Raw genomic sequence first — 72089 nt, forward strand, 5'->3', positions numbered from 1 at the left:
GTGGAGTGTAACACCCCGTACCCGAGACCGTTTCCGGAGTCGGACACGAGGGGTTCACAGACTAAATTCGCTTACTATCGCAATCCATTTTAAAATTTTCCAGGCAGTTGGCTAACTGTGACACTGTCACCTTAAAAATCATATCTTGAGTGTCACAACTCGAAAATCAGTTTCGTAATTTTTCCCTGAAACTAGACTCATATGCCCATCTACATATTTTTTCTAGAATTTTTGGTTGGGCCAATTAGTACAGTTTATTAGTCAAAGTCTCCCATGTTACAGGGATCGACTACACTGACCTTTGCACATTACGACTTGGATATCTCCCTGCACAGAGCTTCAATACTGATTCCGTTTGTTTCTATAGAAACTAGACTCAGAGACGAATCTATAAATGTATGGCATGACTCCTAATTATCTCTGGTTAATTTATAATGAATTTCCAAATTCGGAACAGGGAATCCAGAAACCGTTCTGGCCCTGTCTCACGAGAACCTGAATATCTCTTAACATACTGTCCATATGATCGTTTCGTTACTTTCCTATGAAAATAAATTCATCAAGGTTCATTTACATAATTTATTCATTATTTAATTCCAATCCTACTATTTTTAGTGATTTTCTAAATCTACATCACTGCTGCTGCCAGCATCTGCCTTTAAGGTAGACTTTACCTATTTCATAGTTTCCATGATTCAACTAGCCCTTTTAGCATAAATAGCACAAATTATGATAGTGATTAACCATTCCATACCAAATGATTATAACATTATGCTCAAACATATATAAGCCATTTTCGCATGGCTATATACATTAACCAAAATATTCTTCCGCCACGAGTCTATTTTATACATGCCATAAGATAATCCAAAACATAGCAGTACCAAACAGTGGATAGTGATAGTGTGACTAGTTGCTGACGATCCCCGAGCCTGTAGCTTTGCAATGAGATCTATAAAACAGAGGAAACAGAGTAAACGGAGTAAGCATTACAATGCTTAGTAAGTTTTAAGCAGTGTCAACAGATAACAATCAAATTATAACATAGTTGTTCGTATTTTTATTTCACTCTTCCTTCGGGCATACCATCCCTTTATCGAATATGCACATCTCATCATATACAATAGGCAGATAAACTTTCACATAAAAGTGAGCTCATGTGACATAGATATATCGTATGATTTCACATCACCTCTCACACTGATCCGATGTCACATAATCATAGGAATAGTCTCATAGATTGCTCTCGTATGCATCACATAACTACCTTATGATTTAGTGCAAATCAAGCTCACATATAAACTTGGAGTACATACCTGTTTAACCTTTCGCATTGAATATATTTATAAGCAATTCTTATTACGAAATCTTACCCGGACATAATCTCCACACGAAGTTATCGGGTCTTACCCGGACAAAATTCCCACACGTAGTCATCGGGTCTTTAGAGCTCGGATATAGTACGAGCACGAAGCTTACGGACATTAATCAATGATAATATTCTCGCATAAAGCCTGCGGGGTTTTAACCCGAATATAGTACTGACACAAATGCCCTTCGGGACTTATCACATTTATACACTTTCACATCCATCACGTTGGCCACTCGGCCCTGTCACATATATACACTTTCACATTCATCACATCGGCCATTAGGCCTTATCACATATCACATATATACGCTTTCACATTCATCACATCGGCCATTAGGCCTTATCACATATATACACTTTCACATTCATCACATCGGCCATTAGGCCTTATCACATATATACGCTTTCACACTTATCACATATATACGCTTTCACATTCATCACATCGGCCATTAGGCCTTATCACATATATACACTTTCACATTCATCACATCGGCCATTAGGCCTTATCACATATATACACTCTCACATTCATCACGTTGGCCATTAGGCCTTATCACATATATATATATATACACTTTCACATTCATTCAAATATACTTCACATACCACATATACTATCATGTACAGACTTGGTCTTGGCCGAATCTACATCCATCACTTTCCAATGAATAATTCAATTTTTACGCCATACAATCATTTCATATTAGAATAATCATAAGCTTACAATATCACGATTTAGAATTCAAGTATGGGTTTAATCACTAGCTTATGAGCAACTAAAACAAGTTTTATCCATGTTTACAACAAAATCACATATTCACTACGAGCTGTTTTCCTGAGCAATGGTCACTGAATTATTTATAACCGGAGCTACAAAACTCCAAATCACTTGCCGTTAATTTTTCCTGAATATAGACTCGTATATCTTCCATCCATAAAATTTCCAGAATTTTAGGTTTGGCCAATCAATACCAGATTTTTCTTAAAGTTTCCCCTGTTTCACTGTTTGACTAATCTGACCACTCTTCACTACGAATCAAATTTCTCATTTTACAGAATTCAAAATGTGTTGTATTTGATTTCATTTGAAACTAGGCTCATTAAGGAGTCTCAGCATATAAATTTTATCTTATAACCATTTTTGTACAATTTATAATGATTTTCTAAAAACAGAACAGAGGATTACAGTGTCATTCTGCGCTGTCTCACACAACTTTAAGTATCTCATTATCGGAAATTCCTTTGCTTACACGGTTTCTTTTATAAGAAACTAGACTCATTAAGATTTAATTACATAATTTATCCAGCTTTTAACTCAACTCCCACAATTTATGGTAATTTTTCCAAAACACGCTACTGCTGCTGTCCCTAGCAGATTTATACAATTTACTCTGTAAAGTTCTCATTCACATATTTAAAACATAATATCATATTCATCCCGTTTTAAAACTTAAGACTTACAAGGGAATCAAACTCAAATACTTAAGAACTTACCTTAAATGTCGTCGGACAACTACAAATCGACTATTCCATTTGTTTCGCTTTTCCCTTTTCCGAGTTAAGTTCCTTTCGCTCTTGAGCTAGGTAAAATAAATTAGTTTGTTTAATTACTTAACTAATTTATTTAGATTCAAACATTAATAATTTTTCTTAATAAGAAACATACGACAACTCATTAACATCCATTCATTCACATCTTTATTCTTGATTACAATCGGCCATTATAACATATACAAATGCATATTAACCACTTTGACCGATTGTCCATTAACCACTAACCAAAACTCATCAAATTAATGGACTATTTATTTAAATAATCCTTTATTATAATCTCACTTTGAAATTTAATACTAATTACTAATTTATCTCCCACTTAAGTTACTCATTGTACTTAATTAAACACTAATAATTAAAAATTATCAAACTATCATTCTACTCGTTTCTAAAATGACTATGTAAATATTAATCTCAATTTCATATACCATTTAATTCAAAACATTTAGCTACTTATTTACACTTTTACACATTTTCCCCAAAACATTTACATCCTATACAATTTAATCCGTCATATCCACCAAGTTAATTCCACAATTAACACATAACCCACTATTGCCAAATACTTAACCCTTAATATACAGCGTATATATGTATATCTTTAATTTATAATAAAATCCTTCTCATTTATAATTTACTCAATTAAATCCTTAATTTTTAAATGTAGTAAAAATTTACTCTATAAAATAACACAAATTCAACATCAAGCACCCAAACAAAACTCCTTCAAATAAAAGACTTCAAATTATGTCAATGACGTATTTTTTTTTATACATTGATAATTTCACATAAATAAACAATTTAATCCACCATATTTTTAAAATTTTCCATCATAATCCTCAATGTGAAATTTCATGAATTGACTTTGCAAATCATCTCACTTCACTTCCAACTTTAAAAATCTACCATAATAATATTAAGAACTTAGATTTTCTACCGTAGTAATTTCTATTAACTACAATCATTCCACAAATTTCAACATGGGTATGCTAGTTCATGATCCTAAGGTTCCAAAAATATAAATTATAAGCAAAAAGGATCATTAACATACCAACTAATTTGAGCTTCAAACTAAAACAACAATGGCCGAATATGCTTTCTCCTTTCCCCCAAATCAACATGCACAGAAAAATGAAACTTAAAACTCATTCCCTCTCTCCACTGAGCTATTTGTTTCTTCTTCTTTTTTTTATTCCTTAACAATATAAAATTATACACCCATCATAAGTAATTATTTGTCTATATTTTAATATAAATTCCTCATCATGGCCGGCCACTATAAACAAAAAGGAATATTTGACATGCAAATCCCTCATGTTAACATTTCATGCATTATTTGACACTTTACAAATTTACCTATCACACTTTCAAGTTTTATCACATGAGTCCTATCTTATAAATTTTACATACAAATGACAAAATCAAAGCATGAAACTTTCACACATGCATTTACACATATAATAAACATAGAATTTAACAGTTAATTATTTTTATGACTCAGTTTTGTGGTCCCAAAACCACTTTCCGACTAGGGTCAAATTAGGGATGTCACATGGAGGTGTGGGAGAGAAGTGTGCCAATTTTGGAAAGTAAAGCACTCAGGAATTTTGGTTTCGAGAAGTGAGTGTTTTTTGGGGTTTGTAACATTTTTGGATTTTTCTTTTGTTTTCTAGAGGTCGATTAGTGCAAAAGAGTTTATGATAGTGCCTTTTCCCCTTTGCTGGTTTCGGTTTTACACTCTTCTTCAATTTCTCGACTCTCATCTTTTTGCCTCTTCTACTCTCCTTCTTCTAAAACTATTTCTCTTTCTTTCTCTTTAAACCGAGTACATACCTCCTCCTTTTCTCAAACTCTATCATTTTTTTTTATTTTTGTAGCCTGGAGACTATGGCCGATTTAATTATTCTTCTTCTCCTTCCTTTCTCAATTGCTTTCTCTTTGAACCGATTGTTTTAAACCCTTTTTCCCTTTCAACAATTTAGATTTTGACAAGTTTTTCTCATGGCCGATTATTGTTTGGTTCCTCTGCCAAAAGCAATTCTTTTCCCTTCCTTTTCTTTAGGCTGTCGTTTTACCTGGGGTTGCTGTCGGAAGTTGAGGGTTATTTCTAAGTTTAGAACGCTCCCTTGTTCTCTGTTATTGCCAATATTCCATCGTACTTTTACCACACTGTGTTGAAATTACTCTTCTGCCTTCTTTACTAACTTTGAATTCTTTTCGATTCTACGTTTTGCGACTTCGGTGGGTATGTGTTTTGCTATGGATCAATTATTTTCATAAATATATGTTAATAGGAGGTGCGATTCGTTTGTAATTTTAAACAAGGAGTGGGTAATCACTCTTGATCAACAGTTAAGTGTGAATATTCGTTGGCTCAAGCAAGGTAGGTGGTTATGGTTTAAGTGACTAAGTATATTGATTAAGGTTGGTTGTATTCCAATTGACATGCGATTAATCGTGTGTTGTGAATGTATCGGCAAAAGCTGAGAAGCCAAAAAGCTGAAACTTCGGCATTTGAGGCCTCTCGAGCGTGCAAACGCTCGTGTGGTAAAATAAGCCCACAAATCATAGGTGACAGTTTGTAGAGGCCGCCACGAGTGTTCTTGTGGGTTGGGCAGTTATGGGCCTCGTTGGGCCAAGATGGGCAATGTTGGCCCAATGGGCTCGTGGGCCCTACATAGATAAAATTTACGGTAAGTGATAAATATTGGACTGGGCTATGTAGGTCACATAGCCTTAACTAAATTTGGGTTAAATGGGCCACATGAGTGTGTGGGCCCACTTGGGCCAAGTAATGGGCCTTGGGCCCATTTACACCATTATGATCATTTAGGTTTTCTATGTTGTTCGAGGCAACTATAGACCTTGTAGAGTAAAATGATCTAATGCCCGTATAGGGTAAAATGACCGTAATACCTCTATAGGGTAAAATGACTGTAATGCCCTTGTAAGGTAAAATGACTGTAATACCCCTTTATGGTAAAATGACGATTATGGCCTTATTTTCCGTATGACTGATGTGCTTATGTTTTACATATACGATTGTATTGAGTATGACTTTGCATACACGTAATATTCATACATGACATACTGCATGGGGTTGGGATTTTGATATGGAGGAAGTACTGTACTGATGACTATGTCACACTCACTGTTACAGGTGGCTTTGCCACATTTACTATTTCTGGCAGTTATGCTGCATTATTATTACTGGCAGCTTTGTTGCGATTTTGGTGTGCTGGTTGGGTGGGTTGATTTCTATCCCTACATAATGTGTTGGTTGGTACGGGTGGTGTGCTGGCTGGATTTGGGTGGGATGCATGATTGCATTACACTACTGATACTACATTGGGCTTAGGCCCACACTGCTACTATATAGGGCTAAGGCCCAGACTGTATGTACTGATACTGAATAAGGCTCAGGCCCAGATTGTTATCGATCTAGGCTTAGGCCCAGACTGTGTTATTCACTGTTTGTTTGTTATTACGATTACATACTGAGTTTTCATAAACTCACCCTTTTCTTTTAACTGTATAGGTAATCCTCAACCTTAGACGGTTTGGAGCTGCGAAGGACTCGGAGGTGGTCACATGATTGCTTATGTTCTACTTTTGACGCTATTTATTTTAAAATTCATATTGGGTTTTTGATTATGTAATAAGGCCATTTGTGGGTTTAAGTTTTAATTGGGCTTCTGTTCTCTCATATTAAACTGCTAATTTAGGTAAAGACGAGTTTTTAAAACAATTACTATTTTCTAAAACACGTGTTTTAAACTTCATCGACTTAAAAAGCTTCCGCGTCTTTAAATCAATTTAATGTAACATTGATGGTTAATAAGGTAAAAATTTTGACGAGAACTTTTGTTAAATAATAATAAAAGGATTTAAACTCAGTAACGGATTTTTATCAAAAAGAACAATTTTCAAAAACCACTTCGATGTGACACGTCAGATTCGGCCATAACGTCTAGGCCGGGTTTGGGGTGTTACAGAACTCGTTTTGCTAACATTTCATTATCAACTTTCTAAGCTTCGTAAATCTGCTATAAAAACAACAGTCTCGCTTTCAACTCAACTACAATCGAGCTATCATCAGATAGAGCCAACTGAGTATTCATTGCACGTAGAGCATACACAGATTTTCGGCTTAATGCATCAACAACAATATTAGCTTTTCTTGGATGATAATCAATCACTAACTCATAGTCCTTTAGCAATTCTAGCTATCTCTGCTATCGTAAATTCAAATCTTTCTGAGTTATCAGATATTTGGAACTCTTTTGATCAGAATAAACATGGCATTTCTCACCAAATAGATAATGATGCCAAATCTTTAATGCAAACACAATGGCTGCTAACTCTAAATCGTACATCGGGTAATTCTTTTCACGCGGCTTCAACTGTCTCGAGGCATAAGCTATAACTTTGCCTTATTGCATCAAAACGCAACCTTGTCCATTCAACGATGCATCACTATAAATCACAAATTATTTTTCCGATTCTGGTTGTACTAATATTGGAGCTTTAGTTAAAAGAAGTTTCAGTTGATCTAAACTTTTTTGACATTTCTCGGACCACTCAAACTTTACATCTTTCTATAGCATTCTTGTCAATGGAGTTGCAATCATCGAAAAGCCTTTTACAAATTGTCTATAATAGCCAGCTAGTCCCAGAAAACTGTGGACTTCAGATACATTTCTCAGAGGCTTCTAATCCATTATTGTAGATATCTTGCTGGGATTGACTCGAATACCTGATGCTGACACAATATGTCCCAGAAAACCAGCTTCTCGCGACCAAAATTCACATTTACTAAACTTTGCATATAACTGCTTATCACGTAGAGTTTGCAATACAATTCTCAAATGCTCGGCATGCTTAGTTTCATCTCGTGAATATATCAATATGTCGTCAATAAATACAACAAAAAATTGATCTAAGTACGGTCTAAAACTGGTTCAATAAGTCTATAAATACAGCAGGTGTATTCATTAGTCCAAAAGGCATAACTAAAAATTCATAATGCCCGTACCTCGTTCTAAAAGCAGTCTTTGGCAAATTTGAGTCTTTAACTCGTAATTGATAATAACCCAATCTCAAAGCTATCTTTGAAAACACTGTAGCCCCTTTCAATTGATCAAACAAATCATCAATTCGCGGTAGAGGATATCTTTTCTTGATCGTCACTTTATTAAGCTGTCGATAGTCTATACACATTCTCATGGTACCGTCTTTCTTTCTTACAAAAAATACAGGAGCACCCCAAGGTGAGAAACTCGGTCGTACAAATCCTCTATCAGTTATTTCTTGTAACTGAGCTTTCAATTCTTTCAACTCTATTGCTGCCATTCTGTACGGAGCTATCGATATTGGTGTTGTTCCCGGTACTAACTCACTGCCAAACTCAACCTTTCGTATCTGTGGTAAACTCAGTAACTTTTCAGGAAACACAGTTGGATACTCACACACAATTGGCACTAATTCAAACTTCTTTTCAGTCACTTTCGTATGAAGCACATAAGCAAAATAAGCTTCGCAATCCTTTCTCACATATTTCTGAGCTAACATCGATGAAATCACTGTTGACAAGCCATTTAGATCATCTGACTCAATCAGGATAATCTCATTATTCTAACACCTCAAATCAGTTGTCTTTCATTTGCAAATCATAACAGCATCATGCAATGCCAATCCATACCAAGGATTATATCAAACTCGTCAAATGACAACAACATCAAATCGGCCAGAAAGTAATTATCCCGAATCATCAAGGGATAGTTCTTGCACACTTTATCAACCAACACACACTTGCCTAAGGGGTTCGATACTCTAATTACAATTTTAGTAGACTGTACAGGCAAAGTCTTACTGGATACTAAATTCACATATATAGATGAATGGGTTGATCCTGGATCTATCAATGTAATAACTTTAGTATCTCTATAGTACCGGTGATAACATCTGAAGATAACACTTCTTTGCGAGCGTGAATAGCGTAGGGTCGGGTAGGTGCTTTAGCATCAGATCTCACAGAAGTGTCTCGTGTCACACCTCTACCACCACTCACATTGCTCGTGTTTCTGGGTGGTCCACCTTTAGCTACAGTGTTACCCGGCCTCGTGCTTTGAGCATTATCTTTTTTAGCTAACCCTGGGAAATCTTTAATAAAGTGATCTCATGAACCACAACTGTAACAAGTTCTATGATTATTTTTCCCCCAACAATCTCTAGAATGCCGTCTTCCACATTGTTAACACTTAGGCTTAACATTTTTTACGTTACCAACACTCGATACCGATGTGGCTTGAGCTTTAGGTTTGGTGTATTGCTTTCTATGATCTTTATTCTGATATCCCACGAAAGCTGTCAATTGATTAAAATAGTCTTTAGATTTCTTTGAAAAGGAATGATAAGATTTACTCATCGATCTCTTCCTCGAATCTATTGCCTCTGAATCAGCCTTTCTCTTTTCTTTACTAAGGTCCTCGGTTTTACAAGCCCTCTCAACTAGAACAACGAATTCTTTGATTTCCAGAATCCCGACTAGAAGTTTTATGTCTTCATTCAATCCTTTACAAATCGTTTACACATGATTTCTTTAGTAGACACATATTCCCGAGTATACTTGCTTAATCGTATGAATTCTCTTCCATACTCAGTGACAACCATTCGGCCTTGTTTCAATTCTAGAAACTCTTTATGTTTTTGATTGAGAAATCACTGGCTTATATACTTTTTACGGAACTCAGTCTGAAAGAATTCCAGGTAACCTGTTCTCTAGGAACCACCAATGTCAATGTTTTCCACCAATGATATGCATTATCTCTAAGCAAAGATACTATGCATTTGATACATTCTTCCAGAGTACAAGAAAATTCATCAAATACTCTGATCGTGTTCTCGAGCCAGAATTCAGCTCTCTCAGCATCATCTTCAACTGTGGCCAGGAACTTCTCAGCCCCTTGTTTTTGAATCTTATCAACAGGTGGCTTACTTAACCGAATCAGCTCTATTACTTGTGGCACAACTGGGACTTGTTGAGGAACAGGTGGGGGTAGAGGTTGTTGAGAGTCGAATTCATTCTAACGAACTCCGTGAACCACTCACTCATCATTTGAAAGAAGGCTTGCTTTGCCTCTCTTTCGTGACTACTAGTCATGGGTCTTGAGTCAGATTGCGCTGCCCTTTGAGCAGGAGCAGGCGCGTTACTCTTTACATCGTCAGCTACGGCTCTTTTAGGATCCATTTGCATGTATAGCTAGACTCTCGCACGCTAAATTAGTCCTAAAATTGATTAAACCATAGCTCTGATACCAAAAAAATATAAAGCCCCTAACCCATATCTATCACAGAAATAAGGTTACGGGGCATTACCGAACAACCATAACATAAATCATACATTTGTGCAATCATCATTAAAAACCCATTCAACTCAATTACAATGTCCCTTATAAGGCTGTACGAGACCTTAAAACATGCTTAGAAGTGGTTTGAGACTTAACCGATATCATATGCAAACTTTGAGAAACTTATAAATTTTTTTAACATTTAAGGGTCACAAGGCCGTGTGAACAGGCCATGTGCCTCACGCGACTACCAGACACGCCCATGTCACAGACTGTGTGAAAACAGGGCATACATACTGACTTGTACCACACGGCCGAGGACATGCCCGTGAGCCAGACCGTGTGAAATCTAAGTGGGTTACTGAATTGGGTCACACGGCCGACCATATGCCCATGTGCCACACACGGCCAGTAGACACGCCCGTGTGTCTAGGCAGTGTCAAAACTGTAGGGTATACTGAATTTAATTCGAAAGGTACCCCAAGAGACACCTGGCCCTGTAACATGACCGTGTGCCGCACACGGCTAAGACACACGCCCGTGTCTCTGCCTGTGTGGACAAAAATAGGCTATTTGAAAAGCCAATTTGCCACCCTACTCTCGTGTACACAAAGCAACTCATATGATACCATTTCAATACATATTTTAGCAACCAAAACATATTATTCCATTCACATATCATGCTATCTGTCCACAACTATTTGAAATACTCAAAACCTTAATAAAAAAACATACCAAATCCATATCACACACCATATCATCAACTCAAATCAAACCAACTCATAAAGCATTATATACATCACATATAACACTTACCAAACACATAATTCAAGCCAACTTAAATGGCTATACATACCACATTTACAAACCAAATCTCATGGCTAACATCATGACTCAAAACATACCAAAATGACACTAGCCTATACATGGCATATACCATATATACAAAGCTTCAAAAGTACCAACGAGTTGAACGATAGTGTGATGATGGATCCCGATGATCCCCGATGTTCCAGCTAGCTTCGATAATCTATAAAACATAGACAGAATACACAAGTAAGCTTTAAAAGCTTAGTAAGTTTGTACTAAATATACTCAACTATTCATAATATATAATTCATTAATTATTAAACACTTAGTAAGTCTCATATCACCATTCAATTCTAAACCATGACCATTTATCATTTACTTACAAATCTCTCAAGCTTTATACACATAGTATCAACTACCACATAGGTTTCGTACGTTCCTGTACTTTTCCGTATTTATTTATCTCATTTTCACCACTTTGTTCAATACGTTAACCATCCAAACGTCTTTCAATATTCAATGAACTCACACACTTAGTGCAATAATGATTTAGTGCAATAATGATTAGCTGAAGCCATAACGATATCACACATTTAGTGCCATCACATTAAACCGAAGCTATCTTGGTATCGTACACTTAGTGCCTCATATAGCCAAAACTATTCCAATTCGCACACTAAGTGCCAAACATAGTAGATTTGTCGTCGTACACATTCGTAGTCACGTACATACAATTTATGCATTATTAAAGCATTAAAATCATAATTATAACAATGATTATCACGTACGAACTTACCTTGTACTCAGAATTAACGAATCGAATCGATCACTTGATAACCCTCGATTTTCCCCGATCTAAATTCGAGTTCTTTCTTTCTTGATCTATATGTATTAAAAATTAACCCATTTAATCACCAATTCATTCAATTTAATCTATAAACACATATTTGGACTTTTTTACTTTAACCCCTAAAGTTCTACATTTATTCAATTTAGTCCCTATTTCACGAAAACAGAAATTACACAAAATTTAATTACACCCAAGCCTAGCTGAATTTCCTAAGGACCCCTAGCAGCCCAAAACTTTCATTTATTTCATAATTTAACCCCTCAATTTACACTTTTCTCAATTTAATCCCTAATATGCTTTTTTACTCAAAATCACTTTACAAAACATGTATATCAAGCACCAAGCTTTCATAATTCATCATCAAACCTCATAAAACTCATGAATTCATAAATGGAAACTTTCAAAATCATCAACACTTTTAAAAATTGAGACATGGGCTAGCTAGAACATTAAGCAACGATCACAAAAAAATAGATATCATCAAAAACTGATAAAAAACGAACATATAATTAGCAAGAGCAATGGCTGAACCTTCAAGCCATAAAAATGGTGTTTTTCACCTCTTAATTTCAGCTAGATGATGATAATATGTGTTATTTTAGCTTTGTTTTATTTAATTATCATTTATATGCCATTTTACAATTTTAACCTTAATGAAACCTTAATAAATTCATCTAATATATGCTCATTTATGACCATTCCCACTATCAATGGTCTAATTACAACATAAGGACCTTTCATTTATTAAGCCATAACAATTAGACACTTTTAACTAATGGAATACAACTTTTTTATTTTACGCGATTAAGTCCTTTTTCTCAAATTGAGTTATTAAACGATAAAATTAGCTCACAAAATTTTCACACATACATATTCACATGATGTAATCACCAAAAGTAATATTAAAATAATTTTACAACATTAGATTTGTGGTCCTGGAACCATTATCCCGATTTAGCTAAAACCGGGCAGTTACATCTGTGCTGTATATGATTGTTCGATCCATTTCCTTGGTTACTCCAAGAAAAGTTCGGATGATTCCTCCACGATGGATTGTAAAAGTTGAATTGTGGTCCTTGTCCACTTCTATTTTGATACTGATTCCTTATATAACAAACTGACTCGGGGTTTGAAGGGCAATTCTCGACAGAATGACCATCCCCACAATATACACAGGAAACAACATCAAATTGACTTGGTGATTGAGCTACAAAATTATTCAAACAATTAATGGTAAATTGTTTTAACATAGAAGAAATAGAAGATACCTAGCAAAGAGTGAATTCAGTGCATCCGCTTTATGCACTCCAACTACTCGTTTTCCGGAAACTGGTCAATTTGTCAGCCATTGGTAATTGTTAGTAGTGATCCTTTCGATGATCTTGTATGCCTCGTTATAAGAATTAGACAAAATCACACCATTCGTAGAAGAATCTACTATTAATCCTGTATGTGCGTTGAGACCTTTATAAAACATCTCCAATTGGACACAATGACAAATCACATGATGAGCGCACTTACGAAGCAATTCCTTGTATCTTTTTCATGCCTCGTATAAGGACTAATCATCCAATTGTTGGAAAGTAGTTATCTCATTTGTTAACTTTGCATTCTTGTTGGGTGAAAAATACTTTACCAAAAAACTTTTTGCTAATTCTTTCCATGTAGATATTGAACTTGGTGGCAATGAATTTAGCCATGCTCGTTGTAATACCCCTAACCAGTATCCGTCGCCGGAATAGGGTTACGGAGCATTACTGGTCTTATTTCATTAATAATTATACATTTCACATACGCCCGTATCTCTACCCATATGGACAAAAATAGGCTATTTTCCAAGCCATCTTTCTCACCCAATCTTGCATTTACCTACACTAACCAAATGACACATAAAACATGGCATAAATAGGCATTCAAACCAATCTCAACCAAGCCTAATCCATGCTAATTCCATACCAAGAACTATAATATTTATAACATCACAATTTACCTATTCAAAACATACCAATTTCATATTCACAAATCACCTAATTGGTGAACTTCACATTACACTATCATGCCTAAAATCACAAGCATGCCATATCTCAAATTTCAACCATTTGGTATTCAACATACCAATTTACAACAAGCATTCACCTAGAAAATACCAATCACATAACATAGGTCATTTGCACATATATAAATATACATCACCAAGCATGCCAAAATAAGCCAAATTACATAGTTAAACACATAACCAAGCATTCATCATTTACAAGCCAAATCAAATGGCTAAATCCATTACCAAACTATAGATCAAACTAACTATAACTCCTATACATGCCATATAACAAAATACACAAGTTCAACAATACCAAAATGAAAAAAATAATAAAGCAAGCTATAAAGCTTAGTAAGTTCGTATAATTAATAAGTAAAACTTACTATTCATTCACCATTCAAGTAATATAAACATAATATACTACAAAACCATTTAATCACATAGTTAACATTTATTCGTTCACATAATTAATCATGAACTCACAATTTCATGGATTCAATGCTTATATGATTTTTGTACACACCTGTATTGATACGTATATATCTCTCACGATTTCATATCCTCGATTTACTCGTTGAACCATTTGGAATAATATTAGATATGAGGGAATCTCGCACCCTAAGTGCCAATACAAGGCCGAAGCCATCTCAATCTCATATCTCATATAATGCTTACTCTCGAGCTATCAACGGGTCTACTCACACAAGCTGACGAGAATATGTAACACATGCTAGATAACTCAGCGACCGGTAGGACGTACAGACCAGCACCCAAAACACATAACCCCTAATGGCATGTCATTCGTATCCTAATCTATTACTAATGTTCAAACGGGATTTCACATTGTTGAATCTTTGTTGAACATATCTGTAAGGTCATAATCACAATTAATTCAATAATAAATCATTTAAAACACAATTATATTAATGCTTATTAACATATGAACTTACCTTGATTCACAAAAATGACAAAATGAATCGACTAGTCCAATACTTTATTTTTCCCTCGATCTAGAACCGAACATCATTTTTCTTGATCTATATAATATCAAATTTAACTTATTCAATTATCATTCTATTCAATTTAGCCCAAAAATCAAATTATGGCAAAAATTACTCTTTTCCCCTAATATTTCAACATCTTTACAAATTAGTCCTTAGCTCATAAAAATACAAATTCATGCAATTAAGTCTCTACCCATGCTAACCGAACATCCCTTACTATCATAGTAGCCATATTTTTCATTATTTCACACATTTACCACATAATTTTCATTTTTCAGAAATAAATCCCTAATTTGCAATTTCACCCAAAATCACTTAACAAATGTTGTTTATTTAACAAAAACCATTCATTTTCTACCATCAAACATCAAAATACACACATATTCATCAATGGTAAAACCCTAAACGTTTGACAGTTCTGCAAATTAGTCCTTGGGCTAGCTAGATTAAGCTACAACGACTTCGAAAACATAGAAATCATTAAAAACGGGATAAAAATTACATACCAATCAAGCCTCAAAGTGATTGTAACACCCTTAACCGATACCCATTGCTGGAATAGGGATTATGGAGTATTATCGGAGTTTGCAAAACATTCATAAAGAATTTATACTAGTTACTAAACATTTTTTGATATCAATCATAACATCCCTTAAATGGACCCCAAGACCCCAAATGAGTAGTAAAAATAAATCAGGACTAAATCGGAATCTCATAAAACTTTTCATGAATTTGTTTAAAAAAAATTCTTATGAATAGTACCCACATGCCCATGTGGTCTAGGGACACGCCTGTGTGGTAGGACCGTGTGACTACACATGCCCGTGTCCCTAACTCGTGTAACTCTCTGACTTATAAGGCATGAAGAAATTGAAGTCACACAGCCAAGTCACACGCCCGTGTGCTAGGCCGTGTGGCAAATTTTATCTTCAAAATTTAGGTGCAGTTTTCACACGCTCGTGTAACACGCTTGTGTCCAAGGCCGTGTTAAGCACACGGCTGAGACACACTCCCGTGTCTCTGCTCGTGTACCCAGTTTTGAGCATTCTGTTTCTCATTTTTAGGATGTAGGTGATGCACGATCGGATCACATGACCATGGGACAAGCTGTGTGTCACACAAGACCAAGACACATGCCCATGTGTCTACCTGTATCGGCAAAAATAAAGCCATTTTCGAGCCTCATTTGTCATCCATAACTTATCATTTTCCTGCACCAAAACTCACAAGCATATGTCCATCAATCCATCATCATATTCACATAAAATTAGTCATCAATCATGTAATATTATATCATGCATCAATGGATATAAACTTACTCTTATCATAAACTTATATGCTAACATAATTCCAAGAAATTAACACATAACAAGCACTTATGTGATTACTAAAACATCACTTCAAAAATAGCCAAACTTAGACCATCACTAGCCACTCTAATGGCTAGATTACAAAACAACAATTACAAGCCATCACTGGCCAAATAAGCTTATACATGTCATTATACCAAATGAGATTTCTAATTATACCAAAATAAGACAGTGGATAGTGTGATGATTGCTCCGACTGACTTCCAGCCTTCGTGAGCTCTTGAGCACTATAAAACATGGAGAATTAAACAGAGTAAGCATTTTATGCTTAGTAAGTTCGTATAATAGAAAATAAACTTACCAATCATATTTATCACTACAAGCATATATAGTCATACTTTTCAAAAAATTTGGGTGAGTTTACCCAAACATAAACACTTAATCAAACAAGTTAATCACAAAACCTCATATAAATGTAAAGTAAATTGTAACATCCTAATTTTCGGATTTATTCGCGGTTTTCAATATTTTGTAAAGATTTTAAAATTTTGTATTCGGATGTGAAATTAATATTTTGATATTTTGAGTAGGTAAATGGGCTTATAGAAGGCCCATGTGTTGGCCAAAACCTGACTGAATTTTTGAATTTTTGGACTTAGGAGTTAGGGGTTCTGGCTAGATGGTCATTGTATAGAGTTATGGGCAAATTGCATCACAAAGAGAGCCTTGGTAAAGTGGCCAGGGTGACGCCACTAGGCTCCTAAAAAGGTGGCGTGTGGAGCTTTGAGGGAGGCATGGGATCGATTCCCTGTGTTGACAAATAGATGCATTTATTTTTAAGTGCAGGAGGGGTAGTGTTGGAGTCCAGGTGGATTTTGCTAAAGGAGAGTTTGGATCAGTCCAAACGCTTGGATTAAGGAGTGATAAGGGGAGAGATTTAAGGGATTAGGAGAGAGGTTAGGAGTTGGCCGAATTTTGGGAATTGAAGGGGGAAAAATCGGCAGAGGGTTATAAGGTTAGTATTTCGGCACCTAGGGTATTGAGTGGTGCCGTTCCTTTCTGCTCAGACATCACAAGGTTTTTCTTTTCTCTTTTTTTCCTCTCTAGCTGAAACTACCACTTCCCCTATTCTTCTTTTTCTATTTTTCTTCTTCAAAACTATTCATCAATTCTGTTGTTCATCAATACTTTTGCCGAATCCATAAAAGCCGAAATCTTGAACACACATTACAGGTACCGATTTCTTTAGAGCCAAACCCTTTAACATTGTGTTTCCATTAATCAACAATTATTCTTTCTGAACTCTAGAGACCTGTTGGCAATTCTACATCCAGGTTATAGTTCCACATTGTCATCTCCTCCATCACCCAAAAGCTGAAAAACCATAGATTTGGGGGCTTATAGCCGAAACTTCAAAACTTTGGGAGTCGAGTTCTACCGTCGTTTGAAAGATAAATCTGCATCAGATTGCATGGAGATCAAAGAGGAGTAAGGGGTAAGTGTTCATCATCACAGATCTGGTCATATTTTGACAAAGTTAGGAAAAGCCGAAGTCCCTAAAATCTAGGGAGGCTGTCGATTTGGGCATGTGGCTCTAAGGGTTTTTAACTGACATTTTCTGTTAATGATTAGTGTCTTATTAAGTGTTGGATTGAAGGCGTGGGTTGTTGGAGCAATCGGATTCGGAGCTAGCTATCGATTTTGGCAAAAAGGTAAGGTTTCAAAGGCTTTTAGGGACATGGTTCGATCATGGATAAGTAAGTTTTGGGGTTTAGTGATTATGGTTTGTAAATAAGAATTGTGCTAATCAATTGTAGGACATCGGAAGGGATCTCAGTAGCAGTCGTCGCGAATCAGGTGTGTACCGAACACCCTTTCTTAGTTCAATTCGGCAAAAGCCGAAATGCCGAAATTCTGGCATTTCATGGGCTTGTGAGTATGTGAATGCTCTCAAAGACGTAGAGTAATTGTTAGATCTAGCACCGCAAGGTGGTAAGTAAGTTTGTGTGACGTCTTAACGTACTTCAGAAAAAGAGGGCCTCGATGGGCCAAAACTGGGCCCAATGGGCTTACGGACCAATATGGGTAAGAGATGGGCAAAGTAGCATGTTAGTTAGATGGTGGAACCAAATTGCATAAAACGGCTAAAAAATATTGAAATAACTTGTGTAGTTGCGTAAGTACGAAATTACCCCTAAAGAGCATAATTACCGAAATACCCCTAGGGTTTAAATTAGCTAAACTGCATGGTTGATTAATACTGTATTGTACATGATATGCTTTATTAATATCTGTTGCATGGGATTGGGGTATTGATGGAGGAAGTATTGAAAGTGGTTCATCCACGTACTGGAGGCTTTGCCTCAACTTACTGATATTTGAGCAGCGTTGCTGCAACTGTGGAGTGTAGGGCTGGATGGGTTGAGATATTCCCCACATGGAGTGTAGGGCTGGTACGGGGCAGTGTAGCGGTTGGTGGGTTGAGTAGTCTCCCCAGATGGGTTTGCATGCATTACTACTATTGTTTCCTATGTTACTGAACTGGGCCTATGGGCCACACTGTTATGTAAAAAGGGGCTAAGGCCTTGCTACTGTATTCTGAAAAGGGCTTCGATCCACTGTGTACTGTTATCTGAATGGGGCTTAGGCCCAATGGGCTCGAGCTGATTTGGGCTTTGGATGGGTTTCTGTATACACTATGTTTTCCCAAACTCACCCCTTTTTCTTCCATCCTTGCAGGTGAGCCCTAGTTGGTGGACTTGGAGCTGGGCGGGATTCGGAGTGGCGACACGTTTTCTGCAAATTCGTTTTCTTCTGGTGAACTAGATTTTCCATATTTTCATTTATGGTTTTGGGTTTTTTTTAATAAGGCCGCTAATTATTTTTATGGTTTGGGTTGTTTCTTTATTATTTAATTCTATTATGATAAAACTGATCTATGATAACTAACGAAATAGATTAGCTCTAGGACGCATTTTCAAAAACATTAAGTGATTTCAAAATAACACGAATACGAGTAAGACTTCCGCTAAGCAAACGTTTTCAACCTTAATCATTTTCTTAAGATGGACCTAACCAAATGGTTTTCTCAAAATTATACGAGATGATAGAGCGTGGCAATGGCAGTGTGCATGTCTAGGATTGGATCCGAAGGGAGCTTGGTACTTAAGCAGTCCGACGGACTCACCTCCTCTTCTTCCTGGTTTCCTACCTGGTGCACAGCTTCCATTCACTTTAACCTACTTTTAAAAGTGTCTTTTACAACACCAACTAAGTTTTCCAACTAAGTAATACGGAATATTTTGAACGCTTCGATGTGGCGCATCAGATCCGGTCATAACGTCTAGGCCGGGTTTGAGGTGTTACATAAACATAGATGAGCTCATCACATTACCAACTTCCATTAATTTCACCTTTCCACACTTTAAGAGTCCTTTCCGTCGAACTATTGAAATTTTGATGGATGTTCGGGTAGTATACTCACGTGCAAAAGTACCCGTTAGGGTACATAATAAAAAAGGGACACTCTTGAGCCATACATTTTATAACAGGATTACCAGTCCAGGCTAAATCCTATCCGTAGGATATGCTCTAGATACTTTAATTTGGATTACCCGTCTGGACTAAATCCAATCTATAACATAAGCTCAAGAGGTTTTACATTAGAATTACCTGTCCAGGTTAAATTCTATCTGTAACATATGCAGTATTATTCTTATTCAAGAAATCACCTTAATTCATCGAAATTCAACATTCAATCGGAACATGAAAATTTGTCCATATTTCATAACTTATGACTATTTCATTATGTATATCATCTCATACATATCAACACAATCATGCAATTCATTTCAAGCATATTAATATACATATTTAAGTTACACGAACTTACCTTGAAATTGGTTCGTATTTGAATTTCAACTAATTTGAAACCTTTTGCTCTCCTCGATCTTGTTTCATAGTTGGTCTTTCTGGATCTATATTGGTAAACTATATGGGTAAATTTAACTATTAATCTATCATATTTCATATACAATTGCATCCTATTACATCCTAGGCAAAATTACCCCTATATTTTTCAAAAATTTTGATTTTGTCCCTACGCTCAGAAAATGAAATTCATGAAATTTAACCCTCTTTCCAAGCCTAGCCAAAATTTATATACTACATTTATAGCCCATACATTTCACAAATTTCAGAATTTTCCATGGGTTGTACCACTTTTTCATTTTAGCCCCTAAATCAAGTTTTCATAAAAATTATTTTGTAAAAGTTGTTTATCTATGAATAACTTTTCATTTTCTACCATAAATTTCTATTTTTCAGTATATTCATCCATGACCCAAATTGCATACGTTGATAACTTTTCAAATAAATCCCCTAAATAGAAAGATTAGACTATCCCGATTCGAAAATTATAGAAATTATTAAAAACGAGACTTGATTTCATACCTTTATAAGCTTGAAAAGTTTTCTTCCTCTTTCCTAGAGTTTCTATAAAAAATTTGGGGAAGATGATATGAAAATAGATGGTTTTTTTTCTTTTTAATTATCATCTATTAATTTTTTTATTTCCAATTTAGTCCTTACCCTTTTCTAATTTTTCCATGTATGAGTCATTAAAATATCTATTAACTTCTCTTCAATGGTCTAATTACCATATAAGGACCCTAATTTTTGAATTCCATAGCTATTTGATACCTATAGCTACTAGAACATAACTTTTGCATTTTATACAATTTAGTCCTTTCCCTAACTAAACACACAATCCGTAAAAATTTTGTATAAAAAATTTCATGTGACCTTCCTATCATGATGCCAACCATAAAATAAAATAAAATAAAATAAAATATTATTTTTGGCTCAGATTTATGGTCCCGAAATCACTGTTCCGATCTCACAAAAAATGAGCTGTTACAACTTTCCCCTTTAGAAATTTTCGTCCTCGCCAGAAATGAGATTAAGGTATTACTTCCTTATTGCATCCTTAGGCTCCCAGGTAGCTTCCTCTAATCCATGTCGTTTCCAGAGAACTTTTACCAATGCCATCTTTTTATTTCTTAACTTTTTTGTCTCATATGCCAGTATTTTAATCGGTTCTTCATTGTAAGTCATATCAGGTTGAATCTCAACTTCTATTGGAGTAATAACGTGTAAAGGATCCGATCGATATCGTCGTAGCATGGACACATGAAACATGTTATGAATTTTATCAAGCTCCGGTGGTATGCTAACTGATATGCAACAGGCTCAATTCTTTCAATGATCTTATAAGGCCAGATGAACTGTGGACTCAGCTTTCCTTTACGGCCGAATCGGAGAACCTCCTTCTAAGGTGAGACTTTCAGGAATACTTTATCACCAACTTGAAATTCTATCTCTTTCTGCTTTAAATCAACATAAGACTTTTGATGGCCTGAGGCCGCTTTCAAACTGTCTCTAATTATCTTCACATTTTCTTTGGTTTCTTGGATCAAGTCAACTCCATGTATCTTTTTCTCGCTCAACTCTGTCCAATACAATGGAGTTCTACATTTGTGACCATATAGAGCCTCATACAATGCCATTTTAATATTGGACTGATAATTGTTATTATAAGCATATTCAATAAAGGCAAATATTTTTCCCAGTTACCTCCAAACTCAAGTACACAACACCAAAGCATGTCTTCTGAAATCTATATCACATTTTCAGATTGTCCGTCTGTTTTAGGATGGAATGCAATACTAAAGTGTAAATGAGTGCCTAGAGTTTCTTGAAACTTACTCCAAAATCAAGATGTAATCTAGGGATCTCTATCTGAAATAATGGAGATTGGCGTTCTGTGTAGCCTTACACTCTCAGGGACATACAATTCATCCAATCTATCCAATAAAAAATCTATATGTACTGGGATAAAGTGTGCAGAATTCGTTAAATGATCGACAATTACCCAAACAACATCTTTGTTTTTTGGCGGCAAGAGAAATCCCGATACAAAGTCCAGAGTAATTCTTTCTCATTTCCATTCCGGTATTGTAATTGGCTGTAGTAATCCCGAAGGTACTTGGTGTTCAGCCTTCACTTGCTGACATATTAACACTTCGATACAAATTTAGGAGTATCCTGTTTCATTCCTGGCCACCAGTACATCTTTTTAAGATCACTATACATCTTATTACTACCAGGATGAATAGACATGTTACCATTTTGAGCTTCACTCAAAATCTTTTGTAGTAGTTCTGAACTTTTCGATACACATTCTCTACATTTGAAACAAACAACCATCGATCCCTATCTAAAATTCTGAGTCACGAGTCGGTTCACTTTGTATCCGTTTTGCTTGCAACTTACTATCATTTTTTTGAGCTTCAGAGATCTGTTGCAAAAATGTCTGTCTAACTTTTAACTTAGCTATTATTAAACCATCATCAGATAAAGACAACTGGGTGTTCAATGCCTGTAAGGTAAATAAAGATTTTCGGCTCAAGGCATCCACCACTACTGATAAACCGTAATTTATACATATTTTTATCCCATGCTTAGCACATTTATATGGATGATTTCTCCTTAGATTTGGTGAATTCGATCCTCCTAATACTTTAATTTCATGTTTTATACTTAGGTGAGCATAGGAGAATAAAAAGAGCGAGAAACGGGCCAAAAACAAAAAATGGACCAACATGAGAAATCAACATGGCCTGGGCCTCCTCACACGGGTAGTCCACACGGTCGTGTCTATTTGGAAGAATCGAAGCACGACTTACACGGGTAGACCACATGCCCGTGCCTATTTAACAGCCTTGACCACGGTCTAAAGCAATCGCACACGGGTGTGTCACACGGGAGTGTCCCTGTTGAGCCCAAGTATAGTCCTATTCAGAAAAGGCCACTTTTGAGGGATCTTAGGCATTCTAAAGCCTATTTAAACACCTGAGGAGGCACTAGAAAAGAGGACACGGAGTAGAAGGAAAGGAATTACTCAAGAAAAGTCGATTGATCCATCTCAGAAGCCGGATTCATCATTAAGACTGAAGATCTCCCTTCAATTTCCTTCAGGAGTTTTAGGTTTTCTTTATGTTTTGTTATCTTTACTCTTTTGAGATGTTTTCTTTCATACTTATGAACTAAACCTCCTAAATACCTAAGGGGAATGAAACCTAAGACGGATCTTGTTATTATTATCTGAATTGTACGATAAATATTTGACTCGTTCTTAATTATGTGTTCTTAATTCTTGTTTTAATATTCCAGGATATTGATTCAAGCTAATGTGCTTATTCAGAGAAGCAAAAGTCCCTGTCTAAGAGTAAATTTGTCATAATTAAGCGGAGTTGATTGCACGCCTAGAAATAGGGTGACAAGATTTTGCCAGATTAGGGTGAAACCTAATAAGGGAGTCCATAGATCAAGTTAATGCAACACTAGGGTGTTAATTAGAAAGAGATTTCAATTAATTAACCTAGGGTTAGATGTTATTAGTCTCGAGAGAGATAATAATATAACTTAAGGATTTCTACGGATCAAGTCAAATGAATAAATCGTCTGATTCAGAGTTAAATAACAAGTGAAGTCTAGGTGAATTTTTCCTTGGATATTGTCTTAATCAACCGATCTTTCCCAAAAGCTTTTCCCCAATTTTCTCTCTGTGCACCCTTAGTTTAATTAATTAGTTTAGATAAACAAATCCTTTAAATTTTAGGCTAGATAATAAAAAGAAAGTAATTACTAGTACTCTTGGTTCCTTTGGGTTCGACAATCCGGTCTTGCTAAAGCTATACTACTGTTTGATAGGTACACTTGCCTTTATCGTGATAATAGTTAATTTCAAGAGCGGTTAATTATAAATTTTTAAAACCTATCACGAATATCACGTATCAAATTTTTGGCACCGTTGTTGGGGAACAAAGATATTAGGAATATTCGATTTTTATTACTTTAGCCATATTTACTTTTAGTGCAATCTATTTTTAGTTTAATTTCACTTTTCTAACTTTTATTTTATTTTCTTCTGACAGGTTTTTCTAGTTTATGACCAGAAGAAACCCATCATGACCATTACTTTTCGACAATGAGATCGATCGCACAGTTTATAGAAATCGAAGAGAAATAAGGAAAAGCTTAAGATACACAGAGGAAGAGCAAGAGGACGATATACACACCACAACCGAAGAGATGGCTGAAAACAAGGAAAATCCACTACCTCCTGCAACTGCTACTAATCAGAATACTGCTCTGCGTATTATGTATGATTATGCTAAACCTTCTTTAACAGGAACTGAATCAAGCATAGTTAGGCCTGCTATTGCTGCAAATAATTTTGAATTGAAACCAAACACAAGTCAAATGTATAGCAATTTGTTCAGTTTGACGGTTTGTAGGATGAGGATCCTAATGCTCACTTGGCAAATTTTCTGGAGTTTTGTGATACATTTAAAATTAATGGCATTTCTGATGATGCCATTCGTCTTTAGTTATTTCCCTTTTCATTGAGGAACAAAGCTAAATAGTGGTTGAACTCGTTACCATGAGGGTCAATCACGACTTGGGAACAAATGACCGAAAAGTTTTTATTAAAATAATTTTTTCTGGCTAAAATGACTAAATTACGTAATAATATCTCTTCTTTTGTGCAGATGGATTTAGAAACACTCTATGATGCATGGGAGAGATACAAGGACCTTTTGAGATGATGCCCTAACCATGGGTTACCTGTAACAGACTTGACTTTTGAGGAAGAGCCTACACATGTTCTGCCCTACTCATGTTGTGCCGGTTGCAGAGATCGAGGTCCAAACAAACTTGACTTTTGAGGAAGAGCCTGTGCAGATTTTGGATTGAGATGTTAAGATTTTGAGGAGGAAATCAGTTCCGCTAGTAAAGGTGCTGTGGCGTCATCATGGCAGAGAGGAAGCTACTTGGGAGCCAGAAGTGGCGATGCGTCAACAATATCCTCATCTGTTTGATTCAGGTAAAATTTCGAGAATGAAATTTCTTTAAGGAGGGTAGAGTTGTAATGCCCCAATTTTCGAGTTTTTTGTGTTTCTGTGATTTTTAAAATTTGTGTGTGTTCTGGTTGGTTAAAATATAATTTTAGTAGGTTAGTGGGCCTTTGGAAGGCCCAAACTTAAGTTAAATCCGTGGGAGTCTTCAGAATTTTAATTTTATGAACAGGTGATGCAATTGGCGTTTGGGCTTTTAAGAGGAAAGGGGTAAAAGATGACAAAAAAAAGGAGTGTGGTGTAGTGGCAAGGCGGCGCCACTTAGGGGACAAGGAAGTGACACCATAGAGGAAGCAAGGGGTCCAAGGTTCAAGTCTTGGCTCTTGTAATATATTTTGGTTTTTCTTTTCAATAAATCTGGAAGCAAGTAGGTGCACTTTAAAGTTTAATGTGTTGGATTTATGACACAAATGAGTTGATGGCCTAGTGGTGGTGGCATGAGTTGGCATGTGAGAAGACTTTGGTTCAAATCCCTTGGCACGCAAAGGTTGATTATTTTGCTATGTTGGGACGGTAAAAGTTGGTGCTGGTTTTAAACTTTGGTGATAGAGGGATCCCACATCGGGAAGCTAACATAAGAGTAGATGGAGAGCTGGCTTTAAATAGAGCAAACCATGAAGAGAGTAGGCATACCTTTCTTGGCTGATCCCTTTCGCTTTGTCACGTGCTCGTTTGGGTTGGGTGTCAGCTAAGAGTGTTTGGAGCGCAGATTAATTGCAGTCTCCTAACAGGTGTGTATTTATCATTACTCTAGTAGTAGGACGGCTATTTCGGGCCGCGATGGGCTGAAATGGGCCATGTGGTCCCAATGGGTCTGTAGGCCCAAATGGATAAGTTGTAGAATTACTAAAATACCCCTGTAGGTTAGGACTACCGATTTACCCCTGGAGGGTAAAATGACTATTTTGCCCCTCGTGCGTAAATGACTAACTTGTGTGATGCTTGGGTTAGTTGACGTGGATTTATGTTAGTTATCGTTAATTCGTAAGTCTAATGTGTTAGTGATCGATTGTAGGATTATCGCGTGGGAGAAATCGTCATCAATCATCATCAACCAGGTGTGTAAACGACACCCTCCCTTAGACTGAATCGGTAAAAGCTGAAATACCGAAACGTTGGTATTTTGTGAACTCCCGAGCATGCGAGCGCTCGTGAGACAGTTGTTGATAAATATGGTGCATTTGGATGATTAGAGTGCAGAGTGTGCATTTTCGTACTTCTGATTACTTGGTAAACGTTAAAATGAGCATGAAACCTTAGCAATAGATAATAATTACTGAAATACCCTTATGCATGTAAAATTACGATTTTACCCCTAGGGTTATTTTTTTTCTAAAAAGCATGATGTTCTATTTCTGTATACGTATGCCATGACATATTATTTCTGTTGCATGGGACATGGGTTTATATTGATGGAGGAAGCATTCTGGCAGCCTCACTGCAATCTGGTGGCGTCGCCACATATATCTGTTCTGGTGACTTCGTCACAATATCTGGCAGTCTCGCTGCAATCTGGTGGCTTCGCCACATATATATATCTGTTTTGGTGGCCTAGCCACAATATCTGTATTTGGTGACTTCGTGACAATATCTAGCAGCTTCGCTGCAATTTCTGTGGTGTGTAGCGGTTGGGTGGGTCGAGTAGTCTCCCCACATGGTGTTAGGCTGGTACTGGGGTGTTATGGATGGCTCTGGGTTGGGATTTCTGCATTCATGATATATTTGTTCTGTATCTGCTACGGGCCTATGGGTTTCATTCTGATTTCTGTACTGGGCCAAGGCCCAGATAAGTCTGACTCTGAGGTTTGATCTGTTTTGTGCAATGGTTGGGTTATGTTACACACTGAGTTTACCGAACTCACCCTTTATTTTCATCTCTGCAGGAAATCCCCAACCATAGTGGGCTTGGAGCTGTGAGGGATTCGGAGTGGCCATATCATCTGCAAAGTTGGTTTTTCTAAGTTAGTTTATTTTTATTATTTTTATATTCTGATTTAATTTTGGGTTTTAAGTTGTAATAAGGCCGCTATTTAAATTTCTTTTTCCACTATGGTTTTATTTTCTTGATTATATTTATACTATGACGAAACTGCTAGTGTTAGGCTGCGCGGGTTTTCAAAATTAATGAACGTTTTCAAGACTCAACAAGCACAACAAATGGATAGCCTAAATATTGATAAACTGACTTTTCATTCAATCGCTATTTTTACAAAGACCACCTCAATCACTTAAACCAACGAATGCATACTAAGTCATAAGTCCATGTGACACGTCAAATCTGGCCATAACGTCTGGGCCGGGTTTGGGGTGTTACATTTCCACTTTGGCTACAGGTTCAAACGTTTCACAATGGCTTGAATCCTTCGACTAGACATATGATTGACGTAGCTGTTGGTGGAAATATCAATAATAAGACACCTGAGAATGCTTATGAATTTATGGAAGAGATGTCACTGAATAATTATTAGTGGCAAGTCATGAGAACAATGCCAACAAAAATAGTTGGTGTTTTTAACATCGATTCAGTCACCATGCTCTCTAATTAGGTAGAACTTTTGAATAGGAAAATTGACGATTTTCTTGGTTCTTCACAGGTTCACCCAGTAATGCAGTGCGAAGCAAGTGGAGGTGGATCAAGCAATTCAGAATACCCACCCTATGGCCACAACATGGAGAACGAGCAGTTAAATTACATAGGTAATAATCCTCGATCTCAAAATAATCCTTATAGTAACACTTACAATGCAGGTTGGAGGTACCACCCAAATTTCTCATGGGGAGGCCAAGGGAATCAGAGACCACCACCTCCAGGCTTCCAACAACCACCCTACCAATAAGGGAAAAAGCCGAACCTTGAGAAGATGCTAACAAAATTCATCTCGGTGTCAAAAACTCATTTTCAAAATACTGAGACAGCACTTAAGAATCAACAAGCGTCGATCTAAGGGGCTTGAAACTCAGATAGGACAGCTCGCCAAATTAATATCTGAACGACCACAAGGTAGCCTGCCGAGTAACACTGAATCTAACCCAAGGGAACAACTCAACACAATTACCATCCAAGACAAGGAAGGGTTAGTGGAACTTAAACCAGAACCAAGACAAGGAATCGTGGTAAGTAAAAGCAAAGGTGAGGTAGACCACAGTGAACAAACACCAGTAAGTAAAGAGTACAAACCTCGTGTGCCATACCCCAATGTAACAAGGAAAGATTGTACAGACGAACAATTCGGTAAATTCCTTAAATTATTAAAGAAATTACCTATTAACTTACCATTTATTGAAGCTCTTTCGCAAATGCCAAATGCAGTCAAATTCTTAAAGTAGCTTTTAACAAATAAGAGGAAGTTGGATGAGACGTCGCATGTGGAGCTAAATGCGGTTTGCTCAGCCATACTACAAAATAAGCTGGCCAACAAATTAAAAGATCCAGGAAGTTTTACGATTCCTTCTTTAATTGGTAGCTTAGATGTTAATAATGCTTTGGCTGATTTAGGGGCTAGTATCAATGTGTCGATCAAAAAATCAGATTTCCTAGAGGTATTATTGAAGATGTACTCGTTAAAATTAACAAATTTATATTCATAGTTGATTTCTTTTTTCTAGACATAGAGAAGGATAGTAACGTGCCTTTAATTTTATGGAGGCCCTTTTTAGCAACTGCTAGAACGATAATTGATGTTGGTATAGGTGAACTCACACTTCGTGTGGGTGATGAAACAATCACTCTTCAAGCTCGTAATTCGAGTAACACCTCAAAAATCGAGGGTGATTGCATAAGTCATACTACTAGTATTGATCATGTGGTGAAACCCTCTGTGCAGAAAACAGGTTCGAAGAGCGCACATGAGTCGTGTTCAAGCAACAACAAAGGACCTATCTATGAAGAACGAAGGCTACGAGTTGAGGAACTAGATGAATGGCGGACACATAAACCAAAACCACGCCTTGACGAGCTTAATATTCTCCAAATCAACTTAAGGTTGGAGACAAAGTACTACTGGATGCAACTGATCCTCGTATTTCCACTTCTAAATCCAATGGAGAAATTCCTCTCACGGTACTTAATATTTTTCTATACGGTACAGTCAAGGTAATTCATCCTAAATTTGGAACTTTCAAGGTAAATAATACTCGTTTAAAACCTTATTTTGATGAGATTGATAGCAGGGATGAGGAGTGTAAACTCCTTAAACCACCATGACTATGCGAAATCGAATTAAGTCGAGCTTAGACTATAAATAAGTGCTTCTCAAGAGGCAACCTGAGTACTAACAGTATTGATTTCTTTCAAATTTTAGTTTTTAACATCTAATCACTAACTAAGTCCTTGAAACATAGGTTTTCTAATCCACACGGCCAGGCACACGGGCGTGCTTAGGCTGTGCTCACACCACGGGCGGAGACACGACCATGCGATAGGGCCGTGTGAAAACAGGAAAAAATTTTTCCCAACACGAGATGCGATAAGTTGCCATGCCTGTGCGATGTGGCCGTAGGCGAGCCTGTCAAAACAACACGAGCGTGAGACACGCCTGGGTCTCAAAACCGTTGTTGAAACTGAAATTTAGCACGGGTGACGTGCCCAAATTTGAAAATCACGATAAACACGGGCTGAAATAAGGGTACACGGGTGTGCCTCACGACCGTGTGCCCCAAAATCTATATAAACCCCTCACTAGTCATCATCCCGTACCCCAAAATCCCTAACCCTAGCCGCCGCAACTCTTGCCCACGCCCTCCTTACCACGCCCATCCGCTCTACTCTTTTCTCTCTATTCTCTTCAAATCTTTTACTTATTTCATGATTTTTTTGTTTTATTTGACTATTTTGGGTAAATATTTATGGTTATAATGATAGTAATACTTATTCTCTTTGTTATAAATTTTCCATTTTAGTCAATGCATTATGCTACATTCATTCATTTTTCTTGTTTACATGGATTTCATGCTTACCCACACCATATTTCATATTATCAAACCCACATGCATTCATTCACTAGATATTCCTTTAGCACTATTCCCATGTTACTATTGATAATAATGATTTCCATTAAGATTTAGTTACTTTTCATCTTACCTATTACATGTGATTCCCATGAAGTATTCTTCTTTAATGTTAACATACTTGCCTACCTCATCATGCTACTCTTGGGGAGTATTGTTTTAATTTCAACTTTTCATTGCAGGTATACTATGTCAACCTCACGTGGTAAAAAGACCGTCGTCCCCGCTTCGAAGAAGAGGAAAGGAGCAACTTCTTCCTCGGGTCCTACCGTTGAGATTCGTCACCCTTTCCTTCAATTCCCCTTAGGACCCTAGGAAGAACACTTTCAGATACTTCGGGCCTGACCCTTAGGTGTAGGCCGCTGCATTGACTGGGCCGCACTTGAACAAATCCAACTGGCTGACGCAGTTTGAGCTCTTTTAACTACTGACTCGTGGGAGCTCTTCTTTGGGATCATCGAGCTGACGTACCTCGAGCTCACCCTGGAACTATGTTTGACCTTTCACTTCCAAACTGTTATGATGGAGTTTGATGATCCAGGAACGGTCCAGTTCTGCCTCGGTGGTTTGGTTCGCTGTTGAGCATACCCGAGTTTGAAATTGCACTAGGGTTGTATACGGAAGAGTTCATGGACGACAATGAGCTCGACACCCTTCATCGCCATATCCACTATTCTCCTTCGAAGTGTTGGAGAGCTTTAGTCCCTGACTCGGCCACCTATAACCCAGCTGCTCCAAGGCATCAGCTCTCGCCCTGTCCCTAAAATACCTCCACGCTATCCTTGCTCAAACCCTGACAGGACAGCGGGAGAGCACCGACATCGTCAACACTCACGACGTCTACTTTTTATTGAGTATGACGAACGGGCACATCTTCGACCTTGCCTATTTCATTGCCCTCGCCATCTGCTATCAGACGGAGTGACATAGGAGAGGAGTCATCTCCATTGGCCCCTATGTGACTAGACTGGCACGGTACTTCGGGCTCCTCAACGCAGCAGCACAATCATCCTCCCTCACCCTCATCAGCTAGATGTCCCCACAGGGCATCTCGAGTATGCTACATGTGAGGATGATCGAGACATGACGTAGAGCCTACCCTCCTCAATACCGCCTCATCCAGTCCACCGAGGAGGAAGACCCAGAGGACATTAGTGATGATATCCCTCCATGTCATGAGGACCCACTGTCTCAGCCACCACCCTTCCATCGTCCAGTTCATGCGGCGGCTTCATACTTTGACATCTCTGAGTGCTTTACACGATTTGAGCAGCAGTGTTTTCAGTGATTTGATCACATTGATGCTACTCTTCATCAGATTTGTCAGTACATTCACATCTCATCGCCACCACCACCTCGCGAACCATCCGACAATGACGATGTTTAAGAACTTCTTTTTAATTATCATTTTTATTTTTACTTTTATCTTTATTTATCTTCTTTAAGTACTTTTTATTTTATTTTCCTTTAATATTATTTCATTTTTAGGTTTTATAATTTTTATTAAATAATTTATAGTTTCGGCTATTCTTTTACGAGTAATTATGCCTCTTTATATTTCCTAAAGAGTTCTTGATGTTTTCACAATTATGAAGAGCTCCAAAGCTCATCATTACCTAAGAACTCGAACCTCTACTGGAAAAGGTTCTCCACGACTACCATGTCATGCTCGACCACGACCATAGCTACTACCAGATATAATATTCTTTTGGCACAGGACTTATGGCCTAATAAATCTCTACCACCACCGGAGTATCCTCCTCCACTCTTATTAGGGCCTTGGCCGATTATTCTTCGTAACTCCAATTCAAGGAATCCTTTCACCATTCAGGAAGTTTCACTTTTCTCCTTATCTTATGATCTTATATCTATACCGTCGTAAATCTAACTTTGTACATTGAGGGCAATGTACATCTTAAGTATGGGGGTCTTTTATATCATTATCGAAAAAATCCCTGAATTTTGTCTTATTCTCATTTGATCTTCTCATATCATTATTAAAATGAATTTTGATTGATTTATGATTTGCTATTAATATGTCTTGAATTAAAACATAGGCATTTATGCATTGACTATTCAAACTTTAAGGAATTAGAGAATCAAGCATGATAAAGTTGATTTTTGAGAATTAAAAATTTTTAGGTTGTTTCCCCAAGTTTAGGTATTATCTTGAGTTAAAATTCATAGGTTTAAACATCAAAAAGCCATAATTATTGTGAGATCTTGAACCTGTAGAGCATCTATTATTTCTTTCATGCTTACTTTATTGTTGCTTTGAGTTCTTTAATATTGAATTGTCATTCTAGAACTTGCTTGATTATGCATGTCAAGACCACACCATTTGATTTGATATGTCGAGATGATAAAGGCACTTAGGTTTAACTCACTTACTCCATAAAAGCCTACCTTCACAATTAACCCTTAGTGAACCCTCTTGAGTCTAACAACCCAATCATTGATTTTCCCTCAACATTAACCCTTAACCAATTATTGTTGAAATCCCCTAAATTAATTTGATCCCTATTTTTGTCGAGATTTGATTTGAATTAATTGCTTAGCTATGTTTTATTCTTATAGATTGCCTATGTTATTTGACTTGTTCTTAAAAAAAATACAATACATACATATATATTAGTAGTTATTCATCATTTTTTTAGCTTAAGTGTTAATTGAAGCTCACTTGTATTCAATTAATGATTAGTTATTTTTCTAGTTCGGTAATTTTTCAATTCAATGTCGATTCTAACCTTTTCTTTTAGCTTGTGACCACACCCTCTAACCAAAGCCACGTTACAACCCTCTAAAGACCTTTTCACTGAGATATCATCTCAATATATAGTGGTAGAGATTTGATTTTGATGCAAGCCTATGGTAATAATGTTTCATATTGACTAATGAGTGCTTCATTTATTGTCCTTAAACACCTCAAGTGATTTGAGTGAATCTTTAGTGAGGATGTTAAACTTTGTGATATTTTGAATTAAAGGTAATCACTTAAATGACGGGAGACACCTATGCTTTCGTGATAAAATGCTCAACTTGGAATGTTTGAAACTTTGATGTTCTTCTAGTTGAATTCTCAATGTATGACTACTTCAGGTTTATTTTGAGATATTACCGATATGGATTATAAGTTGAGAAGAGTTTATTTTGATTTTGAGTTGAGGATTTTGCTTGAGGACAAGCAAACGCTTAAGTGTGGGGGTATTTGATAAACCATAATTTATACATATTTTTATCCCATGCTTAGCACATTTATGGATGATTTCTCCTTAGATTTGGTGAATTCAATGCTTCTAATCCTTTAATTTCATGTTTTATACTTAGGTGAGCATAGGAGAATAAAAAGAACGAGACACGGGCCGAAAACGGAGAAAATGGACCAACATGAGATATCAACACGACCTGGACCTCCTCACACGGGTAGCCCACACGGCCGTGTCCATTTGGCAGAATTGAAGCACGACTTACACGGGTAGACCACACGCCCGTGCCTATTTAACAGCCTTGACCATGGTCTAAAGCAACTGTACACGGGCGTGTACATAGGCGTGTCCCTACCAAGCCCAAGTATAGTCCTATTCGAAAAAGACCACTTTTGAGGGCTCTTAGCATTCTAAACCCTATTTAAACACCTGAGAAGGCACTAGAAAAGAGGCAAGGAATTACTCAAGGAAAGCCGATTGATCCATCTCTGAAGCCGGATTCATCGTCAAGACTGAAGATCTCCCATCAATTTCCTTCAGGAGTTTTGGGTTTTCTTTATGTTTTGTTATCTTTAATCTTTTGAGATGTTTTCTTTCATAATTATGAACTAAACCCCCTAAATACCTAAGGGGAATGAAACCTAAGACGGATATTATTATTATTGTTTGAATTGTATGATAAATATTTGACTTGTTCTTGATTATGTATTCTTAATTCTCGTTTTAATATTCCAGGATATTGATTCAAGTTAATGCAGTTATTCAGAGAAGCAAAAGTCCCTGTCTAAGAGTAAATTTTTCATAATTAAGCAGAGTTGATTGCACGCCTAGAGATAGGGTGACAAGATTTTTCCGGATTAGGGTGAAACCTAATAAGGGAGTCCATAGATCGAGTTAATGCAACACTAGGGTGTTAATTAGAAAGAGATTTTAATTAATTAAACATAGGGTTAGACGTTATTAGTCTCGAGAGAGATAATAATATAAGTTAGGGATTTCTACAGATCAAGTCAAATGAATAAATCATCTGATTCAGAGTTAAATAACAAGTGAAGTCTAGGTGGATTTTTCCTTGGGTATTGTCTTAATCAATCAAGTTTTCCCAAAAGCTTTTCCCCAATTTTATCTCTGTGCACCCTTAGTTTAATTAATTAGTTTAGATAAACAAATCCCTTAAATTTTAGGCTAGATAATAAAAAGAAAGTAATTACTAGTACTCTTAGTTCCTTTGGGTTCGACAATTCAGTCTTGCTAAAGCTATACTACTGTTCGATAGGTACACTTGTCTTCATCATGATAATAGTTAATTTCAAGAGCGATTAATTATAAATTTTTAAAGCCTGTCACAAATATCACGTATCAACTACATTAGCTTTCCCCGGATGGTAATCAATAATGAGATCATAATCTTCAATAATTCCAACCACCTATGTTGTCTCAAATTTAGTTATTTTTGTGTCATTAAATACTTCAGACTTTTGTGATTTGTAAAAATGTGACATTTTTCACCAAAGAGCTAATGCCACCATATTTTCAATGCAAAAACAATAGCTACTAATTGAAGATTATGTACCGGGTAATTTCTTTCATGCGATTTTAGCTGCCTAGAGCAATCTTGCATTAAAAAAATCCCAAACCATTCAAAGAGGCATCGCTATAGACTACAAATTTCTTACCCGATTCAGGTTGGACTAATACGAGCGCTTCTGTCAATAAAGTTTTCAATCTATCAGAACTCTGCTGGCACTTATCAGTCCACTCAAATTTTTCTTCTTTTTGTAACAACCGATTCATCGGAGAAGCTATCATTGAAAATCTTTTAACAAATCTTCGATAATATCTTACTAGTCCCAGAAAACTTCTGACTTCTGAAACATTCTTTGGTGGCTTCCAACTTACAATAGCTGAAATTTTGTTCGAATCCACTTGAATACCTTCTGCAGATGCAACATGTCCAAGGAAACTAACTTCCCATCGCTAGAATTCACATTTACTGAATTTAGCATACAGCTGTTTCTCACGCAAAGTGTGCAATACAATTCTCAAATGCTCAGCATGGTTATTCGCATCCTAAGAGTAAATCAAAATATCATCAATAAAAACAACCACGAACCCGTCCAGATATGGTCTGAAAATTCTGTTCATTAAATCCATGAATACCGCCGGGGCATTTGTTAATCCGAATGGCATCACCAAAAACTCATAATACTCATATTTAGTTTTGAAAGCTGCCTTAGGCACATCTAAATCTTTTACCCATAGTTGATAGTAATTAGATCATAGGTCAATTTTGAAAATACAGTGGCACCTTTTAATTGATCAAACAAGTTATCTATATGAAGCAACGGGTACTTATTCTTTATTGTGACTTTATTAAGCTGTCTGTAATCGATTCATAATCTAAATGATCCATATTTCTTCTTTACAAACAATACCGGTGCACCCTATGGTGAAAAATTGGGTTGGGCAAATCCTCTATTAATCAACTATTGCAACTGTACCTTCAGCTCTTTCAATTTAGCAGGAGCCATTCTATATGGTGCTATAGATATCGGCATCGTCCCTGGCACCAGGTCTATGGCAAATTCCACCTCTCTAGCTGGAGGTAAACCAGGTAGTTCTTCTGGAAATACCTCAGGAAACTCACAAACAACTGGCACGGACTGGATTTCCAACTCTAATGTTTTGGTATCCAATAAAATAGCAACATAAGCCTCATACCCCTTTTTAATATATCTTTGTGCTGATTTTGTTGAAATTACAATAGGCAACACATCTAATTTCTCAGATTCAACCCAGAGTAACTCACCATTCTGACACTTCAATACAATGTATTTATGCTTACAATTTACCATTGCATCATGTTGGGTTAACCAATTTATTCCTAATATTACATCAAATTCATCAAAGGGTAACAACTTTAAATTATCTAGAAAACAATAGCCCTCTATCGTCAATGGGCAATTTTACAAATTTTATCCACCATAAAATGCTGACCCAAGGGGTTTGAAACTTTAACCACAAATTCGGTGAATTCAACAATCATATTTTCAACAAAAACAAATTTTGTGCATATATATGAATACATGGAACCAGGATCAATCAAAGCAATAATGTCAGTATCAAGTAGAGAGAATGTACCAGTGATAACATATAATGTCGAAGCATCTTCCCTTGCACGTATTGCATATGTTCTTGCCAGAGCCTATTGAATCTTTTGCAGAACTACGACTACCACTGATATTTTCAAAATATTGTTGTGGTCTACCCCTTGAGACAGGATTACTCGACTTCGGGGTCATTCAATGTTTTTTTCAACCCTTTCTGGGCAATTTTTAAGAAAATGGTCGAGAGAACCACACTTAAATCAAGCCCCAATTCTCATCTGGCACTCTCCGAAATTTAATTTATTATAGACATTGCATCATGGTTTGGGGTTTCCAACACTGGTTGTTAAGGGAGCCGAAGACCTCGGTTGGTGCGTTTGGAACTTCGTTCTTTTCCTGAATACTCCCTTGATGTAGCAAAACGCTCATGATAATTCTTTGATTTCTTTGAAGCAGATGATTGTGTCTTATTCATAAATCTTTTGCTCGTAACCTGAGCTGTCCTTTTTGCTTGCCTCTTTTCTTTCCTTATTTCCTCAGCCTTGTATGGTTGTTCAGGCAACACCACGAGTTCTCTTAATTCTAGAATTCCAATCAACAGCTTGATATCTTCGTTTAGCCCTTCTTCAAATCATTTGCACATTTTGGCTTCAGTTTGAACCTATTCACTAGCATACTTGCTCAATCTAACAAATTCTCGTTCATACTCGGACACTGTCATGTTTCCCTATTTGAGCTGTAGAAATTCCTTCTTTTTCTGGTCTAGGAATCTCTAACTAATATACTTCTTTTTGAACTCTGTTTGGAAAAATTCCCATGTAATATTTTCACTTGGTACCATAGAAGATATGGTTTTCCACCAGTGGTAGGTTGTATCTTTCAACAAAGATACCGCACATTTCAGACATTCGGCTTGTGTACATGATAACACATCTAGAATCCGAATAGTATTTTCTAGCCAGAACTCGACCCTCTCTGGATTGTCATTGACCGTAGCCCTAAATTCTTCGGCCCCATGTTTTCTGATTTTATCTACTGGAGCCTTACCAATTCTAACAAGTCTAGCATCTTGTGGCATTTCATCATGTTGTGAAGCAGGTGGGGGAGGTCGTTGAACAGCAGGGTTTGTTCTTATATTCACTAAACCATTCATCCAACAACTCAAAGAAGGCTACTTTTTCTGCCTCACTTTGGTCCTCAGATACAGGCCTTCTACTACCACTAGATGCAGCTCGTTGTACGGAAGCTTGAGCAGCACTCTCAGCTTCTTCAGTCTCGGCTCTAGATTGGTTGGAAGACATTACTATATGAAAATACATTTAAAAATGGTCAAGAGATATCACACTATCATAATTTATATAATGGCATGTATAGCTAGACTCGTACTTGCTACATTTGTCCAAGAATCGGCTAAATCATAGATCTGATACCACTAAATGTAACACCCCTAACCCGTATCTGTCACCGGAATAGGGATTAGGGAGTATTACCAGAGTTTATAGAACAATCAGAAATAATTTATACTAGTTATTAAACATTTTTTATATCAATCATAACGTTCCTTAAATGGACCCTCGAGGCCCCAAATGAACAACAGAAATAAATCAAAATTAAATAGGAATCTCTTAAAAATTTTCATGAAATAAATCAGAACTAAATAGGGACATGTCCATGTGGTCGAACCGTGTGACTACACATGCCCGTGCCCCAAACCCGTGTAACTCTAACTTATAAGGTGTAACAACCCGATTTAGACCCTATTCAGAATGGTGGTTTCGGGACCACAAATTCGAGCCAGAAAAATATTTTAAAACTATTTTCTGTGTTTATTATGTGTGAATTTATATCTGTGAAATTTTTGTGTTTTAATTTTATCGTTTGAGTGCCGATTTAATAAAAGGGCTTAATTACGTAAAATGAAAATTTGATGGTTAATTTTAAAAGGGCCAAATTGATGATATCTTTATTGCATGAGGTATTTATGTTACAATTAGACCATAATTATATGTTATGGACGGTAGCGACCTTATGTTATAATGGTTTTATATTTATGTTTAAAGGTTAATATGATAATTTTAGGAATAATATATGTTATAATAAAACATAAAATAAAAACATAAGTGTTCATATTCTTTTTGCATGACTGAAACTAAAGAAAAGAAAAAGAAATAAGGGTTTCAAAGGTTCGGCCATTGTTAAGTTTAATCAAGTTATGTAACTAGCTTGATTTTTGATAATTTTTACGTTTTTGAGATCGCTGCAGTGTAATGTACAAAGCCCATGCTTGAATTTTTTATTTTGATGAATATTTTAAGTTATGCCATTGATAAATAATTGAGCTTTGTGATGTTAGTTAATAAAATATGAAAGATATGTTTTGGATTAACATATTTTGTATTGGAATTTTAGATGATTTTGAGTAATTAGGACTAAATTGTAAAAATAATAAATTGAGGGACTAAAATGTGAAATAAATGAAATGTATGGACTTGTATGAACACAAGGAACATTCAGCCTAAGCATCATGTGTGTAAATTTTACATGTTTTGTGTTTTGTGCAATTTAGACTAAATTGTAAAAAGTGTAAAATGTCAGGGAGTGGTAGTTTTCCCATTTATGTGTTTTTGGACTAAATTGAGTGAAAATATGTTTGAATGAGTTTACTTTGAATATGTTTAGATCAAGAACTAAAGAAATCGGGTTTGGATCGGGGGAAAACCAAAGTTGTTGATTAGTCGTCCCGTTTCGATCACCGTTGTCTGAGGTAAGTTTATAAGCAAATAGATATTATTTATTTGATTAAATACGAACTATATATGCTAAAATGAATAATTTCATATTATATATGTGGAAGCTGGATATGTATAAGCTTAAAAGCTATGTGTACGAGTTCAATTTGATTGAGTTACAACATCCAAAAGCCCCGTACGAACCTTTGGAATAGTTAGGATACATATGTCATTACATAGGATTTTTGATATGTGTTCTCATGTAAGACCATGCCTGGGATGTTTGCATTGATATGTGATTACGTGCAAGACCACGTCTGGGACGTTGGCATTGTACAATATGTGTGATTATCCAGGTATCCTATTCAATTCCGAATGGTTTAACGGACAATAATAAGTTGTGATCGAATGAGTAAATCGAGCTAAGAGATCAGGTATGTGATAGTTGATTGCCTATTTGAAAATAAGGTAAGTTAGATATTTGGGATGTGATGAAAAATATACATGATGCTAATGTGAATATATGTGTACATGTGAAGTATATTCGGCCACATGTTATGTATAAGTATGTGATATTAAAATTTGATTTGTAATTATATGCATACAAGTGTTTTAATATTCGGTTATATATATATTGATAATATGACTTTGAAAGTGTATGATATTTTGATAATAAATATATGTATATTCGGCCAAGGTAAAGTTCATCTATGAAATTATATGTTCTTTATGAAACTTTAAGCTTGAGACTAAATGTGATTGTGTTATTGTAAATTGGTCTAATTAAATTGAGTTCCTTATTTGCTTATGACTTACTAAGCTATGATAGCTTACTGTGTGTATATGTTTGTCTCTGTTTTATAGATTTTGGGATCAAGTTACGAGCTCGCGGATCGTCGGCAAAGTCTATCACACTATCAACTGTTTTTGGTATTCTATAAGTTTGAAACATTGAACATATGGCATGTACAGGCTTGATATATTAGTATGTTTGGTTTTGAATTTGTATATATCTTAGCCATGAGAAAATGGCTTAATCTTGATATTAATGCTTATATGTGTATTCGGTCATGGCATAGGCTTGTTATTAATGTATATTTCATGGCATATATATGTATGGTATTTGGCTATATGGTTCGGCTTGATTATTAGGTTAGATGATGATTTATTAATTTGAAAAGGGATAAATATATTACGATAAGTATATTCCATGACATGTTTGAATGTGTTTGGTTATATGATTTAGTCGAGTATTGATATGTATGACTTATAAATAAGTCATGTTGATAAATTTAATATATGGCACGTATGTGGTAGTGTATAATCATATGATTCGGCAATGAGAATTGCTCAATATGATGTGTATATATATTTTGGCTTATTGAGTGACGTTCTGGTTTATTACAAAGTATATAAAATTTGTATGATTTTTGTGGTTAACTTTACTACCCGAATTGATAAGAAGTAAGTTCGTTTTGTGTTAAATTTTAGTATAATGCATTGTATGTGTAATTAACATGATTGGATTTGACATTTGTACATATAAATTAGGGTGAACTGATTTGATTTCATGATTATATTATACACATGTTGTATTGGTTATGTGACTAGTTATTAAGTGAACTAAAAGCATGATTATATTAGGGTGGTAATAAGTTTAGTTGATAAATTATGCCTATGAAGTCATTGGTTGCAAAATGATCAACTTTGTTTGATTCGAAAATGTTTATTTAAGCTTGTGGTTGAATGGCATAATTTGTATTATATATATATGATTAATCTTGGTAGCCGAATAGGTGAGGTGAGCAAATAAATTGATCATGTATTTGTAATTTTGTCATGATGTTGGCATATACATTTCGGTATGTTTGATTTGATAATTATGCTTTGAAATGGTTCGTGTTTGTTTGAATATATGTTGATTGACATAATGGTTTAATTACAAGAATTGTTAAACTAAAGTTACAAATGTATATTTTCGAATATGATTTGAGTGACTGTGTGAATGTATGAATGTTGTATCTTTTACCCAATTCTGGCAATGGATACTAGTTAGGGGTATTACATTTGATTGGTATCAAAGCTACAGATTAGTCGATTCTAGGACTAACATAGCGCGTGTGAGTCTAGCTATACTTGCCATATTATATACTGCAATAGTGTGATGACTTCTGACATTTGAAAATATGTTTTTGTATAGTAAATGGATCCCGATAGAGCCGTAGCTGATGATGTCGAGAGTATAGCGCCTACTCTTGCACAAGGGACAACGCCGGTTGATTCACCAAATGATGAATGACTGGTTTACTCAATATATCTGGACGAATCCAGCTACACACAACCTCCACCCCCGACTAATCCTTTTCCGATACCTACTATACCTTAAGTGAGTGACCCGTTGAGATTACATAAGCCCCTTGTTGATAAAATCAGAAAACACAGGGCTGAAGAATTCAGAGATGCTGAGTGAGGTGAATTCTAGCTTGATAATACTATCCGTGTGTTTGATGAGCTATCTTGTACCCCGGATGAATGTTTGAAATGTGCCATATCTTTGCTACGAGACACTGCATATCACTAGTGGAATACACTAGTATCGATGGTTTCAAAAGAACGGGTGACCTGGGAGTTCTTTCAGATTGAGTTTCGTAAGAAATAAATCAGCCAGAGATTTATCAACCAGAAGCGCAAAGAATTTCTGGAATTGAAACAGGATCGCATGACTGTGATAGAATATGAACGGAAATTCGTGAGACTCAGTCTATATGCCTGAGAGTGTGTTTTGACCGAAGCTATAATTGTAAAAGATTCGAAGATGGGTTAAACAAAGACATTAAACTGCTAGTTGGCATACTTGAAATAAAATAGTTTGTAGTACTGGTTGAGCGAGCATCCAAAGCCGAAGAGCTCGGGAAAGAGAAAAGAAAAGTTGACTTTGAAGCTAGAGATTTGCATAAAAGATCATCGGGTAAAACATTTCAGTCGGCATCAAAGAGATTTCGGGATGATCAAAGGCTACTGCGGGTTATACGAGACATGATCGAGATAAATCGCCTGTGAGCTCGAAAGCTACCTCAGTAGCTAGTGTTGGTAATGTTAAATTGAATCAACCCGAGTGTAAACTTGTGGTAAACGACATCCAGACATTTGTAGATTGTATGATCAGGCTTGCTTTAAATGTGGATTGATGGATCATTTCATTCGTGAATGCCCTGAGTTAGTTGAACAAAACAGAGTACAGAATGTGAGACTGAGTAATATGTCAGCTCAAGGTTGAGCACCCAGAAATATGGGTAATGTGAGTAGTAGTTAGAGAGGAACTAAAGACACAACAGTTTGATCTGAGGCTCACGCACCTGCTAGAGCTTTTACTATATGTGCACACAAGGAGGCTTCATCCCCAGATGTTATTACTGGTACATTCACTCTCTATGATACTAGTGTAATTGCATTGATTGATCCTGGTTTGACTCATTCTTATGTGTGTGAGACTTTAGTATTCAGTAAGACTTTGCCTGTAAAGTCTACTGAGTTGTGATTAGAGAATCGAACCCCTTGGGCCTGTGTGTTCTGGTTGACAAAGTGTGTAAGAATTGTGCTTTGATGATTTGAGATTCATGTTTTCCAGCTAATTCGATGTTGTTTCCATTTGACGAGTTCAATATAATTCTGGGTATGGGCTGTTGACTTTGCACGATGCTGTCGTAAATTACAAAAGAAAGACTATTGATTTACAGTGCTTGAATGATGAGATTATTCGGATTGAATCTAATGATCTGAATGATTTATCAGCAGTGATATCTTCGATGTTAGCACAAAAGTATGTGAGAAGGGGTTGTGAAGCTTACTTTGCGTATGTGCTTGATAGTAAAGTGGCTGAAAGAAAGATTGAATCAGCACCAGTTGTGTGCAAGTTTCCGGATGTGTTTCCTAAAGAAGTGTCGAGTTTGCCACCTATCCGAGAAGTAAAATTTGGTATTGAGTTAATGCCAAGGACGACTCCGATATCGATAGCTCCGTACAGAATGGCACCTACTGAATTAAAAGAATTGAAAGCTCAATTACAAGAGTTGACAAATAGAGGTTTCGCGCGACCGAGTCTCTCTCCTTGGGGTGCACCAATTTTATTTGTGAAAAAGAAAGACAAAACTATGAGAATGTGTATCGACTATAGGTAGCTCAATAAGGTGACTATAAAGAATAAATATTCGTTGCCATGGATTGATGACCTGTTCAATCAGCTCAAAGGAGTTACAGTGTTTTCAAAGATAGATTTGAGATAAGGTTACTATCAGTTGCGAGTTAAAGACTCCAATGTACCAAATAGTGCTTTCCGAATGAGGTACGGACACTATGAGTTTTTGGTTATGCCTTTCAGACTCACTAATGCCCTTGCTATTTTTATGGATTTGATTAACAGGATCTTCAGACAGTATCTGGATCGATTTGTGGTTGTGTTCATAGATGACATTTTGATCTATTCCCTTGATGAAACCGAGTATGCCGAACATCTGAGACTTGTGTTACAGACTTTGTGAGATAAACAATTTTATACAAAGCTCAGTAAGTGCGAGTTCTGGTTACGTGAAGTCAGTTTTCTAGGACATGTTGTATCAACATCGAGTATTCGGGTTGATCCGAGTAAAATTTTAGCTATACTTGATTGGAAACCTCCAAGAAATGTTTCTGAAGTCTGAAGTTTTCTGGGACTTGCTGGTTACTATAGACAGTTTGTGAAAGGTTTCTCTATGATTGCAATGCCGATGACGAAGCTATTATAGAAAGATGTTAAGTTTGAATGGTTAGAAAAGTGCCAGAAAAATTTTGATCAGTTGAAAGCCCTTTTCACCGAAGCTCTAATGCTAGTTCAGCTAGAATCGGGGAAAGAATTTTTTATCTATAGTGATGCATCTTTAGACGGTTTGTGAAAGGTTTCTCTATGATTGAAACCCCAATGACAAAGCTATTACAGAAAGATGTTAAGCTCGAATGGTTAGAAAAGTGCCAGAAAAGTTTTGATCAGTTGAAAGCCCTTTTGACCGAAGCTCCAGTGCTAGTTCAGCCAGAATTGGGTAAAGAATTTGTTATTTATAGTGATACATCTTTAAATGGTTTGGGTTGCATTTTGATGCAGTAACATAGCTTATGCTTCGAGACAGTTAAAACCACATGAAAAGAACTATCCAACACACGACCTAGAATTGGCAGCTATTGTGTTTGCATTGAAGATATGGCGTCATTGTCTGTTCTGTGACACCCCTAATTTGACCCTAGTCAGAAAGCGGTTTCGGGACCGCTAAACCAAGTAACCAAATTATTTGAACATGATATTTATTGTCTAAAATAAATGTGTGAAAATTTTAAGCTTCGATTTAGTAAATTTCATGTGAATTTAGTCAATAGGACTTATGTGTGACATTTTTGAAATGTGATAGATCAAAACATAAGGACCTATTAGTGCATGTTGAAAAAGGGGGGACTTGCATGTCAATTTTCCCCCCCCCATCTAGTAGTGGCCGGCCATGACATTAGGATGGACAAAGGGTGATGGGCAAAACATGTCATAGACATGTTGTGTTGGTGCATCATGGGAGGAAACAATAAAATAAAGAGCATGGGCAATAAAATATTAGTGTTAGTAGGATGAGAAACAAAAAAAAAGAAAGGATATGTGTGATTGTCCCCCCTTTGCCGTGAGTTGAAAGAAAGAAAAACAAAAAAAAGTGTTCATCCTTTGGTTCATCATTGGCCGAAAATTTTAAGGAGGAAGGAAGAAGAAAGATTGAAGAGGTTCGGCCATGCATGTAACTAGGCTAAGGTATGTTTGATGATGTTCCATGAGATGCATGCATGTTTTAGTTGTTAGCTTGAGTTCTACCTAGCCCATGGTCTAAATCTTGCTATGTGATGGAAATGACACTCAGCCATGGATGCATCATTCTTGCTTGGTGTTGATGTTGTGTTGGTGAGATATCAAGTTATTTTTGTGACCAAGTTGAGATTTGAATTTTTGGAATGAGTAAGGTTTTCGGTTATGTTGTTTTGTATGAGTAATGGATTGTTGAGTTCATGCTATTATGAATAAAATTGATTAAGAGAGGCTTGAGATAATTAAATATGCATGTTGGTGGTAAGATGAGCATTCGGTTTTTATCATGGAAGCATAGGAAGCTTGTTAAAGTTGAATTTTAGAAAAGTTAAATGTGTGTGTGCTTGTGCTAGTGCCGAATGTGCCTAGGGTGATTTAGCATTGAGTTTGGTGTTATATGAATTGAGTTTTATGGTTTTGGATTTTTAAATGTTGATAAATACTTTGAATAATATATATATGTGGCTTTGAAATGTGAAACTCGGCCAAGTGGTTATAAGCATGATTTTAGAGATTCAATGATATTCGGCCGATTTGAATAATTCATGGCACCCCAAGCAAATTAGTTTTAGATGTTAATAAATATTGAAATTATTTAAAAGCATATTACCGAATGTGATTTTAGTCAATGATTCGGTTATGAGTGCTGATTTGTTTTATAATTAGCCGAATGTGTATATGTATACTATGAGGTAGTTTAGCTTAAAGAAAATTAAGGTGCTCGGAAGGTGATTGTCGTGGATAGTTTAAGTAATGAAATTTAATTTCTGTTATGTAAAGTGACGACATTGCTGTTTGCAAATTTGAAGTTAAAAATTGTTGATTGAGCATCAAGAGCTTATGGAAACAAAGTCGGATCGTGGAAAAAGGGAAATTGGTCGAATAGTCGGAATTGACGTACATTAGCGATCGTGGTAAGTTTTAAGTATTAAAGCCTATAATGTGATTGAGTATGATATGTTAAGCACATATTAAAAGAATCATAACTCTATTGTAAATTTTTATGCATATAGCCTAATGGCTATTATGAAGTATAGGTAAGTTATTGATATGATATGTTGCCAAATGGATATGATATTATGAAGTGCTAAAAGGATATGTCAGAAGAATAAAATTGTGATAAACCTGCTCAGGACAGCAGCAGTAACATGAATTTAGAAAATCACCATAAATTTATGGATTTGAATTAGAGGCTGAATGAGACATGAAATTAAAGCTTAATGAGTCTAGTTTCTTATAAAAGAAACCGTGTAAGCAAAGGGATTTCCGATGATGAGATACTTAAAGTTGTGTGAGACAGCGCAGAATGACACTGTAATCCTCTGTTCTGTTTTTAGAAAATCATTATAAATTGTACAAAAATGGTTATAAGATAAAATTTATATGCTTAGACTCCTTAATGAGTCTAGTTTCAAATTAAATCAAATACAACACACTTTGAATTCTGTAAAATGAGAAATCTGATTCGTAGTGAAGAGTGGTCAGATTAGTCAAACAGTGAAACAGGGAAAACTTTAAGAAAAATCTGGTATTGATTGGCCAAACCTAAAATTCTTGAAATTTTATGGATGGAAGATATACAAGTCTATATTCAGGAAAAATTAACGGAAAGTGATTTGGAGTTTTGTAGCTCCAGTTATAAATGATTTAGTGACTATTGCTCAGGAAAAACAGCTTGTGCTGAATTTGAGATTGTGTTGTAAACCTTGATAAACTTGTTCTAGTTGCTCATAAGCTATCGATTAAACCCATATGTGAATTCTAAATTGTGATATTGGAAAATGATAGATGTAGATTCAGCCAAGAAAGTGTATATGTGTGATAAGGCCTAATAGCCGATGTGATGAATGTGAAAGTGTATATATGTGATAAGGCCTAATGGCCGATATGATGAATGTGAAAGTGTATATGTGTGATAAGGCCTAATAGCCGATGTGATGAATGTGAAAGTGTATATATGTGATAAGGCCTAATGGCCGATGTGATGAATGTGAAAGTGTATATATATATGTGATAAGGCCTAATGGCCGATGTGATGAATGTGAAAGTGTATATGTGTGATAAGGCCTAATAGCCGATGTGATGGATGTGAAAGTGTATATGTGTGATAAGGCCTAATAGCCGATGTGATGAATGTGAAAGTGTATATGTGTGATAAGGCCTAATAGCCGATGCGATGAATGTGAAAGTGTATATCTGTGATAAGGCCTAATGGCCGATGTGATGGATGTGAAAGTGTATAAATGTAATAAGGCCTAATGGCCGATGTGATGAATGTGAAAGTGTATATATGTGATAAGGCCTAATGGCCGATGTGATGAATGTGAAAGTGTATATATGTGACAGGGCCGAGTGGCCAACGTGATGGATGTGAAAGTGCATAAATGTGATAAGTCCCGAAGGGCATTTGTGTCAGTAAAGTGCATAAATGTGATAAGTCCCGAAGGGCATTTGTGTCAGTACTATATCCGGGTTAAAACCCCGCAGGCTTTATGTGAGAATATTATCACTGATTAATGTCCGTAAGCTTCGTGCTCGTACTATATCCGAGCTCTAAAGACCCGATGACTACGTGTGGGAATTTTGTCCGGGTAAGACCCGATAACTTCGTGTGGAGATTATGTCCGGGTAAGACTTCGTAATAAGAATTGCTTATAAATATATTCAATGCGAAAGGTTAAACAGGTATGTACTCCAAGCTTATATGTGAGCTTGATTTGCACTAAATCATAAGGTAGTTATGTGATGCATACGAGAGCAATCTATGAGACTATTCCTATGATTATGTGACATTGGATCAGTGTGAGAGGTGATGTGAAATCATACGATATATCTATGTCACATGAGCTCACTTTTATGTGAAATTTTATCTGCCTATTGTATATGATGAGATGTGCATATTCGGTAAAGGGATGGTATGCCCGAAGGAAGAGTGAAATAAAAATACGAACAACTATGTTATAATTTGATTGTTATCTGTTGACACTGCTTAAAACTTACTAAGCATTGTAATGCTTACTCCGTTTACTCTGTTTCCTCTGTTTTGTAGATCTCATTGCGAAGCTACAGGCTCGGGGATCGTCAGCAACTAGTCACACTATCACTATCCACTGTTTGGTACTGCTATGTTTTGGATTATCTTATGGCATGTATAAAATAGACTAGTGGCGGAAGAATATTTTGGTTAATGTATATAGCCATGCGAAAATGGATTATATGTGTTTGAGCATAATGTTATAATCATTTGGTATGGAATGGTTAATCACTATCATAATTTGTGCTATTTATGCTAAAAGGGCTAGTTGAATCATGGAAACTATGAAATAGGTAAAGTCTACCTTAAAGGCAGATGCTGGCAGCAGCAGTGATGTAGATTTGGAAAATCACTAAAAATAGTAGGATTGGAATTAAATAATGAATAAATTATGTAAACGAACCTTGATGAATCTATTTTCATAGGAAAGTAACGAAACGATCATATGGACAGTATGTTAAGAGATATTCAGGTTCTCGTGAGACAGGGCCAGAACGGTTTCTGGATTCCCTGTTCAGACTTTGGAAATTCATTATAAATTAACCAGAGATAATTAGGAGTCATGCCATACATGTATAGATTCCTCTCTGAGTCTAGTTTCTATAGAAACAAACGGCATCAGTATTGAAGCTCTGTGGAGGGAGATATCCAAGTCGTAATGCGCAATGGTTAGTGTAGTCGATCCCTGTAACATGGGAGACTTTGACTAATAATCTGTACTAATTGGCCCGACCAAAAATTCTATAAAAAAATATGTAGATGGGAATATGAGTCTAGTTTCAGGGAAAAATTACGAAATTGACTTTCGAGTTGTGAAACTCAAGATATGATTTTTAAGGTGACAGTGTCGCAGTTAGCCAACTGCCTGGAAAATTTTAAAATGGACTGCGATAGTAAGCGAATTTAGTCTGTGAACCCCTCGTGTCCGACTCCGGCAACGGTCTCGGGTACGGGGTGTTACATGTTCGGTGAGAAATGTCATGTTTATTTTGATCACAAGAGCCTGATATATTTGATGACTCAGAAAGATCCGAATCTGAGACAGCGTCGATGGTTAGAGTTGTTAAAAGACTATGAGCTTAAGATTGATTACCATCCGGGAAAGCCTAATGTTGTTGCTGATGCTCTAAGCCGAAAATCACATTTACTTTGCATGCAATGAATGTACATATGGCTATGTCTGATGATGGTTCAGTAATAGTTGAATTAAAAGCAAGACAGTTATATATTCAATAGATTTACGATGCTGAGAAGGTTGATAATGAATTGTTAGCAAAGTGGAGCCAATGTGATTCAAATGTTGATTCAGAGTTTCGAGTTGATGCTGAAAGTTGTTTGAGGTTCAATAATCGAATATGTGTTCCAAGAAATTCAGAGTTGATTCAGATGATTTTGAATAAAGCTCACAGTAGTCTATTATCTGTTCATCCGGGTAGTACAAAAATATACAATGATCTGAAACAACTTTACTGGTGGTATGGTATGAAACGGAACATTTTTGACTTTGTTTCGAAATGTTTAGTCTGTCAACAAGTAAAAGCCGAGTAACAGCTACCTTCCAGATTGCTTCAACCGATCATGATACCTGAGTGGAAATGGGACAAAGTCACAATGGATTTTGTATCCACTTTACCGTTGACATCGAGCAAGAAAGATGTAATCTAGGTTATTGTTGATAGATTGACTAAATCAGCTCATTTTGTTTTGGTTCATACAGATTACTTGCTTGATAAGCAAGCTGAATTGTATGTTTCTTAGATTGTGAGATTACATGGAGTACCTATTTCTATTGTTTCAAATAGAGATCTAAGGTTTACATCGCGGTTTTGGAAGAAATTGGAAGATGCTCTAGGTATGAAATTACATTTCATCACTGTTTTCCATCCGCAAACAAATGGTCAGTCCGAATGAATCATTCAGATACTTGAGGATATGTTGAGATGTTGCATTCTCGAGTTTGAAGGTACGTGGGAACGATACTTGCCTCTAATTGAATTTGCGTATAATAATGGCTTTCAATCGAGTATCAAAATGGCAACTTACAAGGCTTTGTACGGTCGTAAATGTCGTACACCATTGTATTGGACCAAGTTTAGTGAAAATAAGATACACGGGGTCGATTTGATCAGAGAGACTGAATAGAAAGGAAAAGTGATCCGCGAGAGTTTGAAAATAGCGTCAGATCATCAGAAATCGTATGTAGACTTGAAACGAAGAGATATAGAGTTTTAGATAGGGGACAAAGTATTTTTGAAAGTCTCACCGTGGAAGAAAATACTCAGATTCGGTCGTAAAGGCAAATTGAGTTTGAGATTTATTGGGCCGTATGAGATTATAGAGCGTATCGGGCCGATTGCTTATAGATTGTTGTTGCCAGTTGAGTTAGAAAGGATCCATAATGTATTCCATGTTTCGATGCTTCGTAGATATCGATCTAATCCCTCACATGTGATTAAACTGTTGGAGATTGAGATTAAGTCTAATACAACATATGAGGAAGAACCGATTTGTATTCTAGCTTGTGAAGTTAAAGAATTGCGGAATAAGAAAATTCCATTAGTGAAAGTACTATGGCATAAACATGGAGTTGAAGAGGCAACGTGGGAGACAGGAGATACAAAGAAAGAACGTTATCTGAACCTATTCACCGGTAAGATTTTCGGGGATGAAAATCCCTAAGGGGGAGAGTTGTAACAGCCCAATTTAGACCCTATTCGGAACAGTGGTTTCGGGACCACAAATCTGAGTTAGAAAAATATTTTAAAATTATTTTCTGTGTTTATTATGTGTGAATTTATATATGTGAAATTTTCGTATTTTAATTTTATCATTTGAGTGTCGATTTAATAAAAGGGCTTAATCCCGTAAAATGAAAATTTGATTGTTAATTTTAAAAGGGCCGATGATGTCTTTATTGCGTAAGGTATTTATGTTGCAATTAGACCATAATTATATGTTGTGGACGGTAGCGACCTTATGTTATAATGGTTTTATATTTATGTTTAAAGGTTAATATGGTAATTTATGAATAATATATGTTATAATAGAACATAAAATAAAAATATAAGCGTCCATATTCTTTTTACATGACCGAAACGAAAGAAAAGAAAAAGAAATAAGGGTTTCAAAGGTTCGGCCATTGTTAAGCTTAATCAAGGTATGTAACTAGCTCGATTTTTTATAATTTTTACATTTTTCAGATCATTGCAGTGTAATGTACGAAGCCCATGCTTGAATTTCTGATTTTGATGAATATTTTGAGTTATGCCATTGATGAATAATTGAGCCTTGTGATGTTAGTTGATGAAATATGAAAGATATGTTTTGCATTAACTTATTTTGTATTGGAATTTTTGATGATTTTGAGTAATTAGGACTAAATTGAAAAAATAATAAATTGAGGGACTAAAATGTGAAATAAATGAAATGTATGGACTTTTATTAACACTAGGAACATTTTGCCTAAGCATGGTGTGTTCAAATTTTGCATGTTTTGTGTTTTGTGCAATTTGGACTAAATTGTAAAAAGTGTAAAATGTTGGGATAAAATGATAATTTTCCCATTTATGTGTTTTTGGACTAAATTGAGTGAAAATATGTTTGAATGAGTTTAATTTGAATAGGATCAATTGGATCGGGGGAAAACCAAAGTTATCGATTAGTCGTCTCGTTCCAATTACCGTAGTCTGAGGTAAGTTTATAAGCAAATAGATGTTATTTATTTGATTAAATATGAAAAATATATGCTGAAATGAATAATGTGATATTATATATGTGGAAGCTGAATATGTATTAGCTTAAAAGCTATGTGTACGAGTTTGATTTGATCAAGTTACAACGTCCGAAAGCCCCAGACGAACCTTATGAATAGTTAGAATACATATGTCATGACATAAGATTTCCAATATGTGTTCTCGTGTAAGACCACGTCTGGGACATTGGCATCGATATGTGATTACGTGTAAGAGCATGTCTAGGACATTGGCATCGTATTTGATTTGTGTAAGACCCTATCTGGGACAGTGGCATCGATATATGATAGCATGTAAGACCATGTCTGGGACATTGGCATTGTACAATATGTGTGATTATCCAAGTATCCTATTCAATTCCGAATGGTTCAATGGGCAATAATAAGTTGTGATCGAATGAGTAAGTAGAGCTAAGTGATCAGGTATGTGATAGTTGATTACCTATTTGAAAATAAGGTAAGTTAGATATTTGGTATGTGATGAAAAATATACATGATGCTAATGTGAATATAAGTGTACATGTGAAGTATATTCGGCCACATGTTATGTATAAGTATGTGATATTAAAATTTGATTCATAATTATATGCATACAAGTGTTTTAATATTCTGTTATATATATTGATAATATGACTTTGAAAGTGTATGATATTTTGATAATAAATATATGTATATTCATCCAAGGTTAAGTTCATCTATGAAATTATATGTTGTTTATGAAACTTTCAGCTTGAGATAAAATATGATTGTGTTATTGCAAATTGGTTTAATTAAATTGATTTGCTTATTTGGTTATGACTTACTAAGCTACGATAGCTTACTATGCGTATATGTTTGTCTCTATTTTATCGATTTTGGGATCAAGTTACAAGCTCGCGCATCGTCGGCAAAGTCTATCACACTATCAACTGTTTTTGGTATTCTATAAGTTTGAAACTTTGAACATATGGCATGTATAGGCTTGATATATTAGTATGTTTGGTTTTGAATTTGTATATATCTTAGCCATGCGGAAATGGCTTAATCTTGATATTAATGCTTATATGTGTATTTTGTTATGGCATAGGCTTGTTATTAAAGTATATTTCATGGCATAGGTATGTGTGGTATTTGGCTATATGGTTTGGCTTGATTATTAGGTTAGATGATGATTTATTAATTTGACAAGGGATAAACATATTATGGTAAGTATATTCCATGGCATGTTTGAATGGTGTTTGGTTATATGATTTAGTCGAGTATTGATATGTATGACATATAAATAAGTCATGTTGATAAATTTAATAAATGGCATTTATGTGGTAGTGCTTAATCATATGATTTGGCAATGAAAATTGCTTAATATGATGTGTATATATATGTTGGCTTATTAGGTGACGTTCTGGCTTATTACAAAGTATGTAAAATTTGTATGATTTTTGTGGTTAACTTTACTACCCGAATTGATAAGAAGTAAGTTGGTTTTGTGTTAAATTTTGATATAATGCATAGTATGTGTGATTAACATGATTGGATTTGACATTTGTACATATAAATTAGGGTGAATTGATTTGATTTCATGATTATATTGTGTTGGTTGTGAAATGATCAACTTTGTTCGATTAGAAAATGTTTATTTAAGCTTGTGGTTGAATGGCATATTTTGTATTATATATATATGATTAATCTTGGTAGCTGAATAGGTGAGCAAATGAATTGATCATGTATTTGTAATTTTGTCATGATGTTGGCATGCACATTTTGGTATGTTTGATTTGATAATTATGCTTTGAAATGGTTCATAGTTTGTTTGAATATATGTTGATTGAAATAATGGTTTAATTACAAGAATTGTTAAACTGAAGTTACAAATGTATACTTTCGACTATGATTTGGGTGACTGTGTGAATGTATGAATGTTGTATCTTTTCCGATAATGCCTCTTAACCCCATTCCGGTGATGGATACAGGTTAGGGGTGTTACATTTGGCATGAAGTAATTGAAGTCAGACGACCAAGTCACACGCTCGCCTGCTAGGCCGTGTGGCAAATTTTGTTTTCGAAATTTAGGTGTAGTTTTCACATGCCCGTGTAACATGCCCGTGTCCAATGCCGTGTCAACCACACTGCTGAGACACATGCCCCTGTCTCTTCCTGTGTGCCCAATTCTGAGCATTCTATTTCTCATTTTTAGGATGCAAGGGACACACGGCCGGACCCATGGGACAAGCCGTGTGTCACACATGGCCAAGACACATGCCCGTGTGTCTACCCGTGTGGGCAAAAATAAAGCTATTTCCTAGCCTCATTTGTCACCTATAACTTATCATTTTCCTGCACCAAAACTCACAAGCTATATCCATCAATCCAACATCATATTCACATAAAATTAGTTCCAACATCATATTCACATAAAATTAGTTATCAATCATGTAATATTATCTCATGCATCAATGGATATAAACTTACTCTTATCATAAACTTGTATGCTAACATAATTCCAACAACCTAACACATAACAAGCACTAATGTGATTACTAAAACACCACTTCAAAAATAGCCAAACTTAGACCATCACTAGCCACTCTAATGGCTAGATTACAAAACAACAATTACAAGCCATCATTGGCCAAATAAGCTTATACATGCCATTATACCAAATGAGATTTCTAATTATACCAAAATAAGACAGTGGATAGTGTGATGATTGCTCCAACCGACTTCCAACCTTCGCGAGCTCTTGAGCACTATAAAATAGGGAGAATTAAACGGTTTAAGCATTTTATGCTTAGTAAGTTCGTATAATGGAAAATAAATGTACCAATCATATTTATCACTACAAGCATAAATAGTCATACTTTCCATAAAATTTGGGTGAGTTTACCTAAACACAAACACTTAATCAAACAAGTTAATCGCAAAACCTCATATAAATATCAAGTAAACATAGATAAGCTCATTACATTACCAACTTCAATTAATTTCACCGTTCCACACTTGAAGAGTCCTTTCCGTTGAACTATTGAAATTTAGATGGATGTTCGGGTAGTATACTCATGTGCAAAAATACCCGTTAGGGTACATAATAAAAAGGCATACTCTTGAGCCACACATTTTACAACAACATTATCAATCCAGGCTAAATCCTATCCGTAGCATATGCTCTAGAGAGCTTAATTTGGATTACAAATCCAGGCTAAATCCAATCTATAACATAAGCCCAAGAGGGCTAACATTAGAATTACCTTTCCGGGCAAAATTCTATTTGTAACATATGAAATATTATTCTTATTCAAGAAATCAACTTAATTTATTGAAATTCAACATTCAATTGGAACACGACAATTTGTCAATATTTCACAACGTATGTAACACCCCTAACCCACATCTATCGCCGGAATAGGGTCACGAGCTATTATCGATTAACTTATAACTCAGATCAAATTCGATTATAAAATGTCTAATAAAAATTCGTATAACATAATTACCATACTACGATTCAATGTTACAAATAAACCCAGGGTTTTATATACAACAATGTTAATAAGAACATATGAATATAAAACATTAATATCTAACCAAGAACATATATTGATTTACAAACTTATCAAATATGTACATCCTAACTTTCATGACTTTTAAATAATGCTAATGGAAAAAATATATCTTAAAATCATATAAATGTCATGCGCATGTCTTATGCAACCAAATACACATCATTTCATTTCATAAAATAAATATCACATGGTAACATTTTGTTCACCAATTTATAACATTTAAAAATCATGAATACATAATAGAAATAAAACTTCCAGCTCAAATATTTGTACTAATCGAATAACCCAACCAAAATGTCACATTAATGCACCATTTAAGTCCAATACATAATCATATCCATCTTTCCTTAATTCGGTCAACACAATTACCCTTTTTTCTAAAATACAAATCTAAAAATAGCTTAATATTTATATATGCTTCTTAGACTCACGTACATACATACTTCAAACCACATTATTTACCCAAAGTATATTAACAGGGACAAGTACCATATTATAGACATGTCCATCCATTATATACACAAATAGATACATAAACATATACCTATAATCAAGTTGGTTATAACCATCTCATTCATTCTTTTCTTATAACCGATCATGCACATACATTATCCATTATAATCACCTCATAAACATATAACATAGTTCCCAAAAGAATTAAGTATCAAGGTCGAATACATACCAACCAAGACATTATTTTTTAATTCAACTCACACGCCAAATTATTTGTCAAAAATTTAAATCGTTAGTAAACCATACAAAACAGCCAAACATAACATATAATACATGTAACAAAATCAATCCCAATCACACTAGAACATAGCCAAATATTCCTTGGCACTAATGCATATAATAACACTTTAACAAATATAACAACCGTTTCCATATATATATTTATACTCATGTAAAAAAAATAACTGAATCAACCATAGGTACTACCCAAATCATCAACTATTTCAACGCACATAACTCACCTAAGCTTAACTAAGGTTTCATTCACTCACAACATATTAACCCTAATGAGCTCATACCATGGTCATACATAACCGAATTCAAGTAGAGAAAAATAACCACAACCAAAACCAACTTAAGAATTTAGCCATTTTTTCATGGCTTGAATATACATTCATTTCCAAAATAACTAACTCGAAAACCAGGCTATACATGGCATAATTTAAGTTTAGCTTAAAGGTACCAAAGCAGTAGACAGTGTGATGAACTTGGCTGACGATCCCCGAGCTTGTAGCTTGACTTCAAAATCTATAAAACATAGTAAACATAACACAGGGAGTAAGCTCTTAAAGCTTCGCAAGTCATAAGCAAATAAACAATTCAATGACTTATTCAACTTCACTAAATTAAACTAGATTAATATATCAATTCACATTTAATTCCAGGCACTTATATATTCATGTTACATACATATAATCATATATTTGTATACAATTATATTATCACCTTAACCGAATGCTTATATAATCAAAATTAACAAATCATTATTTAACTTCAAGGTTGAATAATCATTAGGTACCTAATTCACATACTCGTAAATGCATAAACTCATAGTACATAAACTCATAGATCATAATATAGTCTCATGTACATGTATTAGTCATTTGACTGAAAACACATAAATACACATACACAAAATTAACACAATAATGTGTAATAAGCTGAATACACTTACCTTATTTTTTTATTAATTATCAAACTAACTCATACCTAGCCATTTAGCTCAATTTACATACTCGAACTCGACTTATTTTTGCCCGATGAACCATTCAGAATTAGATAGGACACTCGAAAAATCACATAAATTGTACAATGCCAACATCCCAGACGTGGTCTTACATGTAGCCACAAATCGATGCCACTGTCCCAAACAGGGTCTTACTCGTAAATACATATTAGAATCACAAATCGATGCCATGGACTTACTCGCACACTATATCGGAATCCTATGTCATGACATATGTATCCTAACTATTCCAAAGGTTCATATAGGGCTTTCGGACATTGTAACTCGGTCGAATTGAACTCGGAAGTGTAGTAGCCACATTTAATCATATTCGGCTATAGTATATTTAGTTTCTAACATTTCATAACAGCATGCAAATATAACTTTAAATTACCAATAAATGTGTCTATTTGCTTATAAACTTACCTCGGACGTCGTAAAACGGGGCGGGGCTGTTAGTCGAGAACTTTCATTTTTCGCTGGTCCAAATCCGATTTCTTTGGTTCTTGATCTAAACATGTTCAAATTAAGCTTATTCAAACATATTTTCATTCAATTTAGTCCAAAAACACATAAATAGGCAAATTACCATTTTATCGCTAACATTTACAATTTTTACAATTTAGTCCCTATTGCACCAAACACAAAATACACAAAATTTCAAAGCACCCATGTTAGGCTAAATGGTACCCATTCCTATACAAGTCCATATATTTTATCAATTTCACATTTTAGACCCTCAAATTATTATTTTTGCAATTAAGTCCTAGTTACTCAAAATCATCAAAAACTCCAATACAAAATATGTTAATCTAAAACATATCTTTCATTTTCATCATCAAACAAAAAAATTCATAAGCTATCAACAATGGCACAACTCAAAATATTCATCAAAATAAAAAATTCAAGCATGGGTTTTGTAGTACTCGAAGCAACGATCTCAAAAACGTAGAAATTATCAAAAACCGACAAAGAACGAACCTTTATTTTAGCTTGGAAGATGGCTGAACCTAACTTCTCCTATTTCTTTTCTTTAGGTGGAAATAATATGTGCACTTTGTTTAATTATCATATATTATAACATATATATTACTTATTATTATTTTACCTTTTTTAACCTTAGTTAATAAATTATAAAATCACAAATATCATGCCCACTACCGTCCACTTCATTTGATATTGGGCTATTTACTTCTTAAAGGCTTCTATTTTAAAAGCCAAGTGCAAATTAGCCCCTTTTAGAAAGAACAACCTAATTTTTACTTTACGCGATTAAATCCTTTTGTTTAATCGGACACCTAAACGACAAAATTAAATCACAAAATTTTCACAGACATAAATTCACACAGAATAAACACTGAAAATAATTTAGAAATATTTTTCTAACTCAATTTTTTGGTCCCAAAACCACCATTCTGATTAGGGTCTAAATCGGGTTGTTACAACTTTCCTCCCTTAGTGATTTTCGTCCCCGAAAATCTTACCGGTGAATAGGTTCGAATAGCGTTCTCTCATTGTATCCTCTGGCTCCCATGTTGCTTTCTCAACTCCATGCTTATGCCATAATACTTTAACAAACGGAATCTTCTTATTCCTCAACTCTTTAACCTCACGAGTCAAAATGCGAATCGGTTCTTCTTTGTAGGTTATATCAGGCTGAATTTCAATCTCAGACGGATTGATCACATGTGAAGGATCAGATCGATACCTCCGAAGCATCGAAACGTCGAATACATTGTGTATCTTTTCTAACCCAGGTGGCAACAATAATTTGTAAGCAACCGTTCTGATACGTTCTATAACCTCATACGGCCCAATAAACCTCGAACTCAATTTGCCTTTACAACCTAATCTGAGTATTTTCTTCCACGGTGAGACTTTCAAGAAGACTTTATCTCTGATCTGAAACTCTATATCTTTACGTTTCAAGTCTGCATAAGATTTCTGATGATTTGACGCTGCTTTCAAACTTTCACGTATCACTTTCACTTTTTGTTCAGTTTCTCTGATCAAGTCAACGCCATGTATCTTATTGTCGCTGAGCTCAGTCCAATACAATGGCGTACAACATTTACGACCGTATAAAGCCTCATAAGGTGCCATTATGATACTCGAGTGTAGCTGTTATTATACGCAAATTCAATCAGAGGTAGGTATCATTCCCACGTACCTTCAAACTCGAGAATGCAACATCTCAACATATCCTCAAGTATCTGAATTATTCGCTCGAACTGGCCATCTGTTTGAGGATGGAAAGCAATACTGAAATGTAATTTCGTACTTAGTGTATCTTGCAGTTTCTTCCAAAACCGCGATGTAAACCTTGAATCTCTATCAGAAACAATGGATATAGGCACACCATGTAATCTCACAATCTAAGAGACATACAATTCAGCTAGCTTATCAAGCGAGTAGTCCGTATGTATTAGAACAAAATGAGCCAATTTACTCAATCTATCAACAACAATCTAGATTGCATCTTTCTTGCTCGGTGTCAATGGTAAACTAGAAACAAAATCCATCGTGACTCTATCCCATTTTCACTCAGGTATCATAATAGGCTGAAGCAATCCTGAAGGCACCTGATGTTCAGCTTTTACTTGTTGACAGAATAAACATCTTGCAACAAAGTCAGAAATGTCTCGTTTCATACCATGCCACTAGTAAAGCTGTTTCAGATCATTATACATCTTTGTACTACCTGGGTGAATAGATAACCGACTATTATGAGCTTCATTCAAAACCATATGAATCAACTCTAAATTCCTCGGAATGCATATTAAGTCTCAGAATCTCAAACAGTCATCAGCATCAACTCTGAACTCTGAATCAGCATCCGTCTCACACTGAGCTCGTTTTGCAATCAATTCATTATTAACTTTCTTGGCATCACTTATTTGTTGAAAAAATAACGGTCTAGCTTTTAAGTCAGCTACTATCGAACCATCATTAGACATGGCCATATGCGTATTCATTGCACGCAAAGCAAACAGTGGTTTTTGGCTTAACGCATCAACAACAACATTAGCCTTTCCTAGTTGATAGTTAATCACAAGCTCGTAGTCTTTTAGCAATTGTAACCATCGACGTTGTCTCAAATTCAAATCTTTTTGAGTCATCAAGTATTTTAGGCTTTTATGATCAGAATAAACATGACATTTCTCACCAAATAGATAGTGACACCAAATTTTCAAGGCGAATGAAATGGCTGCCAATTCTAGGTCTTGTGTAGGATAGTTCTTTTCATGTGGCTTCAACTGTCTAGAGGCATAAGCTATCACTATGCCTTCCTGCATCAGAACACAGCCCAAACCATTTAATGATGCATCACTATAAATAACAAATTCTTTACTCGATTTTGGCTGAACTAGCATTGGAGCTTCAATCAAAAGGGCCTTCATCTGATCAAAGCTTTTCTGGCACTTCTCTAACCACTCGAACTTAACATCTTTCTACAATAGCTTTGTCATCGCGGCTACAATCATAGAGAAACCTTTCACGAACCATCTATAACAACCAGAAAGTCCCAGAAAGCTTCAGACTTCAAAAACATTCTTTGGAGGTTTCTAATCAGAAACCTTTCACGAACCATCTATAACAACCTGAATACCAGATGCTAATAGCACATGACCTAGAAAACTGACTTCAATTAACCAGAACTCACATTTATTGAATTTCGTATACAACTGCTTATCTCGCAAAGTCTACAACACAAGTCTTAAATGTTCGGCATGTTCGGCTTTATCACAAAAGTAGATTAAAATGTCATCTACAAACACAACCATAAATCGGTCTACGTCTGAAGATCCAATTCATCAAATCCATGAAAATAGCATGTGCATTAGTGAGTCCGAAAGGCATAACCAAAAATTCATAGTGTCTGTACCTCGTTCTGAAAGTAGTCTTTGGCACATCGGAGTCTTTAACTCACAACTGATAGTAGTCCGATCTCAAATCTATCTTCGAAAATACTGTAGCTCCTTTCAGCTGGTCAAACAGATCGTCAATCCGTGGCAACAGATATTTATTCTTTATAGTCACCTTATTAAGTTGTCTGTAATCGATGCACATTCTCATAGTTCCATCTTTCTTTTTCACAAACAACACAGGTGCACCCCACGGAGAGAAACTCAGTCGTGCAAAACCTCTATTTGTCAATTCTTGTAACTAAGCTTTCAATTCTTTTAATTCTGTAGGTGCCATTTTGTATGGAGCTATGGATATCGGAGTCATACCAGGCATTGACTCAATACCAAACTCTACTTCACGAAGAGGTGGCAAACCCGGTAACTCTTCTAGAAACACATTCGGATACTTACATACAACAGGTACTGATTCAATGTTTCTTTCAGCCACTTTACTGTCGAGCACATAGGCAAAATAAGCTTCACACCCCTTTCTCACATATTTCTGAGCTAGCATCGAAGAAATCACTGCTAGTAAACCATACAAATCACTAGATTCAATCCGAACAATCTCATCATTCTGACTCCGTAGATCAAATGTTTTGCTTTTGCAGTTCACAACAGCATCATGTAATGTCAACCAATCCATACCCAGAATTATACCGAACTCATCAAATGACAGTAACATCAAATCAACCGGAAAGGTCAGATCTCGAACCATCAAGGGACAATTCTTACACACTTTATCAACCATAACACACCGGCCCAACGAGTTTGACACTCTAATCACAAACTCAGTAGACTCAACAGGTAGAGTCTTGCTGAATACTAATGTCTCACACACATAAGAATGTGTAGAACCAGGATCAAGCAATGCAATTACATTAGTATCATAAAGAGTGAATATACCAGGAATAACATCTAGGGATGAAGCCTCCTCTCGCGCGTGAATGGCATAGGCTCTGGCAGGTGCACGAGCCTTAGATTTGACTGTCGTATCTTTAGTCCCTCTCTGACTGCCACTCGTATTACCAGTATTTCCGGGTGGTCTACCTCGAGCTGTAGTATTACTCGATCTTATATTTTGTACTGGATTTTCCTCCGCTAACATTGGGCAATCTCGAATATAATGATTTGTTGATCCATATTTAAAACAGGCCCGATCATGCAACCTGCAACTGCCAAGATGTTGTTTACCACAATGCTTACAGTTGAATTAATTTGGTCTGACATTACCCACACTCGCTACTGAGGTAGCTCTCGGACTCACTAGTGGTCTATTCTGATCCGTCAAGAGTAACCTAAAGTGGCTTTAAAACAGCTAAAATCAGCTCAAAACTTCTTTGGTGCCGACTGGAATGACTTACCAGATGTTCTTTTGCGTACATCTCTAGCTTCAGAGTCAACTTTTCTTTTCTCTTTCCCGAGCTCTTCAGCTTTGCAGGCTCGCTCAACAAGTACCACAAACTCTTTTATCTCAAGTATGCCAGCTAACAGTTTGATATCTTCATTCAGCCCATCTTCAAATCTTTTACACATTATAGCTTCAGTAGAAACACACTCTCGGGCATACCAGCTGAGTCTCACGAATTTTTGCTCATACTCTGTCACTGTCATCCGACCCTGCTTTACCTCTAGAAATTCTTTACGCTTCTGATCGATAAATCTCTAACTGATATATTTCTTACGGAACTCAGCCTAAAAGAATTCCCAGGTTACCTGTTCTCTCGGAACTATTGATACTAGGGTATTCCACCAGTGGTATGCTGCGTCTCGAAGCAAGGATATAGCACATTTTAAACATTCATCAGGAGTACAGGATAGCTCATCAAACACACGGATAGTGTTATCAAGCCAGAACTCAGCCTGCTCAGTGTCATCATCATCGGTGGCTTTAAACTCTTCAGCTCCATGTTTTCTGATTTTATCAACAGGTGGTCTATTCAATCACAGCAGATCACTTACTTGAGGTACAACAGGCATGGAAGATGGATTAATAAGGGGTGGAGGTTGTTGTGCAACTGGGTTAGTCCGAATATATTGAGTGAACCAATCATTCATCATTTGATAGAAGGCTTGTTTAGCCTCACTTTCTTGATTACTCGAAGTCAGTCGAGAATCTGCCTGCGCTGTCCCCTGTGCGAGAACAGGTGCTACACTCTCGACATCATCAGCTACAGCACTGTCGGGATCCATTTACTATATAAAAACACATTTCAAATGTCAGAAGTCATCACACTATCGTAGTATATAATTATGCATGTATAGCTAGACTCTCACACGCTACGTTAGTCCTAGAACCGACTAAACCATAGCTCTGATACTAATAAAATGTAACACCCCTAACCCACATCCGTCAATAGAATAGGGTCACGAGCTATTACCGATTAACTTATAACTCAGATCAAATTCGATTATAAAATGTCTAATAGAAATTCGTATAACATAATTACCATACTACGATTCAATGTTACAAATAATCCCAGGGTTTTATATACAACAATGTTAATAAGAACATATGAATATAAAACATTAATATCTAACCAAGAACATATATTGATTTACAAACTTATCAAATATGTACATCCTAACTTTCATGACTTTTAAATAATGCTAATGGAAAAAATATATCTTAAAATCATATAAATGTCATGTGCATGTCTTATGCAACCAAATACACATCATTTCATTTCATAAAATAAATATCACATGGTAACATTTTGTTAATTTATAACATTTACAAATCATGAATACATAATAGAAATACAACTTTCAGCTCAAATATTTGTACTAATCGAATAACCCAACCAAAATGCCACATTAATGCACCATTTAAGTCCAGTACATAATCATATCCATCTTTCCTTAATTCGGTCAACACAATTACCCTTTTTTCTGAAATACAAATTTAAAAACAACTTAATATTTATATATGCTTCTTAGACTCACGTACATATATACTTCAAACCACATTATTTACCCAGAGTATATTAACAGGGACAAGTACCATATTATAGACAATTCAATCAATTATATACACAAATAGATACATAAACATATACCTATAATCAAGTTGGTTATAACCATCTCATTCATTCTTGTCTTATAACCGATCATGCACATATATTATCCATTATAATCACCTCATAAACATATAACATAGTTCCCAAAATAATTAAGTATCCAGGTCGAATACATACCAACCAAGACATTATCTTTTAATTCAACTCACATGCCAAATTATTTGTCAAAAATTTAAATCGTTAGTAAACCATACACAATAGCCAAACATAACATATAATACATGTAAAAAAATCAATCCCAATCACACTAGAACATAGCCAAATATTCCTTGGCACCAATGCATATAATAACACTTTAACAAAATATAACAATCGTTTCCATAGATATATATACTCATGCAAAAACTATAACCGAATCAACCATAGGTACTACCCAAATCATCAACTATTTCAACGCACATAACTCACATAAGCTTAACTAAGGTTTCATTCACTCACAACATATTAACCCTAATGAGCTTATACCATGGTCATACATAGCCGAATTCAAGTAGAGAAAAATAACCACAACCAAAACCAACTTAAGAATTTAGCCATTTTCGCATGGCTTGAATATACATTCACTTCTAAAATAACTAACTCCAAAACCAGGCTATACATGCCATAATTTAAGTTTAGCTTAAAGGTACCAAAGTAGTAGACAGTGTGATGAACTTGGCTGACGATCCCCAAGCTTGTAGCTTGACTTCAAAATCTATAAAATAGAGTAAACATAACACAAGGCGTAAGCTCTCAGAGCTTAGTAAGTCATAAGCAAATAAACAATTCAATGACTTATTCAACTTAACTAAATTAAACTAGATTATTATATCAATTCACATTTAATTCCAGGCACTTATATATTCTTGTTACATACATATAATCATATACATTTGTATACAATTATATTATCACCTTAACCGAATGCTTATACAATCAAAATTAACAAATCATTATTTAACTTCAAGGTTGAATAATCATTAGGTACCTAATTCACATACTCATAAATACATAAACTCATATATCATAATATAGTCTCATGTACATGTATTAGTCATTTGACCAAATACACATAAATACACAAACACAAAATTAACACAATAATGTGTAATAAGCCGAATACACTTACCTTATTATTTTGTTAATTATCGAACTAACTCATACCTGGCCATTTAGCTCGATTTACATACTCGAACTCAACTTATTTTTGCTCAATGAACCATTCAGAATTGGGTAGGACACTTAAAAAATCACATAAATCGTACAATGCCAACGTCCCAGACGTGGTCTTACATGTAGCCACAAATCGATGCCACTGTCCCAGACAGGGTCTTACTCGTAAACACATATCAGAATCACAAATCGATGCCATGGACTTACTCGCACACATATATCGGAATCCTATGTCATGACATATGTATCTTAACTATTCCTAAAGTTCATAGAGGGCTTTCGGATGTCGTAACTCGGTCGAATTGAACTCGGAAGTGTAGTAGCCACATTTAATCATATTCGACCATAGTATATTTAGTTTCTAACATTGCATAACAGCATGTAAATATAACTTTAAATTACCAATAAATGTGTCTATTTGCTTATAAACTTACCTTGGACGTTGTAAAACAGGGCGGGGCTGCTAGTCGACACTTTCATTTTTCCCCTGTCCAAATCTGAATTTTTTGGTTCTTGATCTAAACATGTTCAAATTAAGCTCATTCAAACATATTTTCATTCAATTTAGTCCAAAAACACATAAATAGAAAAATTACCATTTTACACCTGACATTTACAATTTTTACAATTTAGTCCCTATTGCAGAAAACACAAAATACACAAAATTTCAAAAACCCACGTTTGGCCGAATGGTACCCATACCTATACAATTCCATATATTTTACAATTTCACATTTTAGTCCCTCAAATTATTATTTTTTCAATTCAGTCCTAATTACTCAAAATCATCAAAAACTCCATTACTAAATATGTTAATCTAAAACATATCTGTAACATCCCGATTTTGGGCTTAGTCAGAACAGTGGTTTCGGGACCACAAATTTGATAAGAAAAATTTCATTTTTATTATATTTTTATGGTCTACAATTTCACGGAATGATTTCGTGAAAATTTCATTCAAAAATTTCAACATTTGGGCACTCAATTTAGTAAAAAGGACTAAATTGTAAAAAGTGCAAAAGTTGAGTTTTACATGTTAGAGGTGTCTAATTGTCATGAAATTTTAAATGGGAGGTCCTTAAATGATAATTAAACCATTTTATAACGTTTTGGACAAAAATGGCCTTGGTTGGGTAAAATTTGAAAGAATAGTAAAAAAGGCATTTTAGTCATTTAGGGGTAAAATGAATTAAAAGACAAATTTAAACCCCAAATGTGTCCCTTTCTTCCTGCTACAATAGAATGTACCAAGAGCAGCCATGGTTAGGATTTGGCCAAGCTTCCATCCGTTTTTAATGTTCTATGTATTTTTAAAATCCCGGTAACATGATTTGCTCATTTCTACCATTATTTTGAGCTAGGATTTATGTTTAAAAATTTACCCATGAATGATATGCATTTATTTTGATGTTTAATGGTAGAATATGAAGCTTGAAACTGTGTTAAACAACTTTTGCTAAGTGATTTTATGTGAAAACGAGTAAAACGACATAATCGGTAAAAATACCTAATGTTCATAAGTACATGTTAGAGTGAGAATTTGATATTTATATAGAAGGGAAAATGATCAGCATGTCATAAAACATAAGAAAATAGGAAGAATTTTAATTTCTGAACCTTGGGGAAAAAGTGAAAATATGCAAAACTTTAGGGGTCAAAATGAAAATTTGTATAAATATGATTTTTAGATCCATATGAATAGTGTGACTAATTAGTAGGCTAAATGTGATATTATAGATCAAGGAAATCGAGATTTAGGCTTAAATCGGGAAAATACAAGGTTTTGAACTAGAATGGTAAATTGTCATTTCTGGATCCGAGGTAAGTTCGCATGATTTAATAAGCCTATTATTCATGTTATTATTGATATACATGAAATATAATTTGTTATAATTTTATTGAATTTGATGTTAATATAAATTTGATGGAATATGATATTTAAAAGAAATGGGTGATTATTGAGAATATGACATCTTGCATATGATTGTCCTGTTTGCATGAGTGGTTGTCGTAAGAGATAGCACAGGTACGTACTTGAAACTCATGAGTACATGTTTGACATGCGAAATGAAATGGACTTATGAAGAGAGTGCAAATGAAATAAGTTTTTGTATTGTTCAATTAATGGACACAAACGGTGATTTGTGGTTGATGAATTGAGATTAAATGAGGAAATCTCGGTTGAACCTTCGGAATGAAAAAAAAACGTGGTGCTAAGCGGATATACCATGGTTATACGTGTAAGTGGTGCTAAGTGGATATACCATGATTACACATATTGATACATGTAAATTGGTGCTAAGTGGATATACCACGATTACATTTATTGATTCATTAATGTGGTGCTAAGTGGATATACCACGGTTAAACATGTAACGTGGTGCTAAGTGGATATGCCACAGTTACATATATTGATTCATTAACGTGGTGCTAAGTGGATATACCACGGTTAAACATGTAACGTGGTGCTAAGTGGATATGCCACGGTTATACATGTTAATTTGAAAAGTGGCGCTAAGTGCGTATGTCATCATTACATGTTAAGCCCAATAGTGTGGAGCTATGTGCTAAAACCACTAGATATTGTTACTTTCCGAAGTGTTCATCGGGAGAAACAAGTTTGCTAAATAAAATTTAACGTGAAAAAAAAATGTGGGATAATACTAGAATATGAATATATGAGTTTTGAATTATGAGTTAGATATGTGATTGAATTTTTTATAAGATGAATATGGATAAGTATTATCTTGAAAGTTGATAATAAGAAATTTTAGTGAATGAATGAAATTTGGGATAAACAATCTAAAACAGTAGTAGGGGAGTGACTTTGAAAAATCACCAAAAATATTAGAAGTTGAACTAGAAGTGGAATGAGATATGGAATTAAATCCTATTGAATCCATTTTCATATAAAAGAAACAGAGCAAACAAAGGACTTTTGTATTTTGAGATATTTCTATTTTTGTAAGATTGGTTCAAACTGATTTCGTGATCCCCTATTTTGAATTGTAAAAATCATTAAAAATTGTACAAAAATATTTAAGGAACATAATTTGTATAGTTGGATTCCTTATTGAATTTATTTTCAGAAGCAAAAACAAGAACCTCATTTGAATTTAGTATCAAAAGATAATTAAATTTTAGTGAAGAGTGGTCAAAGCTGTCAAACAGCAAAACAAGGGAGATTTTAAATAATAAACTGTACTTATTGGCTGGACCAAAAATTCTGAAAATTTTATGGTAGAAAGATATATAAGTATAGTTTCTGGAAAAAATTACGATCTTAATTTTGAGTTCTTTAGCTCCCGAAATAAATTATTTAGTGACTGCGACCCAAGAGAATAGCTTAACCAGAACATGTGTAAATGTACAATTGGGATAGTTTTATTATGGAAAGCATGTTAGTAAATTGCTTATTATTTTCATGTGAGCTTACTAAGCGTAAAGCTTACCCCCTCTTTTCCATTTCTTTTAGATTTTTCAGGTTAACTCGAGGTTGGAGATCGTCGGAGGCAGCATCACTATCAAGTCAACACCTTGACAGTATAAACACATATGCTAGAATTATCAAGTGAGTGGCATGTATAGGGACCTAGTTTTATAACATGTGTTATTATAATTTGGCCAAATATATTGGTCTTTAGTGAGCTAATTATTTTGACTTAAAAATCTAGCTATCCATGTTATATCTGGTATTGGTGATGTGCATATGCTTGTTTGCCATGCATGGTTGGTAATATGTTATGTGTTGTTGTAAGAATGTCATGCTTGTGTCTTGATTGTGAATATATAATTACTCAAATATGCATGTCAATTGCTATGAAAGTGTATAAGTGTATATAGATAATTAAGGGTGACAATTGGATTGGAAAATAGCCTTAAAATTGACCACACGGCCCAATCCACACGGGCGTGTGACTCTCCGAAGCAAGAAAATTAGTTAAGTTGCCCAAAGATTTTCAAAGTTCTTGGTTTAGTCCCGAACCACCCCAATGTATGTTATAGGTTTCGAAGACCTATATAATGGAAAATATGCATGTGTTCGAGATGTTTCAATTTTTGGTGAAATTTTGTGGCACAGTTTTGCATGTTGTGAATGTTTAAGTCCGGTAACGCCTCGAACCCTATCCCGACGTTGGATACGGGTGAGGGGTGTTACAATATCTTTCATTTTTCATCATCAAACAAAAATAATCACAAGCTATCAACAATGACACAACTCAAAATATTCATCAAAATAAAAAAATTCAAGCATGGGTTTTGTAGTACTCGAAGCAACGATTTGAAAAACGTAGAAATTATCAAAAACCGACAAAGAACGAACCTTGATTTTAGCTTGGAAGATGGCCGAACCTAACTTCTCCCATTTCTTTTCTTTTGTTTATTTTTGGCTATGGTGGAAATAATATGAGCACTTTGTTTAATCATCATATATTATAACATATATATTACTTATTATTATTTTACTTTTTTTAACCTTAGTTAATAAATTATAAAATCACATATATCATGCCCACTACCATCCACTTCATTTGATATTGGGCTATTTACTTCTTAAAGGCTTCTATTTTAAAAGCCAAGTGCAAATTAGCCCCTTTTAGAAATAGTCACCTAATTTTCACTTTACGCGATTAAATCCTTTTGTTTAATCGGACACCTAAACGACAAAATTAAATCACAAAATTTTCACAGACATAAATTCACACAGAATAAACACTAAAAATAATTTAAAAATATTTTTCTAACTAGGATTTGTGGACCCGAAACCACCGTTCAGATTAGGGTCTAAATCGCGCTGTTACAACTTATGACTATTTCGTTATATATATCATCTCATACATATCAACACAATCATGCAATTCATTTCAAGCATATTAACATACATATTTAAGCTACACGAACTTACCTTGAAATTGGTTTGTATTTGAATTTCAACTAATCCGAAACATTTTGCTTTCCTCAATCTAGTTTCGTAGTTGGTCTTTCTCGATCTATATGGGTAGATTTAACTATTAATCTATCATATTTCATATACATTTGCATCCTATTACATCCTAGGCAAAATTATCATTTTGCCCCTATCTTTTTCAAAAATTTTGATTTCGTCCTTAGGCTTGAAAAATGAAATTCATGAAATTTAATCCTCTTTCCAAGCCTAGATGAAATTTATATACTACATTTACAGCACATACATTTCACAAATTTTAGAATTTTCTATGGGTTTTACCACTTTTTCAGTTTACTCCTTAAATCAAGTTTTCATCAAAAATTGCTTTGTAAAAGTTGTTTATCTCTGAATAAATTTTCATTTTATACCATAAATTTCTAATTTTCAGCATATTTATCCATGACCCAAATTTCATACCTTGATAACTTTTCAAATAAATCCCCTAAATAGAAAGATTAGACTATCCCGATTCCAAAATTATAGAAATGATTAAAAACGGGACTTGATTTCATACCTTTTTAAGCTTGAAAAGTTTTCTTCCTCTCTCTTAGAGTTTCATAAAAAATTTGGGGAAGATGATATGAAAATAGATGCTTTTTTTTTCTTTTTAATTAAGTATCATCTATTAATTTTATTGATTTCTAATTTAGTCCCTACCCTTTTCTAATTTTTTTATGGATGAGTCATTAAAATATCTACTAACTACTCTTCAATGGTCTAATTACCATATAAGGACTTTAAGTTTTGAATTACATAGCTATTTGATACCTATAGCTATTAGAACCCAACTTTTGCATTTTATGCAATTTAGTCCTTTCCCTAATTAAACACACAATCGGTAATTTTTCATATCAAAATTTTCACGTTACCTTCCTATCATGATTCCAATCATAAAATAAAATAAAATAAAATTTTATTTTTGGCTCAGATTTGTGGTCTCGAAACTATTGTTTCGATATCACCGAAAATAGGCTGTTATAGTGACTGAACCCTAAAGGAACAAAAATGGCTTTCTTTCTCTTGAATATTCAGTTGGAGAAGATGATAAGAGATAAAAATTGGTTTTTTATTTATTTATTTTAACATTAATTTACTAATTTACATAATTAACCTTTTAATTTTAATCAAATTTAAACAATACCAATATCATAAATGTCCACTAACACACTAATAGTCTAATTACCACATAAGGACCTCCACTTTAAGGTTCCATAGCTATTAGACACCTTTAGCTATTAGAACACCATTTTTACAGTTTACGCGATTTAGTCCTTTTTATCAAATTAAGCATTCAAACGATAAAATATCTTGACGAAATTTTCACACAATCATACTATCATAATGTAGACATTAAAATGATAATAAAATAATTACTTCAACCTCAAATTTTTGGTTCCAAAACCACTATTCCAATTGACTAAAAATAGGCTGTTACAACTCCCCCCTTAGGAATTTTCATCCCCGAAAATCTTACCAGAAAATAGGTTAGGGTACTGTTTTCTCAAGCTTCTTCAGGTTCCCACGTAGATTCTTTGACACCATGCCGTTGCCATAGAACCTTCACTAAAGCTATGCTTTTATTTCTCAACTCTTTAATCTCTTGAGCTAGAATTCTGATCGATTCTTCGTTATATGTCATATCAAGCTGAATTTCAATCTCTGTCGGAGAAATTACATGTAACGGATTTGATCTATATAGCGTAATACAGACACATGAAACACATTATGGATCTTTTCTAATTCTTACAGT

General features: G+C 35.2%; 2 non-coding genes across 2 annotated transcripts; one reads left to right on the plus strand and one right to left on the minus strand.

Annotated features, from left to right (window-relative positions):
- Positions 1–13437: 13437 nt before the first annotated feature.
- Positions 13438–13544, plus strand: LOC121204372 (small nucleolar RNA R71). The gene has a single exon (XR_005899297.1). It is a non-coding gene; the product is annotated as a small nucleolar RNA R71 (small nucleolar RNA).
- An 11331-nt stretch (positions 13545–24875) lies between these two features.
- LOC121204209 (small nucleolar RNA R71) lies at positions 24876–24982 on the minus strand. Its single transcript, XR_005899138.1, has one exon. It is a non-coding gene; the product is annotated as a small nucleolar RNA R71 (small nucleolar RNA).
- Between the last annotated feature and the right edge of the window lie 47107 nt (positions 24983–72089).

This window comes from Gossypium hirsutum, chromosome A07, assembly GCF_007990345.1.
Source record: "Gossypium hirsutum isolate 1008001.06 chromosome A07, Gossypium_hirsutum_v2.1, whole genome shotgun sequence".
Taxonomy (NCBI): domain Eukaryota; kingdom Viridiplantae; phylum Streptophyta; class Magnoliopsida; order Malvales; family Malvaceae; genus Gossypium; species Gossypium hirsutum.